The 60,948-nt window shown below is 42.9% G+C and overlaps 1 protein-coding gene across 1 annotated transcript; it reads left to right on the forward strand.

Moving 5' to 3' along the window:
- The first annotated feature begins 19,926 nt into the window (after positions 1-19,926).
- ATIC (5-aminoimidazole-4-carboxamide ribonucleotide formyltransferase/IMP cyclohydrolase) lies at positions 19,927-47,999 on the forward strand. The gene is made up of 16 exons (XM_040986451.1): positions 19,927-20,051; positions 20,350-20,476; positions 22,191-22,267; positions 23,310-23,376; positions 27,816-27,904; positions 29,220-29,371; positions 29,678-29,834; positions 32,051-32,176; positions 33,298-33,405; positions 34,332-34,417; positions 36,126-36,215; positions 39,402-39,530; positions 43,293-43,385; positions 45,217-45,399; positions 47,373-47,528; positions 47,787-47,999. The coding sequence occupies exons 1-16, from the start codon at positions 20,033-20,035 to the stop codon at positions 47,904-47,906; spliced, it is 1,779 nt and encodes a 592-aa protein (XP_040842385.1). The 5' UTR covers positions 19,927-20,032; the 3' UTR covers positions 47,907-47,999.
- Positions 48,000-60,948: the final 12,949 nt, after the last annotated feature.

Genomic DNA, 60,948 nt, shown 5'->3' on the forward strand with positions numbered 1-60,948 from the left:
TGGGGTCCACAGTCTGTGAAGTTGGATGTTAATGTTGTAGAAATTGCTAACTGCGAAAGAGCTGTGTCTGGGGGAAACAGTGGCACTGAAGTGTATGGCTTTTTGCTATGTATGGGCATTAAACAGATTGGCATGTGCTTTGGCAAACTAATTTCAATTTTTGTTTTTCATTTTACTTATCATATGTGTCAGCCTCAATGCTTGCTTGCCCTGTTTATATTGCTCTTCTGGCTGAATAAAAGTTTGATCCACATTATCAACTGGTACCCCTACTACATTTATATTTTAAATTATTCATTCATACCTGAGCAACCTACAGAAAAAATTCATACCAACAGCCATATAGTATCAATTTTGCCCCTGATTCATTAGAGGGAAAGTAAGAGAAAGGAGAAGGACACGGCAAAGGCATTTCAGGGAGTGTGTTAACAATTTGAAAAAGCAAACCTAGTATTATCTCACTTTAGATTTGACTACAGTGGATAAGCTTCATGAATTCATTTTGGCTAGCGGGAATATATAGGTAGTAGCAATGATTTTCACAAGAGGATGAGACTTTTCTGGTTATTAAAAAAGGGAGTTATGCCATAGTGTTGTAAATTGTCATTGATGCTATGTTGTGGCTTTTCATTGGACGGGATGGTATTCTGCCAGCTCTGCTTCCAGTCCGGAGATGGCCTCCCCAAGAAACTGTTGAAGTTATCTGGACAATAAGATGCTGGATTCTATGCATGGTACATGCTTGCAATGAAGTCCCATTGCAAGTAATGACTGGATTTGAACTGTAATACTGCAACAACGTGGAGGAATCCACCATGGGGGGAGGACAGGGGGAGAGTTTGGGAGAATCCCAGAGCCTATGAAACTGTGTCATAAAATGAAATGAAATTAAAAAAAAAGGAGTTATGGATTCAAACACATTGCCTAACATTCCTTCGGGGAATCATTCAAAATGTAAAAATTCAATGCCTGGAAATAGAACACACTATTCTGTTTATTATTTCTCTCACTCTTGCATGTTATGACATAGAAAACGTGATGTCACAAGTATAGGTAGAGATTTTTAGCTTTTTGGGTTACTGTCAGTGGGCATTTTGGAGGCTACTGTGAAGAGGGCTCAATTAACTCATCTTGTTAGCGTGATAATGATGCAAAGGCCTCAGTTCCATTCACAAGTGACGAGGCTAGTCTTTCCAGCTCAAGCTGTGTCTTTAGCCTCAAAAGGGACTTGATTATGAAGTAGCACAGATTCATCAACCAAAAATAAGTGCTCAGTTTTCATAGGTTGTTTGTTCTTTTATCATCAAATCTGGACTCAACTAGAGATAATGATTTCCTTTTAAAACATATGTATTAATATTATTTCTGTTATTTCAAAGAGAGATTGCTTTTCCTTTTTTTCACTTTTTCACTTACTTGAATGGCGAAACTACATACACTTACCCAGGAGAGAGAGAGAAAAGTGGGTGGGGGGGAGGGAGAGAGATATCCTTCATAAGTTAATTCCCAAATGCCACAGAAATAGACTGGGCCAGACTGAATTCCAGTACTTGGAATCCAATCCAAGCTTTCCCAGTGCTTGGTAAGGACCAGAGTGCTTGCTCATCACTGATGCCTCTTAGCAAGTGCATTAGCTGGAAGCTGGAATTGGCAGTGGAGATGGTACTCTAACCCAGCAGGCCTCTACAGACTGTGAGCTCTGAAGTACCATCTTTTCTGCTGAGATCAGGACCCACCCCCGTATGTCCCGTTTTTTCTTTTTAACTAATGAAAGATAAGAATATTCATTATATTGGGCCCTGTGGCTTGGCCTAGAGGCTAAAGTCCTTGACCTGAACTCACCAGGATCCCAAAGCAGTCAAGAATGGCCCAAGGCCTTGGGACCCTGCACCCACGTGGGAGACCTGGGAGAAATTCCTGCCTCCTGGCTTCGGATCAGCACTGCATCGGCCATTGTGGTCACTTGGGGAGTGAATCATTGGACAGAAGATCTTCCTCTCTGTCTCTCCTCCTCTCTGTATATCTGACTTTGTAATAAAAATAAATAAATCTTAGAATATTCATTATAGAAATTCATAGAATGCTTTAACTTTCATCATCTTTTTTTTAAGATTTTTTTTTTTTTTTGTAGTTGCAAAGGCAGATATACAGAGAGAAGACACAGACAAAAAGATTTTCTGTCCACTGGCTCACGACTGGAGGTGAGCCAGAAGAGGCGCTTCTTCTGGGTCTCCCACGCGGGTGCAGGGTCCCAAAGCTTTGGGCCGTGCTCCGCTGCTTTCCCAGGCCACAGGCAGGGAGCTGGAAGGGAAGTGGAACAGCTGGGATAGAAATCACTGACTATATGGGACCCCAGCAGATGTAAGGTGAGGATTTAGTCACTGGCATATTGCACTGGACCCTTTTCATCATCTTTTCACTAACATATTAAGAGCTAGGAATTCTCTTTGCGTAAGACAAAATTATATAAAGAAAATCATTTTTGTTCTAACCATCAGTTACTATAACTTAAAACTTTGACATCCACCTACCAGGTGGCTTAAATTTTACTCACACTGAATCATTTAGTTTATCTAGGGAGAGAAGGTTCCTTGTCATCACACCAGTTCTAAAGCATGACATAAGGAAGAAACTGTTTTTCTGTTCTGACAAAAGCAAACAGTAGGAAAGGAACAGAGATGCAGGTAGGGAGGCCAGGAGACAGAATCTTGTCTTGAATATAGAGAAATGTTCCCATACCTATTATTATTAGTAGTAGTAGTAGCAGCAGCAGTAATAGTATTAAATGCTCCCATACCTATTATTTCTTTTTGAAAAAATATTTTTATTCTTTACACTTTTGTGGTTACAGGAATTCTCCATTTCCCTTCCTTTCCTCCTTCCCCATTTCTCTCTCCCATCATCCGCCCCAGGTTGTTACTGTCATATAGACCTTTAGTAACAGTCATAAGTTTAACATTCTGCTATTTAATTGTGTCGTGGAATTGTAGGTATAAGCAAAGGCAGAAAGTCTAGTATCATACCGTCAAGGGAGTTGACAGTTGACTGTTTTACTGGGAGTCCTTTGATTCAGGAGGAGAGAAGTCTGCCGCAATGTGTCTTCAAATGTCTGTAAGCTGCTCTCTATTATACAGGTCACCTATGAGAATAGATGTGTATACTTTTTATATACACATATATCTATTTGTTTTATATTCTCCATGAAGATTGCTTATATCAGAGAGAATATATGATGTTTGTTCTTTGGGAATTGGCTTACTTCACTGAACATAATGGTCTCTAGCTGCAGCTGTTTTGTACCAAGTGATAAAATTTCATTCTTTTTTTAATGTTTCATTTTTATTGGAAAGTCAAAATACAGAGAGGAAGAGAAACAGAAGAAAAGATCCTCCATCTGATGATCCACTCCCCAAGTAGCAGCAACAGTCAGAGCTGAGTGGATCCAAAGCCTGGAGCCAGGAGCATCTTCTGGGTCTCCCAGATGGGTGCAGGGTCCCAAGGCTTTGGACCATTCTTGATTGCTTTTCCAAGCCACTAACAGGGAGCTAGATGGGAAGTGGAGCTGCCGGGCTTAGAACCAGTGCCCATATGGGATCCCAGCATGTGAAAAGGGAGGACTTTAGCCACTAGACTACCATGCTGGGCCCCAACATGCCATTCTTTTAAATGACTGAGTAGTGGTCCATGGAGTAGATGTACCAGTTTCTTTGTCCATTCCTCTTTCAATGGGTATCTGGGTTGTTTTCACACCAGCACTATTGTGCATTGCGCTGCTATAAACAGGTCACTTTCTCATATGCAGATTTCATATCCTTCACATATATTTCCAGGGCTGGGATAGCTGGGTTATATGGCAGGTCAATGTTCAGTTCTCTTAGTATTCTCCATGCTAACTTCCATAGTAGTTGTACTAGCCTACACTCTCACCAACAGGGCAGGAGGAGGGTACCTGTCTCCTCACATCCACACCAGCAGGTGTTTGTTAGTAGATGCCCTGAGTGTAGGCCATTTGCACTGGAGTTAGGTGGAACCTCAGTGTGGTTTTTATTTGTAGATCCTTGATTGTCAGGGAGCTGAGCATTGTTTCATGTGTCCATTAGCCATTTGGATGTGTTCTTTTGAAAAATATCACTTTATTTCCTTTGCGTATTTCTCCATAGGGTTGTTTGTCCTGCTGTTGCTGAGCTTCTGAAGGTCTTTGTAAATCCTGGACATTAGTCCCCCATTGGTTGTGTAGTGTGCAAATATTTTCTCCCATTCTGCTGGGTGCTTCTTCACTTTGTTAACTGCTTCTCTTACTGTACAGAAAGAAGCTCCTTAGTTTGATGTAGCCCCATTAGAATTGAAAAATTCAGGGTCCGTACTTCCAGAATGAGTTGTAGGCTCTAGAAAGCTGTCTTCTGTTATTTCATTCTAAAGCTGATTAGCTTGAGCACAGATTCTTGGAAGCTCAGCCCTCTGACCTTGAGTTCCTGCTCCTGGCTTTCATCTTTTGCATCTGAAAACAAAGGTAAAAATGCGGTGTTCCGCAGTGGGTTGTAATCAAAGTGATGATGACAGCACCTCGTTCACTGGAAGCATTGTACAAACGTGTTTAATTACCTTGCATGCAGCTCAAGGGAACTCCAGGTTACCCTTGAGTGCTGGACACATTGATGGCCCAAGAGCAACCTTTGCTGCCCCCTGGTGGCGCCGTATTCTTCTTGGTGTACTGGCTCTTGAAATAAATCATGACCTTGATTGCCTCTTGAGGAGACATCTTGGGTTAATACAGTTAGTATTCATAGAGAACAATTGTGTGGTCTCAGTGCATAAAGAATACACAGAGTATGAGCTAAGAGCCTTCCTCACCATCTTTATTCTCTACCCTTGTTAAGACTAAAGGCCTCAATGCTCTTCTTCCACACACCCCTATAGCCAATTTTTAATTGATTTTTTTTTTAATTTGCAAAACATTTAATTATTTTTCTGTATTCTTTTCACTTGGGCTAACACAACACAAAGGATTTCCTGAGGGCAGAATTCATGCTGGTTCTTTATTATATATCCACATCTGTGCTAAATCAATCCAAAAGAGCAAGAGACACTTTTTTTTTTTTAAAGATTTATCTATTTTTATTGCAAAGTCAGATGTATACAATGAGGAGGAGAGACAGAGAGAAATATCTTCTGTCTGATGATTCACTCCACAAGTGACTTCAACAGCCGGTGCTACACCGATCTGAAGCCAGGAGCCCAGATCCTCTTCCAGGTCTCTCATGCGGGTGCAGGGTCCCACGGCTTTGGACCGTCCTTGACTGCTTTCCCAGGCCACAAGCAGGGAGCTGGATGGGAAGCGGAGCTGCTGGGATTAGAACCAGTGCCCATATGGGATTCCAGTGCTTTGAAGGCGAGGACTTTAGCTGCTAGGCCATGGTGCTAGGCACCGACACTTTTTAAAAATGTTGATAAAAAACTGACATTAAAACAACCTTGTAGATTGCTTTGGATTCCGCAAAATTTGTAAGTAAAAATTATGCTTATTTGCAGTTGATACCACTTAACATGTAAAAATGAAAATATTATGATTAATTACACTTGTACTCTCCAATTATGCTCCTACTTGCAAATCTTTTGACATCCAGATTCAGCAACGGGTAGACACAGTGCGTGTGGCCTCGGGCCTGATAGCGAATTTATTCCTAAAGTAGATTGTTTGGGGGGAATGCTGACATATGACAGATGATAATCGTGTTTCATCTTATAACTGAGCCTATGGAGTCTCTTCCTTCATACTCCTGAAAGGTCATACAATTTCAGCTTCAAGAAAAACTTTGAAGTATTTTGACATGCTCATATTGTTCCAAGTGATCTAAAATATTTTTCCCTGGTTGATTTTTGTATGAAACTTTTCCAAATGTTAGACTGAAGAGTTTAGTTTAACCTTGAACACTGACCATTTTTCCTCCTGATGCTTAGCATATTGGCTTTAGGTTATGAAAATAACGTGTAGGGCCCGGCGCGGTGGCGCAGTGGTTAAGGTCCTCACTTTGCACGCCCAGGATCCCATATGGGCGCAGGTTCTAATCCCAGCAGCCCTGCTTCCCTTCCAGCTCCCTGCCTGTGGCCTGGGAAAGCAGCAGACGACAGCCCAAAGCCTTGGGACTCTGCACCCATATGGGAGACCCGGAAGAGGCTCCTGGCTTCGGATTGGCATAGCATCGGCCGTTGCGCTCACTTGGGGAGTGAATCATCAGACGGAAGATCTTCCTCTCTGTCTCTCCTCTCTGTATATCCACCTTTCCAATAAACAAAATAATAAAAATAAATCTTAAAAAAAAAAGAAAATAACCTGTATTGTTAAAGATTTGACATTTTATGAATAGATATGCTGTTATGTACATGTTATTAATGCACCTTATTATATAGATTGAACCATTCAAAGTGTAAAGAACAGCATGTGGCACACTGTGATAAATACTTGTTAATTATCCATTTGAAATGAACTTGTGGACTTGTGCATAGCCGTGCATTTGTGGCAGGCATGCATGGTGAACACCGTTGGCTTTGCTGTAACATTTTTGCAGAGCCAGGATGTATAAATTCACCAAAATCCATGCAAAATTTTTACTTTTAAAATTAATACAGATGAATTAAAAAAAAAATCTTGACCTTTGAAAGTTTCCCAGGTGCTTAGTCATAATATGTTCTTTAAAAATATATCTCTACATATTCAATTATTGTATCTTTAGATTATAAAACTGACATACTGCGAAGCAACCCTGTGACAAAATGCCCCTGTGTGGTGTTGAGCCGTACAGCGTGAGAGCCCAGGGCAGGCTGGCCCTTCTAGAAATGTACACAGGACCTCTGTGAATCTGTAGTTTGCTAAGGTTTGGCCGGAGTGCTGTAACAAAATGTTAGATTGGTAGTTGACCTAGAAAAATGCATTTTCTCATCGTTCAGCAGTCTGGAAGGCAAAGATGAGTTGGTAGTTTGATATATCCTGTGTCCATCTCCTTGGCCTTTTTACTAAACCCTCGCAGATGAAGCTTCTCCTCTGGGTGTGCATCCCTGGAAGCTCATCCTCTTAGAAGCACTCTACTTCCTCTGGATAGACCCTGCCAGGTCAGCTCATTCTGAAGTATTTTATTAAAGGGGCCAGTTCCTATATACAAGCACCTTCTAAGGTGACTGTGGTTTCAACATTTGAAGTTGTAGGGATACAGTTTAGGCTGTAAGACAGACTATATTTTATTTTATTTATAATCACAATTATACTTTTTTTAAGATTTATTTTTATTTATTTATTTTTTTTTTTTTTGGAAAGACGGATATACAGAGAGGAGAGACAGAGAGGAAGATCTTCCGTCCGATGATTCACTCCCCAAGTGAGCACAACAGCTGATGCTATGCCGATCCGAAGCCAGGAGGCTCTTCCGGGTGTCCCACGCGGGTGCAGGGTCCCAAAGCTTTGGGCTGTCCTCGACTGCTTTCCCGGGCCACAAGCAGGGAGCTGGAAGGGAAGCGGGGCAGCCGGGATTAGAACCTGCGCCCATATGGGATCCTGGGCGTGCAAGGCGAGGACCTTAACCACTGCGCCATCGCGCCGGGCCCCACAATTATATTTTTAAAGAAAAAATGTTAATGTAATCTTTCCCATTATTAGAAACATAACCTATCATAGTACCTAAAATACAGAATTTTGGAATGAAAAGTATTTATATTTCTAATCTACAGAACTGAAATAATCTAATGTACTTTTGTCCCTGTATAATTCTCAGTATCTTAGGCACAAGAGGAAGACATGAAGAATGTATCTGTAGGATTTAGCTCATTCCAAAATATTGAATTTATGCCAACTAAATTCTGTAAAGTCAATCCTATGCACCTGGAAATTCAGTGAATTCTGGTAAAACCAAATACACATTGGCTGCCACTTTTCTAATGTCACATAATTCCCCAAGTTTGTGAATTATAGTTGAATAATGGTATATAAATAATATTTGAACAGTGTAAATTTAAACCTTTTCAAGAAGTTCTGTGCCTTACCTCAGCTAATATGACAATCCCATCTGCATCAGGGTAGTTTGGGTGGAGGCATAATGGGAATTATAAATGTACTGTTAAATCTTCCAAAAGTCACATTGTTAAGGATTAAACATGACTGGTCGTTGCAAACTCAGGCTTGATGTACTGTGGTAGGGGCATGAGCTAAGCATGGCGGTTAGGAGGTGGGGCCATGTGAGACCCTCAGGTCATGACCAGGGGAGTGGGGTCACCCTAGGGAGCCCCTCAGGAGAGGGCTCGATATTCATGCTAGATTCATCCTACTTTCTATCTGTGCTTCTCTACTCACATTCCACTTTAGGACACCTGACATCAATGGAACTGCTCACTCTTGAACTGTGAACTTCCAAACTATGGCCAAGATAAACCTTTTCCTCCCTAAGAAGTTCAGCTAAAGTAATTAAACATAATAGGGTTTGGTGCTGGGATTCCATGTGGTTGCCAGGTCATGGGGTGTTACTCCCTGCCTGTGACCTGGCAATGCAACAGAGAATGGTGCAAAGCCTTGGGACTCTGCACCTGTGTGGGAGACCTGGAAGAAGTTCCTGGCTCCTGGCTTTGGATAGGCTCAGCGCCGGCCATCGCAGCCAGTTGAGGAGTGAATCAGTGAATGGAAGATCTTTCTCTCTGTCATTCCTTCTCTCTGTAAATCTGCCTTACCAAAATCAATCAATCAATACTTTTTTTACATTAAAAAATTAATCTTATTTAGTTGATTAAGATACAAAGGGTTAAGGGCTACAAAAAAGCTGGTAGTACCATTGTTTCCACACTAATATTATCACTTTTTTTCCCCTGTATTTAGGGTCAGGGGAGAATCAAAGGAAGAAGCCCCACCCAGCCTCCCACCCATCCAATGGTCCCCAATGTGAGGCACACTCTGAGGGTCCTGCTCATGCAGTTTTGATAGTTCAACAGTTCTAAGCACGATGAAATCCATTCAGAATCCACTGGCTGACATAGTCTCTTCATGGTTGGGGTTCTGACATCAGCAGTTCAGTTGGAGGGATCTCCAAAGAAACTTCGTCCAAGGTGATCCCAGACCTGATTCTTGTGTGTACTTGCCAGTACAGGGTCCAGCACTGCTTGTTGCCCCGATCAGCTTATGCACATGCTGTTCTTTGCAACTGCTGGGTCGGTTCTGTTTCCAGCCCTGTCTTCCACGCAAACCGGTGGGTGTGGCAGTCCAGCCCTATCCTGCCCACTTCATACATGATATATTTCATTTTACCCTTTAGGTCCTACATCTCATCATATCATGCAATCGATTAAAACCGTGACAAATGTCATGGTATACTAGGCTAAACTTCTACCTTTGGTGCCAAAATCCATATTGAAACTGGTATTGAGTTCCATCTGCTCCACTTCTGATCCAGCTCCCTGCTTATGGCGTAGGAAAGCAGCAGAGGGTGGCTCCAGCCCTTAGGCTCCTGCTCCAATGTGGAAGACCCACAGGATGTTCCTGGCTCAAGATGACTCAAGACTAGCCCAGTTCTGACCATTGCGGCCAGTATGCGAGTGACCCTTTGGATGGAAGACCTACCTCTCCTTTTCTCTGAAGTGTTGGCTTTCAAAAAAATGTTAATATTTAAAAAAAAAAAAAGAAAAATGTTGCACTTTTTGTTGTTTCAGTCTAAGCTTTCAAAATTTGATGCTTATTATATTGCAGAATTTCTTATTTTAGGAATGTCTAGCTATATTTCATATTCTTTTTTTTAAAAGATTTTATTTTTTATTTTTATTGGAAAGGCAGATATACAGAGAGGAGAGACAGAGAGGAAGATCTTCCATCCAATGATTCACTCCCCAAGTGGCCGCAACGGCTGGAGCTGAGCCAATCCAAAACCAGGAACCTCTTCCGGGTCTCCCACACAGGTGCAGGAGACCAAGGCTTTGGGCTGTCCTCGACTGCTGCTTTCCCAGGCCACAGGCAGGGAGCTGGATGGGAAGTGGAGCTGCCGGGGTTAGAACCGGTGTCCATATGGGATCCTGGGAATGCAAAGTGAGGACCTTAACCACTGCGCCATCGCGCCGGGCCCTATTTCATATTCTTGATAGTGACACCCAGCACAGGTGGCTGCCAGACTATAGCATGGGTCCTCACTGATACTGCATGTGGGTCAGTGCTATCCTTTGCCAATCTCTTTCTAAAACAATTATATATATGTATATAATACATAAATATAAATGTATACATATAGTTTTATATATAAATATATATCTAAGTTATATATAGTTACATAGTTATATACATAGTTATATGTATATATATATCTAAGTTATATATAAACTTCTAAGGTATTTTTTAAGCTATTTGAACAGAAGATTTCAAATCAGCTGGCTTACACTAAATGACACCAATTAATCAAATGACAAGAAACTTGAAAGCACTATGGCTTAAAATGCTGTCTCACTCAAAGATTTTCTAATGGCATTAAAAACCTTAGTTCTTGTCATCTTTATCTTTGGAGTTGGTCCTTTGAGCTTAAAATTGGATGCCACACTTTCTAAAATTATATCCAGCAAGAGAAAAGGGATTTTTTTCCTCCCGTGAGCCTCTTGTTAAAAATTTCCCGGGAGATATCTACTTAATACAAAAAAAAAAAGTAAAAGTAAAAGAGATGTCAGAACTAAAGAAGATCTGATACGTGCTGAAACCTAATATCAAAATGGTGTCTGTATATATCAATAAAGCATTAACAGCATTCAGTATGAATGAACTAAATAATCTGGGTGAGAGGCATACATGGTCAAATCTGTCCTGATTTGGACAATGAACTATTGTCTGCCTAACTATGGTATAGTTTTACATGATTTTACTGCCAGTAGTAGGTAACGGGGCTGTTGGAATTCCAATTCTAATCATGTATTAGTAGGAACTTTAAGGATAGTTCTAAGGAATTATGCCCTCAAATTGATCAATTTCAAGTTTTGAGTTTTTTTCTTTTTCGCTCTGAGAGTCAAAAACTTAAAATCTAGACTATTAAATGAGCCAGTGATGTGTGTTAACTTCCCCCAGATAACGATAGTAGTGTAAAGAAACAAAGCCTGCGAGCCAGATGCCATGCCAATAAATCAGCGTGAGTTGCAGCATCCATGAATTCAGAATGATAGGGAACAGGAGCAGAGACGGAAACTCTTTTAAGCCTGCACAGTGTCATTAAAACATAATAATTAGGGCCTGGCATGACAGCCTTGTGGCTAAATCCTCACTTTACAATCACTGGGATCCTACATGGGCATCAATTTGTGTCCCGGTTGCTCTACTTCCCATCCAGCTCCCTACCTGTGTCCTATGAAAGCAGTCAAGGATGGCCCAAAGCCTTGGGACCCTGCACCTGTGTGGGACACCTGAAAGAAGCTCCTGACTCCTGGCTTCAGATCGGCATAGCTCCAACTGTTGTGCTACTTGGGGAGTGGATCAGGGGATGGAAGATCTTTCTGTCTGTATCCCCTCTCTGTAGAGGGTAGATAACCTTTCCAAAAATTAAATAAATCTTTTAAAATAGCCATTTATTTGAAGCACAGAGCAACAGAGATAAAGAGGGAGGGAATGAGAGATCAGGTCCCATGCTCTGCTTCCTTTTCCTGTTTGCTGTTTTTCTACAGGGATAACTGCTGGGGTCCATGCAGTGGATGTGCGGTGCGGGACATGAAGGTGTCAAGAGTATTGTTCCATTGCAGGCAGAGTCGCAAGGAACTTCCCACTGTATGGCAAGGCCCAGCGGGATGTCTCTACAACCACCTGAATGCAGTTCCACCTTCCTTTGCCTGGACACCGGACCACCCTGTGGAAGAATTCTACTCCATTCAGGCATTATTTGCTACTGTGGAGTTGGCCTTTGACTCAATGTGAGGTTGGAGGTTAATGTCAATAATAATGTCTTGTAGAAGACATTATTATTCATAATGTCTTGGCCCTCCCCATTGACCTTATGCTAATCAAGGGACCTGTACTTAGGGCTTCATTCTTCCCTCAATCTTTAGGTTCTCCTTTTCTTTGTGATACAAGATTGAGTTGTAGAATAAGACTTGTAGCAGAAACTTCTAGAGCTTTTCGGTGAAACAAATGGCAGAATTATTTTTGGATACAACCACTTGACCATGATGTCAAAAGTCTGTGCCAGGGCTTGTAATTGCCTCTGCATAAATAAAGGTGACAGCTTTCTCACATTATCCATTATGATCATGAAATTGTAGTGGTCCATTTCTTTTCTTTCTGCGCCTCATCCACGCACTCTTCGTGAGTTCCGAACTCAGTCAGAGCTGGATTCTGGCAGATAACGTCTTTTATCTGTAATCTGTACAGTTTATGAAATCCTTTTGTTTATTGATTATCCCCACTGAGAACACAAGCTATGAGGGCAGGGGTTTGTATACTTTTTTGGGTCTATTTGGTTGATAGTACATTCTCACTGCCCTCAGTCCCTGTTATATAGTAGGTTCCTAATAAATATTTAAAATTTTATTTTATTGAAAGGCAGAACTACAGAAAGAAAAGGAGAGAAAGTGAGGTAACTTCTATCCACGGGTTCACTTCTCAATGCTCACAGCAGTCAAGACAGGCCAGGCTGAGGACAGGCACCCAAAATACCACCCCTGTCCCACGGGGGTGACAGGGACCAAAAAACCCTGCCATCATCCATGGGTTCCCAGGCACACTTTTAAGGAGCTTGAATGGAAGCAGTGTGAGTAGTCAGAACTGGCACTTTGTGGGTATAGGCAACCCAAACAGCTACTGCAACACTTGTGGCACGATGCCTATACCCCTCAACAAGTGTTTGCGTAATAAATCCACCAGTGAATGAATGAATGGCATCTTAAATACTCACCTAACATTTGCTGCAATATCACTCTTGCCACTTTAAAAAAAATGTTTATTGATTTTTATTGGAAACACAGATCAGATTGACAAAGAAAAGGAAAGACAGAGCTTCCATCCACTGATTCACTCTCCAAATGGTTCCAACTGTTGTGGAGTACAAGCAGGCTCATGCCAGACATGTCTAAGGTGTATTAAAGAGTCTTTATTAACCAAGCTTGATGATAACAGGGCCCACTAGAAATAGCAAATCACAAGTCCATATGGCAATCCAACCAATCATAACCCCAAGAGGAACAAATGGTCATTACCCTCAAGTCCATACATTAAGCTAAAGACCTATGTCCCAGCTTCCCCAACAATAAGAATGATACTAAGAAACATGCAATGCATAGCCTGAACACATTTGTAAAGCTGTAGATATTCACCCCTCCCTGGCCCTGCTTCCCACTCTGCCACTGCTAAGCCTCACCTTTCCTGGAACTCCTGACAGCATACAAACCAGAAATACAAAGCATCTTAATATTGCTATCTTCACTGTCCCACCCAGGCAGTAAACAGAGGATGAGGAATACAGACACAAAGGGGCCATGCTCAGGGGGCACCTGTCCTCGGAGGTACTAGAGAGGCCAAGAGTCGGCGTGTGAGAGAAACAGAAGCACAGGAGCAAGAGAGCAAGCCCTGTCTTATCACGAGCCTTTATAAGGGCCTGTGAGGGGAGTGGTTACACAACCATGCAATGCCACCCCCTCTCAGATGATACGTGAGAGTCACAGGTGGGCAGGGAGGAACACCTAGGTGGTGTGGGGGAGTGGCTTCCAAGCTAGTGACCCTGAACTAGCCGACTACCTCATGACATTCCCCCCTCAGAGACTTCCCAACTGTTAATCCTAAGGGTTGCTGAGGGATGTAGAATCATATCTTCCGTATCTGCTTCCTGCTGGTTAGGGGCATAGACACTGCCTTTCTGGTGTCCAGAAGTCTCTTTTCTATCTCATCCAGTTAGTGGATCCATGTCACGAGTGGGATAATCTTCAGTCACTGCCAACGGTTTTGTTCTCACATGGTCTTCATTCTTATAAGTAGTTGCTGGATTCTGAAATACACAATTTCAATCAGTATGAGCAATATTGGTACAAAACAAATACTCTAAGATCTGTTAGTTAGTGATAACTGTTTAGACACAGCATCCACAGATTTGAGTCTTTGCTATAAAAGTTGACTTTTTTATCCCCCTGCAAATTGCAAGGCTCTTTGTAAGCAGTGAAGTTTAGCCTGAGCTTCCATTACCTGGGTAAAGTCCAGAATGGCCTAACCTGTCTGACTCTCTCCTTTATGCAGTTATTCCCATCAGTAAACCATTCAACACCTGGGTTCTCTAGAGGTTTATCCTACAGATGTGGCATTTAAACCTCAAGTGGCTAACCTCAAGTCAACTTAGTGACTTTTTCCACCAGGACTGCTGTGGCAGCAACTGCTCCCAGCAGTAGCATGCAGGTCACCAGTAACCAGTGTATTATATGCTCTTCCTACTAAGAGTTTTCAGATAATGTTTATCCACAAGTCACTACTTGGAGAAGTGTATAAATATTAGCAATACACAATTCAAGCTACACAAAACTAAATTTACCTGGTTAGACTACTGGTTGTGGAAATGTACTAAAATACAGCAAGGTTTACTATTGATTCTAATACAACTCTGAAGATACAAGTCCCACATGGGAAGTCAGTACACAGTGACTCCAGTGAATTTAACAAATTAGCACTCTTTTTTTTCAAAGATTTATTTTATTTTTTATTGAAAAGTCAGATATCAGAGAGGAGGAAAGTCAGAGGGGAAGGTCTTCCATCCAATAATTTACTCCACAAGTGACCGCAATGGCCAGTGCTGTGCCAATCTAAAGCCAGGAGCAAGGAGCCTCTTCCGAGTCTCCCACATGGGGTTTGGGTTCCAAGGTTTTGGGCCATCTTCGACTGTTTTTCCAGGCCACAAGCAGGGAGCTGGATGGCAAATGGGGCTGCCAGGACTAGAACTGGCCCCAATATGGGATTCTGGTGCATTCAAGGGGAGGACTTTAGCCGCTAGACCCCACTCAGGGCCCCAAGTTAGCATTCTTATTATGTGTGACGTCAGTGATCAACTGAGGCTCTTGTCACATGAAGCCTAGGCTGTGGAAGCCTCCTGAATCCACAACAACTCCATGACAAGGCCACACACAAAGTGGAGGTTCTCTCCTCCACTGAGAGAAGAGCACAACCATCTTTGATGGACGCAGTATCCTGCAGTATCCTGCTCTGCAGCAGTATCCTGGCTTTCCACACCCGAGATGCTCTCTTGCTGGCTTTCCTGCTGGACCAGAATGTCTTTTGGGCTGATTCAATGAGTGCTACTCAAGATTGCCAGTCTATGAGTCTAATGTAAGAACTGCTTCCCTTGTTGGAGCATTTTAATTTCCCTGATGTCTGAATTATCATTAAACACTTAAATACACATACCCATATATTTTACCACCTAGCTCATGGGAATTTGGGGTCCCATGACCAGTTTGGTACTGTATCCTTAGCAGTAAGTCCATTTGAATGTATGCAAAACTATACACCCGAACAGACTGTGTAGGACCTGAGAAAACAGAAACACACATGTTTCTCCAAAAAACATGACTCTTCAAGAGCCTAATCATACATTTATACATTAATTTGGATCCATGACACCACTGTAATTCCCTTTAAATTATGCCTTAAATTTTCTTTTTGTATCCAAACTGGGGACTACTGTTTAACCCAGTCTACCAGATTAGTCACTATTTAATGTCCCTTTTATATGTATAAAGCTACTGTGCCCATGGTGGATACAACCATAACAAAATACCAGTATACTTGAAAACACATGCATATATATATGATTGGGGCTTTATCACAACAGTTTAAACAAGTTTGACCCATTGCACCATCTCTGGATACAGACATCCAGGAGGCCACACCTCACCCCAGGAAGCTGGATTTCTGAGTGGTAAAATGAACTGAAAGGATATGAAGTGAATCCCATGCTCCTGCATCCCCAATTTTCAGGGCACAAAGAGCATGGCTTTAGGAGGTCCTGTCACAGCTGTGATCCTAGTAACTCACAGGGAACATCAGAAAATGGAGAACATATTCCAGAGAGGCCTCTATCAGGATCTTCTGAACATCTCAAGCCATTGGGGGCCATCTTCACCCCGTCAGAGAATCCGAGGAGGCAAAGCCGCACTCCTAGAATTGGTCCTGGGTGACAACCAGACTAACCCTTAAAACCAATGAACCAAAAATGGTAATACCGTGTGGCAGTCCTGCAGTGATGGACTTTGTGCACAGAGCCGGTAATGACACACATGGACTACTGACTGATGGTCAATAGCTGAAGTTTATTAGTGGCATTAGACTTCATATACCAAGGGTCTTATAGGATAAGGGAGGAAGTATTGAGCTTATCAACAAAACCCATCCACTGTTTCTATACTTTTGTTTGGAACTCCTGTTATTTTGTTTATTTCACCAAGTGTTATTCACATGCTGTCCACTCCATTTAGTTATATGAATGGTACACACTCAGTTGTTCTTACACAAATGATGTCCAATCAATCACACAAATGGCATTCATCCAGTTGTTCTCATACAAATGTTATCCAATCAACTGTAATCCTGTGCTCACTGACCTTCTAGGGTCACAATGTCTCTCTACAATACTGCTGACCAGATATGTAGTTCTGTGGCTTTCTTTTGGTTTAAGATTCATTTTATTTTATTTGGAAAGGCAGAGATACAGAGAGGACTACAATGCCATATGGGCTCTGGTTCATATCCTGGTTGCTCTACTTCCCACCCCACTCCCTGCTTGTGGCCTGGGAAAGCAGTCGAGGATGGCCCAGGGCCTTGGGTCCCTGCACCCACATGGGAGACCAGGAAGAGCTCCTGGCTCCTGGTTTCAGATTGGTGCAGCACCAGGAGTTGCGGTACTTGTGGAATCAATCATTGGATGGAAGGCCTTCCTCTCTGTCTCTCCTCCTCTCTGTATGTCTGACTTTGCAATAAGAATTAATAAATCTTTAAAAAAAGAAGACTCACAATCATCACAAAAGTATTTACCATTTAGTCAGGTTACAGGTTACAGTTATAGTATAAAGATGAGATTTTCACACTTATAAAGTGATCACTCAATCATTTCAAAGACAGTTTATATCCAAAAGCAACCATTACATTTTAAAACTCAACTCTTCCCAATCAGAATTTGACTGTTTCATGTTATTACTTTTATAACTTAATAAATCTAAAAGTGGAGACAAGAATAAATTTACTGAAGCTGGCTGGGAAGTCAATAGTCAACAAGTAAACAGACACAGATCTGAAACCAGGAGCCAGGAGCTTCTTCCTGGTAACCCATGAGGGTGTAGGGTCCCAAGGCCTTGGGCCATCTTCTACTACTTTTCCCAAGTCATAAACAGGAAACTAGATGGGAAAAGGAGGAGCTAGGACATAAATCAGCACCCATATGGGATCTCCACACTGGCAAGCTGAGGATGTAGCAGTTAAGCCAACATGACAGGCCCTTACTCTTTTTTTTTTTTTAAGACTTATTTATTTTTTATTGGAAAGGCAGATATACAGAGAGGAGAGACAGAGAGGAAGATCTTCTGTTAAATGGTTCACTCCCCAAGTGGCCACAATGGCTGCAGCTGCGCCAATCTGAAGCCAGGAGCTCTTCTGGGTCTCCCACATGGGAGCAAGGTCCCAAGGCTTTGTGCCATCCTCGACTGCTTTTCCAGGCCACAAGCAGGGAGCTGGATGGGAGTGGGACTGCCGGGATTAGAACTGGAGTCCATATAGGATCCCAGGCGTGTAAGGCGAGGACTTTAATCACTGCACTATCCTGCCGGTCCCTAGGTCCTTACTCTTATCACTTTATCAACCACTTTGTCAATTACATGAAGTTAAAGCTGTTAAATCCACTTGTATTCTTAGAACATTGAGTTTTGCTCAAACAGATTTCTTTCTTTGGCTTTCTTTCTTCTTCAATCTATTGCTAGACTTAATGAAGTAAGCTAATCAGGCTTCAGCTGCTGCTTGAGTGTCATTAACTCTCCAAATTTATTTTTACTTAGCCTTGCTTTCATTCCTAATTTGCATTTTATTTCAAACAATTTACAGTATGATTTTCATTGTGCTTTTCTGTAGTAACCCAACATCAGTATTTAAATACTAAAAACATTATATTTACCTATCTTCTTACTAAATTTACATAAAAGAAGGCACAGGTCCAAGCTGTTCTTTCTCATACGCACATATTGCATATTGCGTATCTATTTGCCTCCTGAGCTGTTTTTAAGAGCATAGCTGGAAGTGACATTCTTATTTCTTTCTAATATTTCTCCTATGAGGAAGTTTCCACATCCTGTTGATGTTACCTCTGATTTTTTTCTAACAGAGGAAGAAGAAACATTAGAAGTTTGTGGAAAATGAAATTTAAAGATGTTTATTTTGCTGCAAACAAGGCTCTTCAAAAAGTTTATGGAAACTGCCTGTGATGAGAAAATTATGCTTGGGCAAGGAAAGCAGAAAGCAGATTTCTTTCCACAGCTGTGAACATCACACTAGGAATAAAAGATACGCAACACCATTGCTCCGTGATATAATCCCAATAAGGGACTTAAAAAAAGGCAGCCTTGGGTAGACAGCAATAATATGTGCTCATCGCTCAAACGAATGTCACTTCGCTTTGACACTAACCTACAGACTACGGAGTGAACGGCGTAATTCTTGGTCCTCTTGTTTTGTGAGTCTGTGGAACTAAAGTAAGAGCTAAGCAGTACTAAAGGATGCTGAAGTGATAGATAAATCAAGAGAATGGTGTGCTAAGCAGTAGGTAATTAGTACTAGAATGATGGTAATAAGAAATAGTATTAGGGAGTAGTATTAAGGAATAGTTTAATAATAAATGAATATCTAGCGATAAAGAAAATAAAGCTAGGTTAATGGCAAAAATATGTGTTAAAAGATAACATTAGGTGATTATAAAGATTAAGGTCCAGAGTCAGCATTAAAAGTAACTAGTGATAAGGTAATCAAAACAAACATATAGGTGTTAAGAGATAGCAATTGTAAGTAATGGTTGGATAAAGAATGTTAAAATGTTGCCGATTGATCAGGTGTTAAGCTAACTGCTAAGTCTGGCTTCTGTAATGAGTGCTTTGCTTGCTACCAGGGTAACCAAGGTGAAGCCATGATGGGCCTCCAACAGGCTAGACCTAAGTTTCAGTCCCTAGAATTGAGGCACCCGCTTCCCCAAAGTGGGCCGCCTCACACCCTAGACAAAGCCGACAAATCAGAGATTTGAAAGGTCCCTAGTCATCAGGTGGTCATGGTGATAGAGGCTGACCCCTGGAATGGGCACGGATAAGAGACTGACCACTAGAGTGGTCGCAGGCGATACAAACTGACCAACTACAATCTTGCCAATGCCTGTTCGTAGAATCAATGGCCCGTTCCTGGAATTGCAACCCAAACCCTATGTGAAATGTATGGTCGGGTTCCTGGTCAAGACTCCACTGCGTTGGATGAGACTGGGACCCTAGCGCGCTGGCAATAAAGTTCCTTTGCTTTTGCATTATCCTTGTGGAATTCCTCTGTTCAAGGCGGTGGGATAAATTCCGGATCCAACAATTTAAATCTATTAAAATGGCAGGTGACCTGTGAGATTCCTTCTAGTCCGTTTGGCTAGTCTTCAGTGCTGGGGCGTTGGACACTGGCTCCCAGGTTCCAGCCCCGGGAGCAGGTGTTTTCTCCAGATTCCTCTTTCGGGCAGGGCACTTGGCTGGCTCCCGGTAGCCGGAGGGAATCCCGTCGGGCTGGAATCCCGTCTGGCTCCGATTCCCAGCCCCGGGACGCCAGCTGGAGCGACCCCTAATCCTTTTCCCTGCAGCCCCAAGGCTCCTATTTCACTTTCGGAAACGCAGCGGGGCGGGGCGGGGAGTCGCCGGGCCGCCGGGTCATGTGACGTGTCAGGTGATCGCCTGGCCCAGCCCGCTTCCTGAAGGGGACGGTGGCGGCCGCGCCTCCTCGGCTCTCCGCACGTGGCCTCGCCGCTGCTGCTTCGGGCTCCCTCTCCCTCCGGACCCCGCGTCTGCAGCCATGGCTCCCGGCCAGCTAGGTGAGGCTCTGGCCGAGCGGGGCTCCCCGCCCGTCCTTCCCTCCGCCGTCCCCTGTCCCGCAATGGCGGCGGCGGGCCCCAGCTGCGCGGCCTGGCGACCCAGGGGTCGCACGGAGCGGGTGGCTGGCCCCTGGAGGGGCTCGCTGGGCGATCCTGAGCGGGCTCCGGGGCTGGGCCTTTGCACCATGACCCGGGAGCTGCCTGCTGCTCCCCAGACCCCAACCAAGGCCTTGGAGACTTCAGTTGCAAATACATGGCGTGTAATGAGAAAAAAAAAAAAAAATGTCTTCTCTTTCAGCCGTCTTGAGTGTCTCGGACAAAACCGGTCTCGTGGATTTTGCCAGAAACTTGGCTTCTTTTGGCTTGAATCTCGTCGCCTCTGGAGGGACTGCGAAAACTCTTAGGGATGCTGGTCTGGCGGTCAGGTAAGGCCCGACTTAGTGTGGAAGTTAGGTCCAGGCACGAGGAGTGGGGCGATCACGTGAACCCTAGGAGGGGGCCCAGGCACTGGGAAGAAAATGCCTTAACCTGCCAATGATGCCATGAGGGCCACACTCAGTGGAGGAGCGAGATCGGGCCGGGGAGTTGGCGACTTCTGCGCCACGACCGACTGCAAGAATTTAGCATCGGAGTCAGAACCTTCCTGCTGTCCCAACTACTTCCTCTAATGAATCCACACTGCTCATGCGATCGGTCCTCACTGAGTGTTGAGGAGTACTAAGACGTGAGGATTCAGATCTGTCTGTCCTGCGTAGAATCCCCGGAACCCCTGGAAGGTGCCAGGCATTGGTCCAGGGCCCCCCGCTGGCAGGCCTGGCCTGGAGGTGGGAAGGCCTGGTGAGAGAGTGAGTGAGGAATTCTTCCTCATCTCAGAGGGACTCAGCTTGGCAGGAGTAACTCCACAGAAAGACACAGTGTGAAACAAACCCCGGAACTCCAGCAGGCGGAGTTCAAGGAAGGGCAGCCTCACGTGTCATACATGCTATAAGCGGCTCAGACCTCTGCCTGCCTTCGTGGCCCTGTGGGAAATCTACCTGTTGCGTTCTGCCCAGCACAGCCAAGTCCACTGGATGGACCTTCAACAACTTAGAGGGGTGTTTCATACTTCCAATGAGACAACCACAAGTGTGTATATGACAGATCCAGCACCACCGGGGCTTGTGGTGGGTTATACCATCTGAGTTTGTCTAAGCCCTACTCCATGATGTTTGCCCAAAGATGCAATTGCCTGAACCTGCGCAGCTGGGGTAATGGGTCCCAATTGTTAGGCAACACAATTGAGTGAATGCTTGTGGGCCTCACACCTGCTAGATAAGGAAACTGAGGCAGAAAAAAAAAAGTTTAGTAACCTGTCCACATTCACATGGCTATTGGGAAGCCGAAGGAAGGCCTTATCCTAGGACCTTAACTTTTGCCTTCCGAGTTAAACTGATGAGTGTACAACTGTGAACATAGAAAATTGTTTCTGAAGAGTCCAGCCCTTGCATCCAAGTGCTCGGGTGCAGGGGAGTACCTCCCTTTTTGATGCACCCCAGATATTTAACTCTGAGAATAAATTTGCCTTCTTCAAGTCTTACATGATTCTTAGCTGGAAGAACTTGATTGTGGTTCCTGAATTAGAGGAAGGGCAGTTGTGAGTCTGAAGCCAGTTTGTCAGCTGCTGTTAGAGCTGTGTGTGTGTGTCCTTGGCCCAGGCCAGGACCGAGCTGTTAGCACTCACTGGAGTCTGCCCGGGAAGTTCTGTAACCTTTTGCTGGAGTTTGCTGCGTTGAAATTTTTAAGTCACGGAATGAAGTTCTTTGTTTCTGCTTTGGTCTGCATCTGCAGGAAGGATTTAAATACTTTTTGTTAATGTATTGTGAAGTTCTCATTTGTGTTTATTAATTAGCATGATTTGTAATACGAGTTCATTGGTGATTCTCCCCAATGAGACATCCGTTAGAACCTATGCTGGATGACTTTTTTTTTTTAAAGTAAGACAGGAACTACAGTGAAAGACAAGTAATTAGGATCATGTTTTGTCTGTCTGACTCTGCAAAAAATCTTGAAATGAGAACAGTAGATTTAGATAAGCGCTTTCACAGTGTGAAATGGCCGCTGACCGAGCCAGTGGCCATGTCCTGTTCGCCTCTTTTTCAGGGATGTCTCCGAGCTGACAGGGTTTCCTGAGATGCTGGGAGGGCGTGTGAAGACCTTGCATCCTGCAGTACATGCTGGTAAGTGGTGGCTGCTTTCCGTGTGACACCGTCCATGGTCCTCAGGCGCGTGTAGGGCAACCGTGTTATAAAGGAGCAAAAAGACAGATCTTCACCTCAAAATCGCATTGGCTTGTAAGGTGGCACTGGTATTGTCATGTTTGCCATCACGTGTTGTGGTCCAGTAGAGCCTTCCCTCACTACAAGATGATTCTGATCGTTTCCTTCTGCTAGCTGTTTAGTTCTGCATGGTAACTAATTCAGAGGGTGAGATTTCCGGCTGGAGTTAGTGAAACATTGGGAATCTATGGCATGAAAAGGGCTTTTGAATGATTGAAGGGTCCGATGCTGGCATCATTTATGGACACCAGCTTGTGTCCTGACTGCTGCACTTAGGATCCAACTCCCTGCTAATGCACCTGAGAAAGCAGAGGATGGCCAAGTTCAGGGCTGCAGCTACCGTGTGGGAAGCCTGGGGAAGCTCCTGCCTGCTGACGGTAGCCTGGTCCAGTCCCAGCCGTCGCAGCCATTTGGGGAGTGAGCCAGTGGGTGGAAGATATGCTTGTCTCTCTTTCAAATAAATCAGTTATGTATATTTTTAAAAAACCAAACTTAGATTCATGCATCACAGTGTTACTAGAGTATTTTTCCTAGCACTTAACGTTTGCTCATTAAGCTGAGACAGTAAATTGTATATGAACCAAAAAAAGACCAGAAAAAAATGTATTTCTAACTTGCTTTTTTCAATGCAATGCAATTTAGCAAATGACTGAACTATTCATCAAAGAAATAATGGAGTTATAGCAACACATAGTTTGAAATGGAGTGACCTTTAAGTTTGTATTTTTTTTTTTTTACTTTTTGATTTCGCTCAAGAAGGGAAAATCTAGTATTAATGAAAAGGTTTAAATATATCTGCAAATCATAATTTTCTTGTTTGATAACCTCTGAAGTGTGCATCTGGTATTCCTTAAAAATAATCGAAGAGTTTAAGTTGACTTACAGGACTGCATTGAAAGAAGACTATTTTTTGAAGCTCCCACTTTTGTTTTTATTAAACTAGGAATCCTGGCTCGTGATATCCCAGAAGACAATGCTGATATGGCCAGACTTGATTTCAACCTGATAAGGTAAAAATTTGAAATTGAACTTTTTTTTTTAAATTAAAGATTTATTTATTTTCATTACAAAATCAGATATACAAAGAGCAAGATCTTCCGTCTGATGATTCACTCCCCAAGTGAGTGCAATGGCCGGTGCTGTGCCGATCCGGAGCCAGGAGTCAGGAACTGAAGTTGAACTTTCAATACAATGCATCAACCCTCGTGTCCTTCCCCCACACCTTCTTTATTTTTTAGTCACTGTAATCCTTTATTGAGTGTGTTCTGTGTGGTATATAAACATGTACAGGTGTAAATATTTTTCTTTTGCCCATTTTACATTACAGAATCCCTAACTTCCACTAAAATAACTTCTGCTTTTGTAGGAAGTAAAGAATGAAGTTTTGATATATTGTTGATATACTAGCACAGCACAGCCTAAGATGGCGCATTGCTTGTGCTGTACATGCAGCACGGACGGCTGCTGAGAGCAGGTGCCAAGGTGATTCCTACACAGCCCGTGAACGGTCACTCGTGCAGCCCCTCGGGCTGGCTCTTCTCTATGCTGGTGCACAGTAGACGCTGTCTGCTGGGAGGTAGTGTCCAATCCTACAGGCTCCCGGGACCGTCCCCTGTCTGACATCGCTTGCATGCTCTCGGATAACTCCCAGATAACTGGCTCAGTAACAAGAATATCGCAAATGGGTACAAATGAAGAAGTGTATAGGGCAAGGTATGGGGCACAGTGGGAGTGGAGGGTGTCGTGTCTGCTCCCTCAGCTCTTCTGCCTTCCAGAACCTTCCTTATGTGCTTTCTGCTTTTAGACTAGCCATCCTGACTGCTATGAAGCAGTATCTCACATTGGTGTTGGTTTGTTTCCTGCTGATGTTGGGCATCTTTGCTTCAGCTTGTGGTTATTTGTGTATTTTCTTTGGAGGAAGTATTTGTTTGACCCATTTTCTAGTTGTCTTTTTATTATTGAGTTGTAAGTATATTTCTCCTAATTTGTGGATTTTGCTTTTTCTTTCCTGATGATGATCTTTAACCGCCACTTAAGTGTTCAACTTAATTTTATTGCTTACTCTGATGCATTTTTAAGTTTGTAGTAGTTGGTTTGGAAATTGGGACGTTGAGTCCTCCAACTTTGCTTTTCTTAGCCAAGACTGTTTTCATTCAGGACCCTTTGCATTTCCTCTTACTTTTTAAGCTCTGTCTGTTTCTGTGGAAAAGAATTTTAGCTAGAACTAGTGCTGTATCTATAAGTCATTTGGGGATACCTTCACAGTGTCTCCTCACGCACCAAAATGGAAACGGACAGCTTTAGTACCTTTAGTATATGGGTCTTGGATTTTTGTTAAATTCTTAAACATTCTGCTACTTTGGGTACTATCATGTAGGATTTTTTAAAAATTTAACTTTCTGATTATCAAATATTGGCAATGCATATTATTAGTGCCATTGATTGTTACATATTGATTGTATGTCCTGCTTCCTTGCTGAACACATTTATTAGCATGAATGGGTATTTTTGATAATGTTTTTGGCAGATTCCTTAGCATTTTTTAAAAGATTTATTTATTTTTATTGGAAAGTCATTTATAGTACAGTGAAGGAGATACAAAAAAATCATCCATCCGCTGGTTCCCTCCGCAAGTGGCCACAACGGCTGGAGCTGAGCTGATCCGAAGCCAGGAGCCAAGAACTTCTTCCAGGTCTCCCACGTGGGTGCAGGGTCCCAAGGCTTTGGGCCGTCCTCGGCTGCTTTCCCAGGCCACAAGTAGGGAGCTGGAAGGGAAGTGGGGCTGCTGGGATTAGAACCACCACCTATTGGGGATCCTGGTGCGTTCAAGGCGAGGACTTTAGGCATTAGGCTGTCGCACCAGGCCAAATTTCATTTCCTAAATGAAATTTTTTAAGTCTTTGGTCAGAAATTGCTCTCAAAGGATTTCTAAGTCTATAGTATTTATCTCATCTCAGTAAGTGAAATTTCTTTTTTTTTTTTTTGCCAACATTCATACTACGTAACAAATATAATACTGCATAACAAAAATAATAGCTAACCTTTTTTGACTAATCCATTGAAAAGGAACTACAGCCAAATAGATTATTTATTAATTGCTATCTAGGTAGCAAGGTCAGTAGGGATTATGAGGCATGCAGTTTGTTCTAACTCAGTGCACTCAGGAGACAAAGCCTTGGAGGGAAAAATCAATGAGAGAATGTTCTGACATCCCACAGTGAGCAGCTGGGACTAGAACCAGTGCCTATATGGGATCCTGGTGCATGCAAGATAAGGACTTTAGCCAGTAGGCTACTGCACCAGGCCCAGACTTAGGATTTTCTAGTTCAAGGTTATGTCACCTGCATATAGAATTAACTTCACCTTTTCTTATAATCCTGGTGTCATTTATTTCCTTTGGTTGCTATTTGCCTTGGCTGGAGCCTCTAGTACAATCCTCAAAAGGAGTGGTGAGTGTGAGTCAGGATAGATATTCCAGTTAGTAACAAGTGGCTAACTTTGTCTCCTTTCTAATCTTAAGGAGAAAGTTAGTCTTTCATGTGGAAAGGTGATATTTTGATGGAGATTTTTCCTGAATCTCATCATGTTGAGAATGTTCTGTTTTCTCATTTATTGCCTTTTATTTTTATCTAAGTAGGCATTGAATTTTGTGAAATGGTTTTTGTCCTTAATTGAATTTTAGATATTAAGCCAACCTTGCATTACTGGAATAAGTCATACCTGGCCTGTGTTATGACATGTTGTCCTGGATTCTGTTTCCTGCTGAACTTGACAGCTCCTGGGCTGTAGTTCTTTAGGGACATTTGCCTGCTTTTGCTATCAGCCTAGGCCCGACGGAGGGGACCAGGAAATATTGCCTCCTGCTCTTGTTTTCCTGTCTGAAATTTCTCCAGTTCAGCCTGTTTGGCCCAAGATCGCTCGTACACAGATCCAATCACTTGTGCTGTTTTAGACTTGAAACTCAACTTAGTTGTAAATTTTGGGTTCATCCTGTGTTTTAAATCATTCCTTTGGTGGTTCTGTTAGTTTTTGACCATCTCTGAAGGCCAAATAAGAAATTTTATTGTCTCTAAATATCGTCTTTTACGCTTTAAATAAATACTATTTTTACATTGCTTTCTCGGAGCTTTGAAGCATTAAGTTGTGCATGTTTCTGGGGCGCAGTGTAATAATTTAATGCATGTAGTTAATGAATGCTGATCAAATCAGGTTAGTTAGCATTTCCGTCTCAAAACATTTTTTGGAGAAAAGGGTTTATTTATTTATTTATTTATTTATTTATTTTTAAAATTAATTTATCTTTATTGGAAAAGTGGATATAAAGAGAGGAAGAAAGAGAAAGATCTTCCGTCCTTTGATTCACTCCCCAAGTAGCCACAATGGCTGGAGCTAAACCTATCAGAAGCCAGGAGCCAAGAGCCTCTTCTGTGGTGCCCCCACCCGTGCAGGTCTGAAGGCTTTGGGCCATCTTCCACTGCTTTCCCAGCTTGCAAACAGGGAGGGGAGTTGGATGGGAAGCATGGTGGCCAGGATTAAAACTGGTGCCCATATGGGATCCTGGCATGTGCAAGGTGAGGACTTTAGCTCCTAGGCCACCATGCCAGGCCTAAAGAACAAGTTTATTGGAGCTTAATAATTATGGGATAAAGTGTGATGTTTCAATTGTGTATATAATGCACAATGGTCAAATCAATGTAATGTTTCTTTACCTAGCTATTTTGTTAACTTTTGTGTGGGGTCTTTTAGCTACCAGCTTCCGTTTATGCAGTTTTGTAAGCTATAGTTGCCTGCCAATTTAAACAAAAAAGTTGATGGGCTTGGCATGATAGCCTAGTGGTTAAGGTCCTCGCCTTGAACACGCTGGGATCTCATATGGGTGCCGGTTCTAATCCCGGCTGCCCCACTTTCCATCCAGCTCCCTGCTTGTGGCCTGGGAAAGCAGTCAAGGATGGCCCAAGGCCTTGGGACCCTGCACCTGTGTGGGATACCTGGAAGACGCTCCTGGCTTCGGATCAGCTCAGCTCCAGCCTTTGCAGCCGCTTAGGGTGTGAACCATCAGACGGAAGATCTTCTTCTCTGTCTCTCCTCTCTGTATATCTGCCTTTCCAATAAAAATAAATAAATCTTAAAAAGAAAAAGATAAAAAAAAAGCTGATGGCATGAAAGTAGTGGGTGGAAGCCAGGGTTGCGTGGGCAGCAGTGCAGCCTCGTTCAGAGGGAGTAATAGGTATCCACAGGCTGAACACCTGCTGGCTAAAATGACTGCCTCCCGCAGCGGAAGGACATCCTGACTGAACACGGTTTTTTAGAATTCTAAAATGCCAGGCTCACGTTGAACACCGTGGATCCCTGTGGGTTCCGGTCACATTGATTGTGCTCAGTTTTTCCTCCTGAGCCGGAAGCTCTGCAAGCCGAGCTGTAGTGACGGCTGCCCCCCTCTTTGTCCTAGAGTCGTTGCCTGCAACCTGTACCCGTTTGTGCAGACCGTGGCGTCCCCGGAGGTGACGGTGGAGGAGGCCGTGGAGCAGATCGATATTGGTGAGTGACTCGGGCAGTGAGGGAGGAAGGCGTACTGACAGTTTTAAGGTTTCATTTTGATTTTTATTACTGATTGCGTTCTATGATGACTAATTTTGTGTCTTATAAACTGTTTTCTGTTTGTATATGCTGAGACCCATCTGTTTTTTTGTATTTTGTTTTTCGTTGTATTTTTTTAAGATTGATTTTTTTAAAGAAAATCTGGATTATTTTAAAATAAGAAATTCCATTTTTAAATTATTTACTTATTTTTTGTTGTAAAGTCAGATATACAGAGAGGAGGAGAGACAAAGAGGAAGATCCTCTGTCCGATGATTCATTCCCCAGGTGACGACAATGGACAGAGCTGCGCTGATCTAAAGCCAGGAGCCTCTGGGTATCCCATGTGGGCACAGGGCCCAAAGGCCTTGAGCTGTCCTCAGCTGCTTTCCCAGGCCACAAGCAGGGAGCTGGATGGGAAGCGGGGCTGCCAGGATTAGAACCAGCACCCATATGAGATCCCGGCATGTTCAACGGGAGGACTTTTGCCACTAGGCTGCTGCGCCAGACCCTTTCTTCATATTTCTTAAAGAATAAAGTGAAGACAAGTGCGGTATAGCAATTAAGCTTATTTATTGGTATCTGTGCATTGCATATTCAAGTCCCAGTTCTACTCCTGAATTCATTCTACTTTCTGCTAATGTTCCTCCTGCAAACGCGCAGGTTTAGTTCAAGTAGTTTTATTGGAACCTCATTATTGTGCCATTTTGGTGGTAGGTCTGCTCGAGGCGATAGCTCAGAATTCTCTGGGATTGAGGGTTCGGCTCCTGGCTTCCACTTGGCCCACACAGTGCTCTTCTAGATTTTTGGGGAATAAAATGGCAGGTGGGAGGTCTCTCCTCGTTAATCTGTTTGCCTGTTAAAATTTATAGTAAAAAATCATTGCAGTAGAAATATGCTAAGATTGAAAAAAGTTCATAAACTGATGAAAGTGGATATGTTGTTCTTTTCAAAATAAAAATAGTTATTTATTTGAAATTTAGAATTACAGAGTGAGAAACAGACACAGGGACATCTGCCCATCTGCCATTTCACTCCCTAGTTTGCCCCAACCGCTAGGACTGGCTGAGGCTCAAGTCAGCAGCCAAGACCTTTTCTTAGCAGCATCTCTGATGTGGGTGACAAGGGCCAGATCTTTGGGCCATCCACTGCTGCATTTTCCATGCCATTAGCAGGGAGCTGGGGGGGAAGTGGTGCCCATGTGGGGTGCCGAACTCCTAAGCGGTGGCTGTGCCAGGCGTGCAACGATGCCATCCCCATCGTTTGTTCTTGGAAGGTGGAGTGACCCTGCTGAGAGCTGCAGCGAAGAACCACGCCCGAGTGACAGTGGTGTGTGAGCCAGAGGACTATGCGGTGGTGTCCACGGAGATGCAGGCCTCCGACAGTAAGGACACCTCCCTGGAGACCCGACGCCAGCTTGCCCTGAAGGTAGGATGGAAGTCCGTCACGCATCAAAGCAAACGCCAATCTACTCAGCTCTTGGCCAAACCAAGCAGTACTCAGTTCTTTCCAGTTTTGTTTTGTTTCTTTTGCCAAAGCTCTGCTTGGAGTTGAGAGATAATATGTAGGAATTCTGTCAAAAAGAAGACAAGAGAATTGGAAAGATGCAGTTTGTCATCCATTGCCACAGGATGTTGTACGTGTGTGTGTGCGTGTCCCCTGTAGTTTGCTTGGTACCTGACATGGCCTTGTCCCACGGTCTAGCCTTATCTCACAAAACTTAACCTTTTGTAGGCATTCACTCATACAGCACAGTATGATGAAGCCATTTCCGATTACTTCCGGAAACAGTACAGCAAAGGCATATCGCAGATGCCCCTGAGGTATGGGATGAACCCTCATCAGACTCCTGCCCAGCTCTACACACTGAGGCCTAAGCTGCCCCTCACTGGTGAGTCCTGTGTTGTGTCCGGAGCTCTACTGTGTCTGGGTTCTTCTGTGTAGTGCTCTTTCCAGGTGTATTTTAGCCTTGTTGTGTCTGATGTGGTTCACTTTTGGGAAGTGTAGGTTATGTGACAGCCCTTAGATCTGTCTGAGGTCTGAGCTGCCCGTGGGCTTGTCGAGGTCAGCTGGAATTCTGGGCCAAAGTCAAGTTGGCGGTGCCTTACTGGAATGTCCTTGGCATACAGATGCTTTTGAAGACAATGGGACAGGATGGGACAGCCTAGGCTTCCTAGAAAGGCTTCCCAGACCAAGGTGTAGAGGACTTGCCACTTTGAAAGTAGAGCAATGTGAGAACCAACAAGGGCAACCCAGCGAAAGGGGAGTATTGCCTTTAGACTCTAGTGACAAGCTGTTTCCTTGGAAGGATGGATCTGGAATGGAAGTGTGAAGTGAAGAAATGATGCAGGTTCAGGTAATTCTTTGGCTAGAGAGGGTTGTTTATTGTGTGCCCCCCCTTTAGTTCCTAAGGCTAGCTGAGTATACCTCCTGGAAGAAGAAAGAATGGGGCAGGGCCAGGAGAGAGTGGCAGTGTGAAGGCCTTGGATGCCCAGGTCCTGCCAGGGGGGCTGGCCTCAAATCAGCCAGGACAGCTTCCTTTACACGCAGGGAAGGCAAGTCCAGGGCATCCAGGCTGAATGCTTTTGGTGATGGGAAGGGGCATCCAGTCTGGCTGAGGGACAGAAGAGGGGAGGGGAGCAGGGCAGGAGGTTAGAGGAGAATTTGAGCTTTTTTCCGTCTTCATTCCATGGGTCCCGATGATCCGGTTTCCTCCCGCTCAGATGGCACTTCCCAGGCCTCTGAGACACCCCTGTTCTCCCCAGTCTGTTTTCTGCATTCTTACTCTTCACAATGCAGTGGATAAGCAGTAATCTTTATCATGGACATGAGGTGATGATGCCCCCTGCTTACAACCAGGCAGTGACTTTCCCTCCTGCCCACCCTGCTGGACTCTGAGCGGCTTCCCCTTTGGCCTCTGGTTGCCCCTTTTCCCCAGCAACTTCTTCCCATGCAGCTTGCAGACCCAGCCTTCTTGCAGTCTGAGCCTTTGCTCCCTCCACCCAGAATTCTCTCTGCCTGTCAAGTTGCAGGCGAAAGTAGCTCCTGTCACACTGGGCACATCCCCCAGCTCTCCTGCATGCGTGAGTTTCAGGGTCTCCCTCCATTAGCGTGGGGGCTGTTTTTGACAATTGCCTGGTCCACAGTACTTATACTGTTACTTGGGCATGTTTCCTAAATATTTATGAAACAAATAACTGGAAACCTAACTCAGCACAAATTTCTACTAGAACCTTTTGTTTTTAACTGAAATGCTACGTCAGCATTATTACTAGGCATCCTGCTTTGCAATAGAACACCAGAACTTCTTTCTTGTATCTTACTATAACCTAGTGTCCCTTTCCTGTCTGTCCCTCCACCTTTCTTGCCCCAAATTCTGGTAACCGTTGCCCTGGAATATCTTGTTCCGCCCTTTCACTTTGCAGTCCGTGGGCATGTTTGTCTATCGGTGAGGTTTATTTCTAGTAGGCAACAAATAGATGGGTCTTGTTTTTAATCCAGTCAGCCAGTCCGTGTCTTGACTGGAGAGTTTAGGCCATTTGCATTTCAGCTTACTGAAAGTAAGGACTTAGCCCTGTCATTTTACATACATATCCCTGTTTGCTTTGGGTTTTCTTTGCACCTTTACTAGGAATTTTTCTCTTTGCATTGTTTCATTATGGGGATTAACATTCGCTATTTTCTTTTTTATTTTGTTGTTTTAATGATGATTCCATGGTTGATCAGGGTGGAAAGGATCGAGGTTTAGGGAAAATTGGGTATATTCATTGTTTTCAAATTTGCTATTTCTTCTTGCTTTTTTTCTGGTGGAAGAGGAGAGACAAAGGGAGAAACCACTCGTGACTTTCCACACAACCCAGCACCAGGGATGAGGAACCACCACCTAATATTAACCCAGAGTCTCAGTGTGTGCAGATTCCAAGGGTTCTGTCCAAGTGGTTTGGATAGTTCTGAAATGCTCCATTATTGTCATGTTGGTGTGTGGTTATATGCCTCAGTAGCTCTTGAAACATTGGTGTCGCCTTGATAGATGCGTTTGTGTGGGAAGGAATGTCTATTATCTGTCTTACTGCCCTTGCTCACTAATGTGTGTATTTTTCTGTGTAGTTCTCAATGGAGCTCCTGGGTTCATAAACTTGTGCGATGCTTTGAATGCCTGGCAGCTAGTGAAGGAACTCAAAGATGCGTTAGGCATTCCAGCTGCTGCCTCTTTCAAACATGTCAGCCCCGCAGGTAATTGCTCCTAGGATGCCCCGGAATGTCTGATTACATTTCTGTTTAAATTTTTAATATTGACAAGTTCTAATGTCAGTATAGTCATTCTGTGATGTTCAAAGCCATTTTAATGGAATCTACTGATGACAGTGTCATCATTTAGCAATAAAAATTGTGATAGTTTGGTAGTACAAACCTGAGACAGATGACCAGGCAGTAAGGTTGTGGGTTTTTGGGTTTTTTTTTTTTTTGAGGGGGTGTTATTTGTTTTGTTTTGGTTTTGTTTTTTTGTAGTGGAAACATGAAAGTTAAAAAATAGTGAAGTAACTTGAGGTGAATGAGTATTTTTCATGGTTAAAGATGTAACCAAATAAACATAAAGAAGCAATTTTTGTTTATTTATTTTAAGATGTAGTTATTGGAAAAGCAGAGTTGAAGGAGAAGGAGAGACAGAGATCTTGCATCTGCTGGTTCAACATCCCAAATGGCGCATATACCTGGAACTGGGCTGGTTCGGAGCTGGGAACCAGCAGCTTCTTACGGGTCGGCAACACGGATACAGTGATCCATGTAGATTGGACTTTCTCCCATGCGCAATAGCAGGGAACTGGACTGGAAGTGGAGTTGCCAGGACAAACCACTGCCTATATGGAGTGCTGTTCTGCTAGGCAACAGCCCCCTGGAAGTTATTATTTTTATATTTACCTATAACTGTTTATAGCCATTAGATGATACTTTCTTGCCTCGGTTTAGTCTTTAGTTGCACACCTGAGTTATTGGTGTCGCTGGATCTGCTCTCCACCAGACACATGGTTCTCAATACTTACTGCACGTAATGGCAGCGGCAGCAGAGAGGACATGCGAGCCATGTGAAGTCGAGTCGAACTCGTGGCAGGAGTGAAGTGAAGCAGCTTCTGCCTGCCACAGACCGTCCGACCGACTCCGCTGCCTCCTACCCACCTGACTTTTGGTGTTTAATGATCTGGTTCAGTAGGTTTCAGTTTGGCACAGATATTAGCAAATATGTTACATAGTGTAGATGCTACAAAGCAAATGTAGTCTTGACTCAGGAATGACAGTAGAACATAACTTGCGATTTAGGGTTTATTGTTTACTTAATGGTGTTCTGCATTGACCAGGTGCCGCGGTGGGAATTCCGCTGAGTGAAGATGAGGCCAGAGTCTGCATGGTCCACGATCTCTATCAGACCCTCACAGCTGTGGCAACCGCATACGCCAGAGCAAGAGGTCAGATGAAGGGGGCTTTGTCCTGGGTGAAAGGAAAAGCAATGTTTTACCTAGTGTAGAAGATAGTACTACTCATTATTTCATTACAAGGTTTCAAGTTACTTGTAGTCTGTGTTTAATTACTATTTGATAAGTGTTATATGAATAAATTCTAGCATATTTTGTTTACAAAAGTCTATGTTAATATTTCAGTATAGTAAAAGGAAACACAATTTTGTGCATGTTGCTTCAAATTAGGCTGCTGAAGGTATTTACACTGCTTGATATGACCACTAGTATAATATTAAGCAGCAGGTTATTTAGTTCTATATTTATGTAATATGTTCAATGAATAATTTTTGACATAGATACCACATATCTTAAAAATTGATTTTAAATTATTATATGAGTTAATTTTGTGATATGTAAGCCTAGTCAGTTTGTGTTAATTATATTTGCTATTGATATTTTGACAAATGATTATTAGTTGAAGTTAGTTTTAAATAATACGTTATGTTTAATAGATAACCTTGGGTGAAGGGGTCAGGGAAGAATGGCCCTCAGGTTGAACCCATCCTGTCACTTCAACCAAAGTTTGTCATACTTTGGTTGAAACAACATCACTTACCTTGTTTATGCGTCATTAGTGGTTGATTTTGAACCACATGTGCAAAATTATGAATAGTTGGAGTAGGAACCGTATGATTGCAGAACTTAATCCAAGCTGTCCAAAGGTCCTTCAGAGACAGTCGGCTGAAGGCTGCTGTGAAAGCTGAGGCTGAGGGTGCCTTCCTCCTGTCCAGGCCAATGACTTGCGGCCTGTTGTCTCACTCTTACATAAACGATGCGGTTAGCTTTGGAGGAAGGGATTCGATCTGATTGCATGGGGACTTTTAAAAACATTTTTGCTATAGGATTATTTACCTTGTGTTACTGTTCATTTCTAGGGGCTGACAGGATGTCTTCATTTGGTGATTTTATTGCACTGTCTGATGTTTGTGATGTCCCAACTGCAAAAATTATCTCCAGAGAGGTTAGTGAGCTTTCTTATATAATTGAGGAAATCTCACTTGTTTATCATGTTCACTAAAACTATACCCATGATATACATGTATTTGTAACATGTGTAAATTAGTCCAGGTTCTTGTTTAGAATATTCACATTTTACATGGAACATGTAATTTTGAGCTACTGTTAATTTTGAGATTTAAAGGGTTGTTTCAAATGGATATGTGGCTGCTAGGTTGATTTTCATATATATTGTGGGGATTCAAGAAGTTTGTGGAGAATTTATATATATATATATGTATGTATGTATTTTAAAGATTTATTTTATTTTCATTACAAAGTTGGAGGAGAGACAGAGAGGAAGATCTTCAGTCCGATGATTCACTCCCCAAGTGACCACATCAGCCAGTGCTACGCCGATCCGAAGCCAGGAGCCAGGAACTTTGTCTATGTCTCCCGTGTGTGCAGGGTCTCAAAGCTTTGGGCCATCCTTGACTTTCCCAGGCCACAGGCAGGGAGCTGGATGGGAAGTGGAGCTGCTGGGATTAGAACCAGTGCCCATATTGGATCCCGGTGCTTTCAAGGTTAGGACTTTAGCCGCTAGACCACAGCACTGGGCCCCCAATTTATATTATCTTAAAATTCTGTATTTTCTTTTAACTTTCTAAAATCTATATAATTCTTTTAAGTATTCTAGCTTTTCTTTTAATGCAAAGTTACTATTAGCAAAGATCAGAAGTTGCTATCTTGGACAGTGTTGTGACAGTGTGTAAAAGTCCTATGTCTGTAAGGAAAAGGACCATAGAGTAGGAAAAAATGTAAACTAAGCCTCATCAGTTGAAAATCATTAAAACACTCCATAAAGGTGGTAAGGAGACAGAAAGAAAAGAAAAAAAGCTTGGGGACTGGAGAGATGGCTTGGTGGCTAATCCTCAGCCTTGCGAGTACCAACATCTCTGCTCCACTTTCCGTCCAGCTCCCTGCTTATGTCCTAGGAAAGCAGTTAGGACCCAAAGCCTTGGGACCCTGCTCCCATATGGGAGCCCTGGAAGAAGCTCCAGGCTCCTGGCTTTGATCAGCACAGCTCTGGCTGTTCCAATCATTTGTGGGATGAACCAGAGATGGAAAGAAGAGCTTTCTGTGTCTGCTTCTCTCTATACATCTGCCTTTCCCGGGATGAACAAATAAATATTTTTAAGAAGAAAAAAAGCTTACAGGGAAATATTAGGTAACAAGGCCAAAGGGGCATGGGTCTAACTTTTGAGTGCTTTTGGGTTTCTTTTAACAGTTGCATCCTAGTGACGGTGGAGCCGGTCTGCCCTGCCTGTGAATATAGCAAGGCTGCAGCATTTGTAGATAAAATACAAGATAATGTTCCGCTTCCATGCAGTCTCTCAGTCTTGCTGTTGAGACACACTCCCGGGTTCTGACCTGGAACCTGCCCCCTGGGGCATAGAGCGCCACCCTGCGGAGAGTGCGATGCACACGTTAGAGCAAATCCTGCCTTGTTTGCAAGTACGGCAGGAAGAGATGGGGTCACCTCGAGAACACTGCCTTTGAAGATCGAATTATAATGTGTTCCAAGAGTGACATAGGTATTATCTATAAGAGAATAAAGAAAATAACAAAAAATTAGTATGCTGCTGTGTTGTATAAGGCAGATGATTATTGCTAGATTTTTTTCAGATGTGCTCCAAGTTTCTGAAAGAGATTCATATTGAATGCATTTGCAGGTGTCTGATGGCATTGTTGCCCCAGGGTATGAGGAAGAAGCCTTGAAAATCCTGTCTAAGAAGAAGAATGGGAGTTACTGCGTTCTCCAGGTTAGTCTAACTCGTGTTCATGATGTTAACTTGTTCTTCTGTGTCTCTTTCTCTGTGTTTAACTTGCTTCATGAAAATTTCTAATTTATTCCTCTTTACAGTTTTGAACTTTAATGCTGTGTTAACCCTTCAGTGTTAAGATTGTTTTCTTACCCTTGATTTGGAAACTTTAAAGATGTTTTATATATGTATAGATATTTATATTCTTATTCAAAAGACACAAAGTATTATTTATTAGAAAATCTCCGCTTTCTTCCCTGTTTTTCAAATGACTAACATTTCACATTTCTTACTTCTCTTTCCTGAGATAATCTCTACATATTCAGTAAATATTTACATTTCTTTTTCTGCCTTCTTGCTGACAAAAATACACCTGACCTCACCATTGAGGAAATTGTGTCTTAAACCTACCTAGGCAGCCACCACTCTAGATAGCTACCATGTACACTCCTCCCAGGAAGGATCTAGAGAAACCTTAGGAGTGTGTTGGTGGTTTTGCTCGATACTGCCTTTCTTAGAGGTTATACAAAAAAGTTACTGTCTTGATAGGAATTTATAAGGGTGTCATCTATTTTCTAACACCTTTACAAGGATTGGGGTTTTTTTTTTTTCTGTTTAATTTTGCTTCTTTTTTGTTCTTGAAGACTCAGTCATCTGAAAGACAAAGTTATAGCTAGAGAAAGAGTTACAGAGAGAAAGAGAGAGTTTCCATCTTCTGCTGGTTCATTTAGCCAGATGGTGGCAACAGCAAAGGCTTGTCCAGGCTAATGTCTAGGTGCCCCTTGTGCGTGCAGGGGCCAGGAAAGTCTTGGGCCATCTTTTGCTGCTTTCGCAGGTACTATAGCTAGATCAAAAGTGGAACAGCCAGGACTTGAACTGGTGCCTGTGGGGATGTCAGTTTGCAGGTGGCCACTTAACCTTGTATGCCATGATGCTGGCCCCCAGCTATGCGTTCTTAGTTTTTCATCTTCACAGTTAGATAGATGAGAATGGTTTCTTATCAGTTCTAACATCCAACTGCATGCCGGACAAGCATTTTTTCTACTTATGCATCTTTTTACTGACTTTAAATGAGCTCTGTTCATGGTATTTGACTATTTTTCTAGTAAAATTGTTGAGTTGCTGGTGTCACGGTAGCGGTTTGACCCAGGCTGCCACGTTATCCATCCTGAAGGATTTCTGGGAGTTCCTGTATGACAGATACCACAGTAAGATTATGCCTTTAGAAAGCCAAGAGTTAGCTCGATTGCAAGCAAAGAGTCATAGTGCTGATTCTCACTTGGTATTGGTGCACAAGAAATTTGAGCTCCCAACTCCATGTAATGAAATTATTAAAGATATATTCCTAATTGTAATAGAGCAGCGAACATATAATTCACCACAGAGTGCATGTCAGCTTTGCAAGGAAAGAGGGAAATGGAACACTAACCCTGATTAGTCTTTCTGTAAAACTGCTTGACAGCAAGTTTACCCATGAAAAACATGCCACAGTGTTTTTCAGTTTATCTAGTGTCTTTGTTCAGGGTGTTAGGTACCTATCACAGCTGTCAGTGAAAAACATTTTCTTTAAAATCAAGCTCACCATTTTGTGTTCTTCCTTACGCGACAGCCCCTGTTGAAGCCCATGAATGGACTTCAGCCCTTCATCTGCATTTACAGTGTTCCTAGTTTGCATATGGATACAATCAGAATCTTAGAGTCACTGGCTCTGCTTATGATGCGAATGACAAGTTTCTTTTGACATCAGTCAATGGGAGAGCGTAGTGATCTTAGGAATTTTAGAAGTTTTATAAGACTATGTAGGGGCAATTGCTTATAGATAATTGAAACACTGTAAGTCACAGCTCATTTAACTGGTCATTGAAGAAATAGTACCATGTTTAGAAAAGTAGAGTGTCTTGCACACCTGAGGGATTTTCATAAAGTCCATAGAAAATGCATATTTGAAAAAACTTGCATTGATCTCAGTTTTTTTCACCAGAGGAGGAAAAAAATCAATTTTCCACAGACTTTCTGAAGTACCCTTAGATTATTCCCCACTTCCTAATGTATTTATATGTATGTATATATATATATATATTATATTTTTTTTCAGTTCAAACTTTGGGATTGAAAGACAACAATAAATGACATGAGTTCTTTCTCTCTTCTCTCTCTGGGTATTTTTTTTTCTTTTAAGATTATTTATGGGCTAGCACCATGAAGTGATAGAAATGCCAGTGTCCCATAAAGGTGCCAGTTCATGTTCCACTTTGGTCCAGCTCTCTGCTTAAGCAAGGAAAACAGCAGAGAATGGTGAAAGTGCATGGGCCCTCAGCCACGTGGGAGACTTGGAAGAAGCTCCTGGCTTCAGATTTCCTCAGCTCCAGCCACTTGGGCCATTGGGAAGTGAACCAGCAGATGGAAGATCTCTCTCTATTTTCTCTCTCCTCCTCTCCCTCTCTTTCTGCCTGTTGGTTCTTCTCTCTGTAACTTTGCCTTTCAAAGAGGGGGAGTGGCATAGAGGGAGGGACCCTCTATCCACTGACTCACACCCCAAGTATCCACAACAGCCAAGGATGGGCGATGCCAAAGCCAGGAGCCAGGAATTTTACCTGGGTCTTCCTCCTTGGTGCAGGGGGCAAAGCACTTGGACCGTCTTCTGCTGATTTTCCAGCTGAGACTCACTCTGTATCCCTGTGGGATGCTGGCATTGCAGGCAGTAGCTGAACTTGCTATACCCATAAATTCTGCAGTAAAGATGCCAGACCACAAATCTTTTATTTAACTTTTAAACTCAATTGTTAGCTTTGTTATTTCATAATAAATTTTTTAAAACAAAGGGAAATTAAAATAGAATCTTTGGGTCACAGTCTGCTCCTAAGTAAACCCATTTTGTCTGCTAGATAGAAGGAATACATAGTTAATAAGTTGTAGTTACTGCAATCAAAGATTCATGGGATCATTTGGCTTTAATGCTATATATAAATTGTAAATTGTATAAAACGCTACAGGGTTGTAATACTTTTAGATTTTGGAGCAAAATAATGGGGCATGGCCATTGTATCATACCCGTATAAAACTGATCTTACACATGTTTAGGTTAGAATAATACAGCTAGTATTTCTAATGAATACATTGTACATATTAATAAAATTATCTTGAGTGCTGTTGATTAACTTTTAGCTTTTTGTATTTGTATCTTAGATGGATGCATCTTACAAACCGGATGAAAATGAAGTTCGAACTCTCTTTGGTCTTCGTTTAAGTCAGAAGAGAAATAATGGTGTCGTTGACAGATCACTGTTCAGCAACGTTGTCACCAAGAATAAAGAAGTAGGTGGACAGTATCTGAAGTAAATGCTTGTTGATACATTGATGAAGGCCCGTATTGAGAGGTGGTCGGTATGCATACGGTTAGCACATTAAGTTGTCAGGTGAGCCTGAGTGCTTAAATAGTGAAAGACCATCTTAGAATATTCTGTACGTGTGTGATGCTCATCTTCAGTTATACGTAAGTAAGATCGTGTCTTCTAGAATTGTGCTTCTTCCCATCCAGCAGCCTGCAGGTGTTTTCCGTAACAGGAAGTGTACACCCACACCACTGTTGGAAAGGCCATACGGTACCAAGGATATTTAGCTTGCTTCTATTTTCAGTCCTCTGATGAATGTTTTGTTGTTGTTGTTGTTAGCTTTTTTTCTTTGTTTTTTTGTGTTGTGATCAATGCCTTTGCATGGCAGTTTTTCCGCTTGTACTTCTTGTCATCCTAGGGTAGTAATGAAGACTCTTGGGTTTGGGTTCTCATCTCAGTACACAAGGCACGCTACTGAAGTGACTGTCAAGCTACACTGTAAGGAAGCAAATGTGCTGAAATAAGCCTTTAAAAAGACACACCGCACACTTACATGTACAAACTTGGTTTTTTGAAGGTATTTTAGCTGCTGAGTCTGAAGTTGACAGGTTTTTCTGATGCTTTGAAGGCATTGCTTCGTTGTCTGGGATTTTTTTGATTGAGTGCTACGCATCAGGTGTTTGGGGAAACAGCAGACACCTTGAGGCCCGGATGCTGTTGGCTTACCTTTTGAGTTGCGTTGTGCCTCTGCTGGGCAGTTATGGTGCAGCTGATCATTACCATCCTGGTGAAAATGGACTTGGTTTGCATTTTGGTCTCAGGTTTTGAGGGCTTCTCTGTTTATGGGCACGCCAGCTCTCCTGAAGCCCTGGCCGTTGACCAGTGTCCCTCTTGGATGTTTGTGGAACTCCGTTTTCATCCCTTAGTGTCCTGCTTGGCATTCTAAAGTTGTGTTTGCTTGTTTGCCTCTTGGCTTTCAGAGGAAGAGTTTCGATTGTCAGGTGCATTTCCTCTGGCTTCTTTGTCTCTGGGACCTGTCACGGTTTCCTGTGCTGCTTGCTCTGTGCTTTCGTTTTGCATTTGTTCCTGGAGCAGGATTGGTCTCTTGTCATTCACATAAGAAAAGCGGAATGAAGAATTGCAGTTTATAGTCTAGCTCCAGTACTTAGAGATTGTTCAAAATTAGTCTTCATGTTTAATGGGATGATGATTAAGACATCTTTTGATTTGATGGTTTTTTGATTTAACAATTGTTCTTCCATGTTTGTCTTTGGAAAACTAATATCTTAAAGAAAATAAGCATGTAAGACATATGTAGCAATAGTAACATACTGAAATTTTTCTTAGTAGAAATTTGAAACTGTGGGATGAGAGCGATGGCTGACATTTTCTTTTTACTTTCTGTAGAACTTCTTCTGGAATGGGTTTTGTTAAAATTCTAGCCCCAAAGTCTTTAATTAGGTCTAGAACCATTTCCATCCCGAGACAGCCAACAGGAGGAAAGAGTGTGCTTATGAAGGTGCTTGGATCCTATTTTCTTTGTGTTAACTATTTCTGGGTGTTTGTAGACCTAGATTCTTTCCCTCTTACTCCATCACCCCATTCCTTGCAATTTGCATACACTTTCACCTTCGCTCAGAATACCAGCCTTGTTCGTTACTAATCCTTTATGTAATCAGGATTATCGAATTAAGAGTTGGTGACTTAAATAGCATATAAAGCAGGCATTACATTAGTAACATCTTACAATAATAAATTCTTGAATGCTACCAGCTTTTTTAAGGGTTATAATTTTTTACAAATGTTTTTATTTATTTTTATTGGAAAGGCAGATATATGGAGAGGAGGTGAATCAGAGAAGAAGATCCTCCACCCGATGATTCATTCCCCAAGCAGCCACATTGGCCGGAGCTGAGCCAATCCGAAGCCAGGAGCTTCTTCTGGGTCTCCCACGTGGGTGCAGGGTCCCTAAGCTTTGGGCCGTCCTCGACTGCTTTCCCAGGCCACAGGCAGGGAGCTGGATGGGAAGCAGGGCTGCTGGAATTAGAACCGGCGCCCATATGGAATCCTGGCACATTCAAGGCGAGGACTTAATCTATCGTGCTAGACCTTAAAACTTCTAATTTTTAAAAGATTGCTTATTTATTTGAAAGGCAATTACTGAGGAAGAGGGATGTATATAGAGAGACCTTTCTAATAGAATGTCCTTCCTGCTTTCCCAGGTGCATTAGAGGGGAGCTGGATCAGAAGTGGAGCAGGCAGGTCTCAAACTGGCGCCCTCATAGCATGCTGCTCTTGTAGCCAGTGGTCTTACCCCTTATGCTCATCCCTTTTTTAAAATAAAAATTGTAAGTTCCCCTGGAATTTCCAAACTTCCTGAAGAGCCCTTAACCTCCTTTTCTCTAACGATAGCATCTTGTAGAACTGTAGTGAAGTGCCTCACCCACAGGTTCGCCATGAAAGCCAGAGTCAAGATGGAATTCCCATGGTGCCCTTCTACAGCCAGGCTCACTTCCCTGCCGCCCCCACCTCCTCTGAACGGCTGCTTCTTTCTTCTGCCTTCCTGTAAATCTTAATCCTTCTCCATGCATGTGCAGGTTCTAGTCTGTGGGGAATGCCCGGTAGAGCTCATTGCTTTGTAGTGCAGTGGGTACCTGTCTGGTTCTAGACGGAGCCACCAGCGCTTCAGGCAGCTGCTGTTTGTCCTCGCCACCCCCAGGGTCTGAGTGATTCTGTGTCCTCCCCGGCTGTGGGTGTTGCTACTTTCCTTGAAGACATTTTGATTGTCTCACTGAATGTGAATGTCTCACGGGTTTGAAATTAACTTGTATTTCCTAAAGCCTCACGATGTTCAGCTTTTCCCACGTGCTCAGTGCGTCTCTCTGTCCTTTACATGAGCTGTCTCCTGCTGTCATGTGCCCATTTTCTAGAAGTTGACGTGTTAGTGTTTGTGTAACTGAGTTTTGAGAGTTCTAAGATATGTTACAGCTAATAGCTCTGTCGTATGAGGTTAGCAAATATTTTGTCTCAGACTTTACTCTGTCAACATGAGGTCTTGTAGATGTTTTCCATTTTGATGAAGTCAAAATTACTGCTTTCCGGCTAATCTCTCTGCTGCGGCTGCCACCCTTTTCCCACAGCACCGGGGCACGGAGCACCGGCCTTCCAGTTTGTATTCACTAAAAGCAGTGGCATTTTTGACTGTTACATTGGTTCTACTTATAATGTTAATATGCAATACATTTTCAGTAGTTCCTGCATAGAATATTCTAAACGAAACAGAAATTGATCCTACTTTGGTTTTCACTGATTGGTCTTGACCTAGTGAGTACAGCACAGCGGTTTGTAGCATCTGTGAAAATTGTTCTCAGTATTGTTTCCCAGCATAAATTTTATCATGTCTCCAGATATTTAGAGGCTCTCTTGTTGAGAAAATCTTGTGAGTTTTAGAGAGGATGTTGTATGTTATATCTGTATGATATGCAAGACTTAGTCCAAAATTATTGCAAGAAGGCATTAGCTTGTGTCTGTGGCACATTAGGCCTTGTGCCAAATTCCACTACTAATAATCCTAAATACTTAATCTTCTTACAACATTGTAGTCATGTGTAGCGTGAACAGTCCGTTTTCCTGTTTTGAGAGCTGTAAGCATATTGTACGTCCGTTACGTTAGTAGTAGGTAAGAAGCTCGGAGTCAAGTTTAAAGGGCCTGATCTTGATCCAGTTTACCATTCTGTTTCTTTAGCTGCCAGAATCTGCCATCAGAGACCTCATTGTGGCCACCATCGCTGTCAAGTACACTCAGTCTAACTCGGTGTGCTATGCCAAGAACGGGCAGGTAACCAAGCTGTCAGCCCTACCTCAGGGGGACTGGTGTTTCATAAAATCACATTCCAAAGTCCATCTGCCTCAGGCACCGGATAGCTTGGAAGGGGATCTGTGCCAAGTTTGTTGGTATTTACTCAGCACCTTGTAGACTGCTCAGGCTAATGTGGTTAAGAAATATCTTTGGAAACAAGTACGAAAATCTGTGTTGCCTCTCGCCTACATTAAATTGCACATTTTGAAGTCACACTCCACTGGCTGTTACTGAATTCCATTACTCGCTCTCTCTCCCTACATGCTGACATTTCCAATGAAGAGGGAGTAACGGAGGATGCTGTTACCCGATAGAGTTTTGCAGGTTGCAGTACTATTTTCACAAATACTGCTTATGCTACCAAGATTCTTGAGTGTAAAGGCAGCTAGAGCAGGAGTTAACCTGAAATTTTACAATCGGGTTCTTGGAGGCAAATCTGTGTGTGGCAGAATTCACCCTTTTAAAATGTGTGGTGTGACCCCTTTTCATAAGTTATGTGATTGTGTTACCAATTTCATAATTGCAATATAGAACATTTCTTTGGTGTTAAGCAAGATATTTAACCTCTTTCCTAAGATGCTAAATCATAGACGATAAAGTTGAATGGCTTGATCACCAAGGCCTCTCTTAACTAGGGTGAACTTGGTTTTGCTGTACTTGGAGCAGCACTGAGAGCCATTTTGTTTTCGCAGTGCCTCTTGAGCCCCTTGTGGCGTAGGTGAAGCCATCTGGCCCACTAGTGGGTATTAGCAAGTGACCTGGAACTCCTGTCATTTCCAACTTAAGATTTCTAGTCTCCATGAACACATTTCGGGAGATTACAGTGACTGGTATCTTTGCCATGGGCTCTGTTAAGTCCCAGGAAAGCCGTGCAGAATGAATGCATCCAGGGTGAACTTGCTGCATGAGGGTAGCGGCTTCCCTGACCGTCTGGTGATGCGGTGGAGGTTGCCCGCAGCACCCCTAGGCATTTAGGGTGCCTTCAGGCAGACCATCAGGAGGCTGTTAGAGACACCAATCGCAGAAAACATCTATGCCTTAAGGTTATTGTTTCTCAGAATTCAACTTTTTGAATAGAAGAAGAAAAGAAGAAACTTTGGTAGGTTCTTAGGAGGTACTTTTTACCCTTTCCACATCAATTCCATTATATTTGAGCTGTAAGTTAAATCTGGTATAAAGGCTTTCAAATAACTGTAGTTATTTTTATAGTTTTCTTTTCATAATTCTTACCTCAGACCATTAATAATGTGATTTTCTTTTTAAAAAAAAAAAAAGGATTTTATTTACTTGAAATGCAGTTAGAGAGAGAAAGCTGTCTTCCATCTATTGGTTTACCTCCCAGATGTTCACTAAGGCTGGAGCTGGGGCCAGGGTGAAGCCAAGACAGGCCAGGACCTTCTTCCAGGTCTTCTATGTGAGTTTAGGGCCCCAAGGACATAGACCAGTCTGTTGCTTTCCCAGGCACATTAGCTGAGATCTGGATCTGAAGTGGAGTAACCAGGATTCAAAACAGCTGTTATATAGGATGTTGATGCTACCATTGGTAGCTTAATCCTCTGTGCCGCGGTGTAGTTTTAATAGTTTTAGAAAATTCTGGAATATTAAGACATATATTCATTATCATTGAGGTAAAAGGAACATTTAGTCATTATAAACCTCTTACCTTCCCCCTTTTAGTGACTTAAAGAATCACTTCTTTTTTTTCGAATCTTCAACAGAATTAGCAGGTATATTTTGGGAAATGCTCATAAAGATCGTTGGAGAGGAATTTGTCATTGGAAAGAGCATTCATCTTACGCATCTTCCTCAGGTGATTGGCATCGGTGCGGGGCAGCAGTCCCGGATACACTGCACACGCCTGGCAGGGGATAAGGCCAACTACTGGTGGCTTCGGCACCACCCGCAGGTGCTCTCAATGAAGTTTAAGGCGGGCGTGAAGCGAGCGGAGATCTCCAATGCCATCGACCAGTATGTGACTGGAACCATCGGCGAGGTAAGAGGCTCGTCACTGGGTCCTGGACAACCTGCGTGAACAAGCCCAGCATTCCGTGTGCCACCGACTTTGCCCCCCTGCGTCTAGCCAGTCCCCTTCCCTTAACATTCGGAATCATTTAGAGTTGCTCATCAGAACTTCTCACTGGTACCGTTGGGTGGTTGGTTTGTTTTTTAAATTATTATTTCTAGTTCACTTTCTTTATCGCTTTCTGAACCTATAAACCTCTTTAAAAAAAAAAAAAGAAAAAGAAAGGAATGGCCACTGGTTTTGTTTTGTACTTCCCCTCTTGGTGATAAGTTTTGGAAGGCAACTTTTCACTTGAAAACTTGAGGAATCTCACCATTCCTGGCCCAGCTCTGACTGCATGGTGGGTGTGTGCTCGGTGCTAAACACAGATTACCTGACACAGATACACAGCTGTATTTTGTACCAGTTCCGTGAGCAAGTCAATCAGTTTCTCTTACTTTTCCTGGTCCTCACCATCTTACATTTGGGGGAGGTAATGTAGAATTAGGCGGTAGGATAGCCTACCAAGATTTGGCAGTCTCTGGGTCTCTGGGCCTCATGAGAGTTCAGTGAAATTCTGGCAGTAATCAAAGATGTCTGGCTAGGAAAAACTGGGTGCTCTTCTGGGGTGCATTCAGCCCGTGCTGAGTTAGCCTGGCAGGAACCAGGATTCCCACGGGCATCCCTGAATCCCCACGTTGCAGAGTGTGAGCCTGGCAGCCAGGAGGCATCTCCAGCAGCTTTTCATCCAGTAAACCCCTCCTAGAAATTCTGGAAGTGTATTTCTTTGTGAACTAGAATAAAAGTATGTTAGCACCAAAATGTCAGGCAGAATGGAAGCGCCTTTTTAAATATGCATGCTAGTCTTAGTGTCTGTGTTGCTATAGGAGTGCACCACAGGCTGGGAAATATATAAAAAGCAGTCATTTAGTTCTCACAATTTGAAACTGGGGAAGTTCACCCGCCTAGCTGGCGGGCCTGGTGGCTGATGAGAGCCGCTGTCTACTTGCTGCAGATCCTCTGCAGGATATGAATGGCCCGTCTCCACCGGCTGGGGGGCACAGACCAGCCCATGGAGCCTCAGAAGACATTCCTGCACTCCTGTAGAGGCTCGTGGCCGCGTAGCTCCTGGAGGCCTCTTGTCTGAACACTGTTGCCTCAAAGGTGCAGCATCACCTTCAGAGAGAACATAAAAACAGCCCATAGCAAATATTCTGAGTCATGTTTTTCATTTGTCTACAGCTCATGTTTGAGTTATAGTTTTTGGTTGTCAATCATTGTTTCCAGATTGATTATGGAAGTTTATCTCTTAATACCTTTGCAGTATGATGTTCTTTTTGCTTGCTTTGCTACATAGAGATTCAGTGGCAGATTCAAAAACAAAGTACAGCTACAAAGCAAAATGATAGATGATCTATTTGGTAAAGTTTTCTTTAGTGAAATCTTTCCAAAACACATTGTTCATCAGTCTTTCAATACTATAATAAGCTACCTGAAGCAAGCCACTTATGCAGTCAAGAGAAGTTGTTTTGGCTCTTGGTTTTAGAGATTCAGTCAGAATTAAGTGGTCCCATCATGCATCTGTTGAGGGGGCAAAGCATCATGCAAGAGGGAGTGTGTGTGCGTGTCTGTGCGGCCTCATAAAGCCACCGTGATTCAGTGACAGGGCCTTCACCTTAGCGACCCCTGCCTCTGAATAGTGTCACTGAATTGAGCTCCCACCAGTCACCCAAGGCTTTAGGAGGAGCCAAGCCTTTAACACATGGCCTTCAGTGGCACCCTGACTAATGTCCGAACAGCATGCATGGCAGAAATTCTCAAAAATACGAATTCGAATGGAATCAAGTCATTGTTTGATAATGGAGATGGCAGAAAAGATGCTCCGATGCTTCCTGGCATTGTGATGTGCATCAAGTTGAAAGCTGAGATGTCAGACTCACCTCCCCGACCTGCTGTTCCCCTAGGATGAAGACGTACTCAAGTGGAAGGCTCTCTTTGAAGAAGTCCCTGCAATGTTAACGGAGGTCGAAAAGAAGGAGTGGGTTGACAAACTGAGTGGAGTCTCTGTCAGCTCTGATGCCTTCTTTCCCTTCAGGGATAATGTGGATAGAGCGAAAAGGGTAAGTGTGGAATTGGGTTTGTTTGCATAAAAGTGAGCTTTATGAAGCGACCATATCAGAAACCCTGCTTGTGGTTCTTAAATTTGAGTACAGTATCCAATTGGTGGCTGTGTGCTACACATCAGTAATATCTGGAGAGGCCTTGGACCCAGGTACTATTATTTTTGCCATTTAGGTTGCAGGTTGATTCTTTACAGAGGAGGGTTTTGATTATCCATGCAATTCTATTTTGAAAGTCACCCTCTATTTCTCCCCCAGAGTGGCGTGGCGTACATTGCTGCTCCGTCCGGTTCTGCTGCTGACAAAGTTGTCATTGAGGCTTGTGATGAACTAGGAATCATCCTCGCTCATACGAATCTTCGCCTCTTCCACCACTGACGTCATCACATCTGTGTGCAGGGGGTTGCTTTTGTGTAGGTACAAAGAATTTTGAACATGCCTTTTCAGAAAGAAATAAAATGTTACATCTAATCAGTGGATCTGTAGTCATTGGAGGTTGGGATTTATTCATCCTAAAGAGGCAGGCTCTTAAGACTGTCACGTGATTTAAGTGCTTGGGTATGAGCAAGGCAAGGACACCTGAGCTGTTGGGGCTTAGCCCATCCGCAGTGTCACCTGTTGGGAGCAGAAACGCTGTCCGGCACCAGTGAACCTGGGTAGCAAGGAGCTGTGAGCATTTCAAAGGATGTGGCGTTGATCACAAATATTCTTCTCATGCTTGGTGTCTGATAAAAACCTTGTTTCTTGGGCCAGCGCGGTTGCCTAGTGGCTGGAGTCCTCGCCTTGAGTGCGCTAGGATCACAAGTGGGCATTGGTTCTGGTGCCAGTGCTATGGCCTAGGAGAGTGGTCAGGGACGGCTTGGGTCTTTGGGACCTTGTGCCCTCGTGGGAGACCCAGAAGAGCTCCTGGCTCCTGCTTTGGATCAGTACTTCTCCGGCCATTGGGGTCACTTGGGGAGTGGATCATCACGTGGAGGATCTTTCTCTGTCTCCCCTCCTCTCGCTATATATGCGTGTCTGACTTTGCAATAAAAATAAATCTTGCTTCTCTACTTTCTGAACACAAAGCACATGATCACCCATGAGCTGGAAACATGAAAGGGCAATCCCTGTGATTCCTTCCTCCATGAACCAGACCTCCGTGCTAAGTGAAATGCTACCCATTATGTCAGCAGTTCTAGATTCACCCCTCTGGAGCAACAAAATGCCATCAAAGTTTGGTCCCCAGAATGACATAGGGCCTTATCTCCAAAAGAGGGCACCATGGGAGGGCAGGGCTTTGATGAGCTTGTGTGTGTGGTCCTGACGCACACATTGCACCCCTAGTCCACTAAACCCCTTTGGCATCATTTGCCTCAACACATGCTTCTGTCCTATCTCATGTCATTGACCTACCCTCTCCCTGATGACCTTAATTCCATTTATATCATCAGTTAATCTTGCAGCTGCTGTTTGGTCCCTCCCACACCGAAATAGGGCTGAAAATTGTGAAATAAATCAAAGAGTGTGTGACTTCCTGGGAAAATGTCATAAGTCATAGCAAATAGAGCCTTAGTTTCTCAGATTGTTTCCTGTGAGGTCAAACCAAGGCCATATACAAGGAGATATGGGCCATCCTGCATATTGAGAGAAAGCCTGTCTGGCTTATACTATCTACCAGCTATGTGACTTAGCCATCCTAGACAAGGAGAGAAGTTGTTGTATGAATGCTGTTTTATCTAGCTGTGCTTACATATGAAAGTGTGCCAACCACTACCATTTTGAGTCTACAATTGTACACTGTATATCCAGATCTTCAGAATAATAATGGAATTTTACTTTTCTTTTTTGAAGTTGTGAAGGAATAGATTATTTTGCTCCATTTTGTCACTTGCCTTTATAATTAATTAAGGTATTTTATAGTATCATTCTTAGTATTTGTGCAAACATTGTTAGGCAGTACAATCTTTTAAAAAGGATTGAAAAGGGTGCATCCATTAGTGTATATCCAAAGCAGATGAAATCAGTATGTTGAAATAACATTCCATTCCCATGTTTATTGCAACTCTAGTCCCAATAGCCAAGAAACACAAACAGCCTGAGGATCCCAACTGTTGAGTGACTGAAGGGGATGTGGCACGTGAATGTGGGACACTTTCTCATCATAAAGAGGATACTTCCCTGCCATTTAGGCTAACAGCAGGTGGAACTGGAAGTCATTACGTGGAATAACCTGGCATGGGAAGACAAGTACTCTGTAATCTCTCACACGTGGGATCTAATCAAGTTCGTTTCCTAGAAGCTAAGGGCAAAAGAAGGTGTGATTGCCAGAGGCTGGAGAGAGTGGCTAGAAGGAAGGATTTTCAGTGTTTTCAGCCAAAAATCGATCATTTCAGAGCTGGATATATTTACTGTGATCTGACCATTACACGGTATATGCATATATTGGATGAAGCCTCAGGTACCTCATAAATATTTGCAATCAGTTAAAGGCAAGAATACAGATCCCAGAAAAATAGGACTATTTTGGACGTCAGGCTTACCCAACTTAAATAATCATAACCCTTACCACCCAAAATAAAAGCTGGACTTAATATAGCATATTTAATCATTTGGCACGCTGAAGTTCTTTGCCCCAACCCATCTCAAATTCTTTATGATAATCTCATTCTGAATCTCATGTTTTCATTATGTCTGTATTTAATCCTAAAAATTAGAAATATTTGCTTATATGTCCAAAGACTATATAAAAATTCTTTATTTTCCTATTGTTGTACAGTTCTCACTTGAATAATCTGCCATCTGCTTCAGTTTTAACGTGATATGTGGGTTAAATTTTAGTTTTGTTGACATATATTTACCCAGTTCCAGAGTCATTTGTTAAAAAAAAAAAAAAGAATCGCCCTGTTGAATTGCCTTATTGCCTTTTGATTTTTAAAAATTCATGAGCTATTTCAATCTGCTGGTTCACTCAAATGGTTGCAATAGCCGGGGCCAGATCAAGGCCAAAGCCGGGATTCATCCAGACCTCGTGCAGATGCTAAGGATCCAATTATTTGAACCATCATTTGCTGCCTTACAAGGTCTGCATTAATCAGCAGCTGGGATCAGGAATTGAAACCAAATACTCTCACTTGCAATGTAGGTGCCTAAATGGTCATATTAACCATGCGGGTAAATGCCTGCACCAGTCATGAAGTTGCCTGTCCCTTCATTTTACATAACATGTACTTGTGAGTCTATTTTAGTGCTCTGTTTTATATTCGTGCTGTGGTTATCCCAGTGCCAACACCATGCTATTATAACTTTATAAAGTATTGAAATCCAGTAGCATGTGTTTCTCAACTTTTTTTCTTTTTAAAATATTGTTTTGCCTATCCAGATTCTTATCATTTCTGTATAAATTTAAACTAGTCCATTTATACAGAAGATTTACATATAAGATGCAGTCTTAATCTGTCTGGGTGTATTCGTTTTTAGAAAATTGGCATACTTGAGTGTTGATGTCTTCTGGCTTCTAGCAGCTTTTGCTTGATCTCAGTCCCTTCAAGTTTATTCTTTAAGACTTTTCCAGTGTGCCTATTTACTATCTGCAGGATTTGTCCAGGGCAGTCAGTCTCATCAGCCATGACTAGATCAGAGACACCAGCTAACGTCCTGTGTAAATATTTCTGTTACCAACTGCAGGTTCCCTGGCTCACTTGCAAATAGAAATTGACAAGAGCTGATAAGATTTACTGGGGGTTTGTGCTTGAACATAAGGGAGGTGGCATGCAGAGGTTCTACTGACTGGTTCTCCAATAGCAGCTGAACAGGTCCCCCCAATTTTTTTTTTTTTGAAGATTTATTGATTGGAAAGGCAGGTTACACAGGTCTTCCATCTGCTGATCCATTCCTCAAATGGCTGCAATGGCCAAAACTGAGCTGATCCAAATGTGGGAACCAAGAGGCTCTTCCAGGTCTCTCATGAGGGTGCAGAGTCCTAATGCCTTGGGCCATCATCTGCTGCCTTCCTAGGCAACAGGAAGGAGCCGGATGGGAAGTGGAGCAGCCAGGACAGGGTGGAGAATTGGCCTGCTGAGCCATGGCACTGGGCCTCAGAAGAGGTGAGTTCATAGAGTTTATGGCAGTTCACCTTTGGTATCCAACACTTCTGTTTGCACCCAACTTGGTGTTCTGCTTGTTTCCCTCAGCACATGACACTTTAATTTGCATCCAGCTTAGTGTTTTCCTAATTTGCTGGTTGGGTGGCACACCACACAAAGTAGCAGTGTTGCCTGCTACTATCTACCATCGTAAGAGGTCACGTATTTGGCACATCAGGCTACACCGGACACATATACAGGTGGAGGAAATCCCCAAACAGGGGTGGGGGGTTTCTTTTACTGTTACAGTCCAAACACTTCTTGCTGTTGATTGATTTGCAGTGGAGATGTTGCTCATCTAGTTGGGGAGGGTTACTTTAAGGAATCCTGTCTCTCTCCTGTCTCAGCCACTGCTTCAGTTTCTTTGATAAGTGACACCTAGGGAAGTATTTGATCATTTGTCTCTGTGCTCAAAGCTGTTGACATGTAATTATGACTAGCATTTTGAATTTTCAGAAGTTCTCTATTATAGAAAATTTGGATTGGGCAAAATTAAAGTAAAACTAAACCACATGTAAGTATCATCCAAGTACGATAAATGCTTCCTCACTTACCACTCATCACTGATCATTTTGAAACGAACTCTGGCTATATAATCTGTAAATATCTCAGTCTGATAATCAAAAGATAACCTTAGAGTATTTAGTAGAAATATATTTATTGGGCTTGGCAAGAAATACACAAAATAAATAGTCTGGTATGAAAAGGAAATGCCAATATTTTTCATGAAACCAAAACCTACAACCATCCACATGATCAGGGTATTGTGAAAGGACACGAGTCAACAAAGAGTTCCCAGTGGCCAGACCTAGAATTACTGACAATAAAATTCTGCAGTGTTGGGTTTCAGCCGAAGCTATGAAATACCATGAACTTATTCTTGTGTAAGTAAATGATGAATAAATAGGCAAGTCTTTTATACAGAAGAATTATAATTATATAGAACTCTAAGTGCAGTTCCCTATCAAGGAATTAAGATAGCAGACAGCAAATAAAGGGCAACCATATGGAAAGAATCTGGAAACTTCTCACCCTTTCAAGCAGGGCCAGTACCAACCGGATGTCACATTGACAGCATGTAGTTGAAAACGAGGGTGTCCTTTGGCTCTGCCGTCTTTCTGAAAATGTGTAGGTCAGTTCTAATCATGACAAAAACAAATTCTTAGCCGAATGATCTTCTATAAAATACCTTAACACTGTCAAGATCATAAAAAGCAAGGGGAATCTGAGGAACTCATAATCTAGAGGAGCTGAAAGAGACATGATGACTAAATGTAATGTGTCCTGGGTGACATACTGGAGCAGAAAAAGAACATTAGGGAGAAGGAAATGAGGCTGAAAAAACAAATGTAGTTACTATGTATCAATATTGCCTCATTTACTGCAACAAAGGTACTATGTTTATGGAAGGAATAACAAAGAGAAAGCGAGGTGTGAGGTATATTGAAGCCATTTATCTTCACAACAGTTTCTGTAAATCTATAGGAAAATGAAAGGTCAGTTAATGGAAATATATAGTCACAATACATCTTTCACACCAAAAAGCCTAGCAGTTTGCTTAAAAAACAAACAAGCAAAAAAACAATTATTTATATTTATTGGAATGATGGCTGGGGGCATGCTTGGTGGGTATTGCCAATAGTCACAATACATCTATCATACCAAAAAGCCTACCAGTTTGCTTTAAAAAAGAAAAAAAAAAGATTATTTTTATTGGAATGATGGCTGGGGGTATGCCTGGTAGGTATTACCAGGGATCGCTTTGATGAGGCTGCAGTTCTCACTGGTGTGTGTGGTGGGCAGGGATGGGCTGCATAAGAGATGGGGCTGGAGCAAAACGGACCCGACTTCTACAACCGCCAGTGTGTATAGGCTGATGAGAATGACGGTCTGAGCCAGATGCCCATACTGGCTGGTACACACAGGCGTCAGGTCTGGGGTCACCTCTGATGAGGTTTCTATAGGGACTTAACTCCCTCCTCCCAGCTGGATTACTGGACTCAAAGCAACCATGGGGAAAATTACAGAATCTGGGCTGACTGTGGAGTGCGTTTGTCAGAATTGGGGCTCATCAGTTGTGGAAGCCTGTGCAATGGATGACATGCCCAGATGCACGTGGGGGATATGGCAGTTCATTGGAGTCTGCAAAAGACATCTAGTACCAAAGCAGAGGACGGAGAGCAAAACAAATTGGACAGCTTTGACAGTATCTGGGAAAATGGACTCTAAGATGGACTATTGTCAGTCAATGGACCTTGAAAGGATTCCCTCATCCTTAGAGCAACAAAATCAATAGCATTTCAGAACTACCGAAACCATTTGGGCAGTACTCTCAGACAATGTTCCACATCGGGGGACACAGGATGACATCAGGTAGCCATCCCCCATTCCTGGTACTGAGGCAGTTGGGATGCTGGGTGTGTGGCTTCTCTCCTTATCTCCCTCCTTCCCCCAAATGCAGAAAGAAAAATACAGAAATTGGAAAACAATGGGCTAGTCCGATTAACCTTGCTCTTGACCCCACTCCAGTTGGTGGTCCACATTGCTATGCATCATTCTCTGCTATGTAACATCATCAGGAAAAAGGGATTTATTTATTTTTATTGGAAAGGCAGATCAGATTTATGGAGAGAAGGAAAGAGAAAGATCTGCTATCCACTGTTTCATTCCCTAAATATCTGTACAACCTTTCTCCCACTTCTGGTTGGAGCAGTTCCCAAGATTTGGGAGACATAGGTGTCCTATATAGCCAGATTGGTGGTGCTATTTATCTTGCCAGAACCTATTGGCCGTTAGGTCTTAGTACCGTACAGACCTATTTTGACGCATATAGTGGGAGTTGGTTATTTTCCTGTGGGACCAGTGCGATGCACTGAGCTCAGGGAGTCCTCGCTGAGTTCAGTGCATGCACGGCTCACTGCTGTCCCTGCAGCCTTGAATTCTTAGCCACGCTGTATGAAAGGGTGCCTGATGTGCCACTACCAGAGTTCCTGTTGATCTGCTGGCCGTCATGTCTGAGGGCTACCCGGACTTCTCTTGGGTGGAACCTGCAGGATGCCACATTGTTGTCGTTGTTGTTGTTGTTTCCTTTCATAGTCATGGGCTTTGGGGGCTCCCAACGCAAAATATAGTTTTTCTTTTTTTTAAGATTTATTTATTTTTATTGGAAAGGCGGATACACAGAGAGGAGGAGAGACAGAGAGGAAGAACTTCCATTTCATGGTTCACCCCCCAAAGTGGCTGCAACGGCTGGAACTGAGCCAATCCAAAGCCATGAGCCAGGAGCTTCCTCCAGGTCTCCCACGCGGGTGCAGGGTTCCAAAGGTTTAGGCTGTCCTAAACTGCTTTCCCAAGCCACAAGCAGGGAGCTGAATGGAAAGCAGGGCTGCCAGGATTAGAACCAGCGCCCATGTGGGATCCCGGGCATGCAAGGTGAGGACCTTAACCACTATGCTATTGTGCCAGGCCCAAAATATAGATTTGTAATATGATGGAGAGTGTGTTAGAAGAGCCCTTCTGCATTTCAAACATGATGGAGGCACTGGGAAGCCGTGCCAAGGAAATGAAATGCACATTTCTTGAGCTTCTGCTAGGTGCAGCAAAATAAGAAAATCAAAATAAATCAGCTACTAATGGAGCTTACCAAGTAGATTATTTTAAAATTTTTATTTAACTTTTTATTTATTTAACTTTTTATTTATTTATTTCTCAATAATCTTACTTAGCTGATTAGGATACAAAGGGTTAAAGGCTATAGGAAAGTAGGTAATACCATTGTTTCTACACTAATATCATCACTTTTGCCCCTGTATCTGGGGTCAGGGGAGAAACAAAGGGAAAGCCCCACCCAGCCTCCCACCCATCCCATATCCCCAATGTGAGGCACATTGTGAGGTTTCTGCTCATGCAGTTTTGATAGTTCAACAGTTCTTAATTGCTGCCAATCTTGCCATTCCAAGCACAATGAAATCAATTCAGAATCCACTGGTTGACATAGTCTCTTCATGGTTGGGATTCTGACATCTGCAGTTCAGTTGGAGGGATCCCCAAAGAAACTTCATCTGAGCTGATCCCAGACCTGATTCTTGTGTGTACTTGCCAGTACAGGGTTCAGCACTGTCTGTCGCCTCAATCAGCATACGCACATGCTGGTCATTGCAACTACTGGGTCAGATCTGTTTTTAGCTCTACCTTCCACGTGAACCAATGGTTGTCGTAGTTCAGCCCAAACCTGCCCACTTCATGCTTGGCCCTCACACAAATCTAGTTGGGGTGACCCGCAATAACCCCCACCAGGCCTGCCCCCTGCACTGGTTCCCATGCTTGCCAGTATGTACCGCAGACTGGTCCAGTCTGTCCCACATCCCATTTAGCTCACATGCATGTCAATGGGCATTGAAGTCTAGTTCAACCCAACCAGCCCCACTATCCAGTCCACACACATACTGGTGGGTGCCATTCTGTCTAGCCACTGCTGCCCAAGTCCTGGTATAAGTCCTACCCACCTTGTATTTGATGGGCATATCTCAGCTTGGTTAATTTAATAGTCCCTCCTTTAACACTGTTTTTGGTTCTCTATTGACTGAAATACCAGTTATTTGGTCCTGTGGAGTTTTTTTTCTACTCTGTTACATTCCTGTAGTGGTGTTTACTCTGTACTTTTGTCCCTTCTTGGTCTTCTGGCTAAGTTCAAGTGCTTTGGTTTTCTCTTTGTTTATAATTGATAGCTGTAGTCAGATGACTATTTTTAGTTTTATGTGTTGATAATTTGGAAAGGGATGCTAAAGCTCCTCTAATGAGGATGATTTTTCCGTTTTTCTCATGGATATACATGTTTGCATCATATGTATTTGAGGCTAACGACACACATGCTTATGGTTACAATTGATTTTTTTTTCCTTTTTAGTTTGTTTGAAGGGCAGGGGCATAAAGACAGAGAACTCCCATCCAAAGCTAGGAACCAGGGATTTAATCCAGTTTTCCTGTATGGGTGGCATACTTGAGTCCTGGATGTGAATATGACAAGTTGTGATTTAAGTACTGTGTTAAGTGCCTGACAAGCTTTTTCCCCTTTTCTTCTTTCCTTCCTCCCTCCCTCCCTTCCTCACTTCCTTCTTTCCTTTCTTTCTTCCTTCCTTCCTTCCTCCATCCCTTCCTTCCTTCTTTCCTTCCTTCCTTCCTTCCTTCCTTCCTTCCTTCCTTCCTTCTTTCCTTCCTTCCTTCCAGTTCTCATATAGTACTCTTCATACTGATTTCCACAGTGGTTGTTCTAGCCTACACTCCAGCAACAGTGATGGAGGGTACCTTTCTCCCCACATATCTTCCAGTAAGTGTTGTCGTGGCCAGCTGCTCCACTTCTGATCCAGCTTCCCGGATCCCCTGCCACCCATGTGTGAAATCCAGCTGGACCTCTTGGCTCCTGGTTTCAGCCTGGCAAAAATGCATTTTGTCAACCTTTACCTTCGCATTCAGGCAATTGATATATATTTCAATTATTGCTAGATTTAGACTGTTATTACTTCTGTTAAGTTTGATGCATCTTATCTTTTTCCTTAGTGTTGTTTTGAATTGATTGATGTATTTTCTTTAGTAAGATAAGAATTTTCACCCACTTTCCCACCCCACTAATACAGTCTATTTGTACTGCGTTCTGAACTCCAAGACTGGAGATTCATTGATGTTTCAATAAATTGCATTGTAATCTTCTGTTTGTCATTTCAACGATACAAAGGAAGAGGAAGCCTCTAATGTAATATATATATATGAATTGATCAACAGCATCTAATTTGGTGATAGTGATGGTGTGTGGATTCCCTGGGATACAAAGAAACAATCAGACCCTTTTCATTTTGTGATCACAGCCTAATGGCGATGCCTTCACTCCTCCAGCTGTTGCCTTGTTCTTCGACCCCGTGTATCATTCCCAGGCACCTTCTTTCTCAGGCCAACACAGGGGCCCTTCTCAAAGAACAAAAATCCACAGGTCTTTACAATCTTAGTGACTTCTATTCTTAGATAGTATTAAATCCCATTTTTTCTAACCAAGTATTTTGCTAAGCACAAATTTACCTCAAACAAGAGATCGAAGCAAATAATACACATATAAAAGTGCAAGAAACATCCTACCATTGCAGAAGGACCTTGGAGTTAAGTCACTGCTTGGGACACCGACATCCTATATCAGAAAACCTGAGGTCAAACCCTGCCTCTGCCTCCAGCTTCTTGCTTTGTGTGTGGGAGGAAGCAAGTAATGGTCCTGTCACTCAGGAAGGAACCTGGATGGAATTCCTGGCTCCTGACTTTGGTGGCCTGCCCTTGGCTGTTGTGGACATTTTGGGAGTGAACAAACAATAGACGCAAGATTCATATTCTCTTTATCTCTCTCTTCCCCTCTTTATTTCTCCCCATTTTTTTGTTACTCTAGCCTTCACATTAATAAAGAGATCTGAAAGAAAGAAATGAAGAAAGAAAAAAAGGAGGTAGGAAAAATCCTGTATCTACCATCCATATTCCCCCATTCTCTCTTCTTCCTGTGGTCTTACCTACTTCTCACCTATCTTTGGATTTGCCTGTTTGGGACAGTTCACATAAATGGATCACACACTGTGTTATCCTCCATGTCTTTCTGTTTGGAAGGTGTATGTTGCAGTGTTGTTCAGTACTCTTGCTTCTTGCAGTCAAATTTTATCCCATTATATGGATGCACTGCATTTGTTCATCTTTGCAGTGACTGACGTTTTATTTCTTTCCATGTTTTGAATGGTGTTGTTGTGAATTATGTTGCAAAGAACACTTGCATATAAGTCTTGGTGTGAACCCACGTCTTCAGTTCTCATGGCAATGACCCAGATGTGGAGCTGTAGGGTCTTATGCTCGCTTTGGCTTTGTGGAGCTGCCAGATTTTCAAAGTTGCTATACCTCTTTACGGTTTCAACAACAGTATGTGAGAGTTCCAGTGTCTCCATCACATACAAGAGGTTTTTTGAGTTAACAGTGGGAGTCCATTGCTTGGCTCAGCATCTCACAACCAGTGCTGGATCACAGACTGGCAAGTTTCACTTTAAAGTTCTGTGGCTGGTCTGCTGTGACAGGCAGTGCTTCCCTCTTGAATGGTTTATGACACAAACAGCATCCGTGGCCCTTGATGCCCTTGACCCAAGGGAGCCTGCGGTAGGGGACTGGGCAGTGTGCAGGACAGGTGACTGGCTCCAGGGTGTGTCACATGGTGACTTCATCCTCCCTGACAGTCTGCAACCAATGCTAATTTCAACCTTTAGGGGGACTCCACACAAGAGCTCTTTTACAGATAAACGTGTCTCCTAAGGTTGGTAAATCCTCTATGCCTCTAAAGAGCAAGTAGAAAGGAATTCAAGGAAATGTAAAACATGCTTTTATATCTGCTATCTGACTCTACTGAGGAGTGTTAAAAAACGGAATTTCTCATGTGGGGTTTTCAGCTGCAGCTCTGTTTCTCTTGCTCTTTTATTACTTGGGGGCATTTTCTTCTCTTCATTGCAAATTTGTCTAGATTTTTGTTTGCAATTGAAATTGAATCTTTCATTTTAAAGATGATATGGCGTGGGATGATGTAGCCATGAAAATAACTTGCATTTCAAATATAAGTGCTGGGCACTTGGACTTCCCCGTGCAAGGCTAGAGCCATCCTTGTGCTGCTTCTCCTTTGTCAGCCTGAATGGTCACCTTTAAATCTTTTTGTACATGTGACATTCTGACAGTGCCTTTTTTTTTTCAAATAGTTGAATTGCCTCTTCTGAAGATTGGATTTTTTAATAGTAGCTTGTCACTTTCCCTGCTATGGTAATGGGAACCAACTGAACAGGAAGCAGTTTTAGCACTTATGTGTGCTGATGTGATGTTTCTTAATCACTTTAATGAGTTTCATACAACCAGACATGGAACAGTATATTCAATGGAAATATAATTAAATATAACAGTCATTTCCTATGCTTGTAATTTCCACCTGATCATTTCTTCATTCACCTCCATCGATGCCTTACAGGCTTATACTGATATCATCATACAGCTTAATTTGCATAATTCATTTAGGTCATAAGAGCTCAAAACAATATAGAAACACAATCCATTTCATGCCAAACCAAGCACAATAAGACTAAGTAAAATTTCAAAACTGTAGCTTTGCTTTTTTAAATTCAATGTTATTTATGATTATATAACCTCATTTTAAAAAATCTGATTTTTCTTGAATTGTTACTTTTGAACCTAAACACTTTTGTGCCTAAACCCAATCTTTTTTAAAAATTATTTTATTTTGATAGTCCTTACATAGTTGATTAAGGCACAAAGGGTTAAGGGCTATAGGAAAGTGGCTAAGATCATGGTTACTACATTTTTTTTTTCTGTAATTGGGGTACAGGGAGTGGGGTGGGGAGATAAAGAGAGAAGCCCCAGCCAGCCTCCCACCCATCCCAGGTTCCTGACGTGGGGCACGCTCCAAGAGTCCTGTTCAAGTGGCTTTGTTAGTTCAACAGTTCTGAATTGCTGTCAATCTCACCATTCAAAGCATGATGGAATCTCTCCAGAATCCCGTGGCTGACACAGTTCACCTTAGAGTCTCAGTTTGCCAAGATTTTCACTGCCAAACATGGCTGGGGTAGTTGATTGATTTGTTCTGTCTCTGTCCTCTGTTGTGGTACCAGGTGTCCTCTGCAGGTTCGAGTGCACTGCCATATCCTTCATGTGCACCTGGATATGTTGTCACTGCTCCATCTGAACCTCTAAGGAGGCTTAAATTCAAAACCTGCACTCCATGGTCAGACCATGGGGATTGCAGTTCTCTTCATGGTTGGGATTCTGACATCAGCAGTTCAGTTGGAGGCATCTCCAAAGAAACCTCATCCGAGTTGATCCCAGACCTGATTCTTGTGTATGAATGCCAGTACAGGGTTCAGCACAGTCTGCTGCTCCAATCAGCTTATGCATGTGCTGGTCGTTGCAACTGCTGGGACAGATCTGTTTTTCAGCCTTGCCTTCTACGTGAACCGATGGGTGTTGCAGTTCAGCCTAATTCTGCCCACCATACACTTGGCCCTTTCGCAAACCAGTGAGAGATGCAGCCTAGTTGGAGTAACCCGCAATAACCCCCACCAGGCCTGCCCCCTGCACTGGTTCCCATACTTGCCAGTATGTACCGCAGACTGGTCCAGTCTGTCCCACATCCCATTTAGCTCACATGCATGTCAATGGGCATTGAAGTCTAGTTCAACCCAACCAGCCCCACTATCCAGTCCACACACATACTGGTGGGTGCCATTCTG

This window comes from Ochotona curzoniae, unplaced genomic scaffold (assembly GCF_017591425.1).
Source record: "Ochotona curzoniae isolate NIBS_2020 unplaced genomic scaffold, NIBS_Ocur_1.0 contig_4514, whole genome shotgun sequence".
NCBI lineage: Eukaryota > Metazoa > Chordata > Mammalia > Lagomorpha > Ochotonidae > Ochotona > Ochotona curzoniae.

Coding starts and splice junctions, on each gene's coding strand:
- ATIC (XM_040986451.1), top strand. Junction 22,268..23,309: donor GCATCCTGCAGTACATGCTG/GTAAGTGGTGGC, acceptor TTATTAAACTAG/GAATCCTGGCTCGTGATATC. Junction 34,418..36,125: donor CAAAAATTATCTCCAGAGAG/GTTAGTGAGCTT, acceptor ATGCATTTGCAG/GTGTCTGATGGCATTGTTGC.